Genomic DNA, 72,089 nt, shown 5'->3' with positions numbered 1-72,089 from the left:
ATGTTGCCAGAGTTGGGGGTTTGAGCTATAAGATGAGAGGGGAAAGATTTAAAACGGACTTTGGGGCAGTCTCTTCACGCAGAGGGTGGTACATGTATGGAATGAGCTACTAGGGAAAGGGGTGGAGGCTGGTACAATTACAACATTTAAAATGCTTCTGGTTGGGTATATGAATAGGAGGGGTTTAGAGGGATATGGGCCAAATGCTGGCAAATGGAACTAGATTTATTTAGGATAGCTGGTCAGCCTGGACAAGTTGGACTGAAGTGTCTGTTTCCATGCTGTATATCTCTATGACTTTATGACTCTATAACTGCTAACCCATCACTCCATTCATCTGGCACCTGTATCGTTCACCTTACCCACACACCAATCTGGTGTACACATTCTACCATGACTTGGCATCCTGCTCCTCACACACAAACTGCCCTGTTCCACTCTATTCACCTGACACTTTACTACCTGACTTAGCTTACATACTTACTTTATCTCAATTTAAGGTAGCTCTTAGATCTTTAAATAATAGAATATGGCAGCTGCTGCCATGAAAGGTTTCAATACTTTCCCACTCCAGTGAAATATCTGTGAAAGTGAGGCTCAAGGTGGTCCCACATGATCAAAATTATCTTTTGAACCTAGAGCTTGTGATGTATCTGTGCTATTCCAGGACCCCAGCTGAGTCCTAATATAATGGTATGCAGGCAATCACCACAATAATTACTGGCACACCATTTAGATATTTGAATTAATCATCAGATGTATTGTAAAATAGCTGACTGAAACTCTCAAGGAGTTTTGTATGCTGCATGCTGTTTAATTTCAACCTATAACAAGGAATCATCCAGAAAGTAAAGTCAGCAGACCTAGTGGCAAATCATACAAAGAGTTATTTCACTAGAGAGTTCCTTTTGGGTTTCTCGGACATCACACAACAATCTTGAAGAAAACAATTACAACTTTGTCAGAAAGCTCAGTAACATCCAGCACAGCATCCAAAGAGAGAAACAGCAGGTGAAGAGCCCCTGAAGAGGTGAAGCAGAGAACTCAGACCCTAAATCCTCAAGCCTTCCTGTCAATTTCTAAAATTCTCAGAAACCCGGAGCAAGTGCAAATGAAGAATGACCCTGAGTCTTCATCACTAAACTGTGTCATTTTTGCTGGAGCAAGTTTTGCACTCAGATGGAATGGGTAGCCATCCTATCCTGATGGCTGTCATGGTTATATCTGTCCTAAATTTTTGTTGCTGTGGATTGTTCCAAGAATCAACTGAGGACCTATGAGATACCTCCCAATCTTCTGCCCACAAATGCATCCAGGATGTCCCAGATGCTGTTTTCTCCAGGTTGTACTAGTTGTAGATCATTTCCCAATGTGGAGGAGAGTCATGCAGCTCAGGCACTTCTCCAAGGCAAGGAAAGGAAAGTTACATGCAGTGTTTTTAATGTAGCCTATTCAAATATGCAAAGTTTGTCAACTGAATTAGCTTTTACTCCATCAATGTGCAGCTTATATACCACCATTGTTGCCAGATTTTGGAAGTTCTGCCAGATTTCCCAGGAGTTGTCATGACATCTACATGATGGAGAACTCACAGTTTCTGCCTCCTTCCAAGGTCCATGGGCCATACAGTGATGGCTGCTGGAAGAGAAGTGGTTGTTGACATATTAACAAATGCTGGCACAGAACTGATATGCAACATTGCCTATTTTTCTACCAAGGCCATGGCAGAACAAATCATAGGCTTCCTGAAGATGAAGTTTCAACACCTCCACCACTTTGATGAGGCTTGGCAATATAACTCAGAAAGAATGAGCCAGAATGAGCATGATGGGTTGACTAGCCTCCTTCTGTTTTGTGACACTTCTGTGATTCATGATCACTGTGACATGCTCTGTTCTTAACAACTGAAATCAATCGTACAGGGTTATCCTGGATGCAGACTCAGTAGGGGTTCAAGAACAATTCAAGACATCCAAGAGACTATGATTGAAGTGGTGGATGCAGGTACAGTAACAACGTACATGAATAGGAAAGGTTTGGAAGGATATGGGCCAAGCAGAGGCAGGTAGGACTGGTTTGGTTTGGGATTTTGCTCAGCGTGGATTGGTTGGACTGAAAGATCTGTTTCCTTGCTGTTCAACTCTGTAACTACACACTATCAAGCATGAGAGATCAGTCACAATGAAATTGAAACCCACTTTTCAGTTTGAATGGGCTGGATTTAGACTTACTTTCATTGTGTTACTCACTCTTGGTTATATGGCAAGCTGGTCAGTTCACAGCACATGTGGACCTGGTTATTTCTGCACTCTTGAACTTTTCTGCTGATGAATGAATGTTCACGTATCAGTATGATTGTAACGTCAACTGATCCCACCTTAAAGTATCCGCATTTTGCAGGTCCTGCTCACGTTCAGGAGGAAGCAGCAGAAAGTGAGACAGGCAGAACAAAAATTGCATGCCACTGAGTAGTAACTTCTAATGCTTCAGTAAGTATATGACATCCATGTAAAATGCTTTGAGTCCATCTGATAGGTAACAAGTTGGCAGCTATCCTGAAGCACCTGCTTTACACCCTTTTATCATTGGCTAGCCCCAACATTTCCAAGTTTAAGTAGATTGCTACATTGCCCTAAAATACTTGAGTATCCAGTGTGTAATATTAAAGGGCTGCTGTTTTGTGCAGCGTCACTCATCAAGTCAGTGAGCTATGAGGAAATATTTGATAATATCACTTTCATACTGCACTCCTCCCAATCTTAAATGCCAAAGCACTTCCTTGAAAAGCTGAAAGCTGAAAGCTTGCAAAGATATGTTAAATCATTACGGATATGGTTCTTATTCAGTGTGGGTGTGATTGCTGATGATCATTGCAGGCATGGTCCTACCACAATCCCTAAATTGTATTATTAGCTTCATGTTTCCCACACTGAAGTGCGATATTTTGTTTGCAGTCCTTAAAATCATGGCTTTCTTCTGAGTGACAGAGAAATGGAATGTTTCTGCCTCACCTACCTGCAGAGATATGTCAGTGACACACTCAACAGGTTGTGTGTCTGAATCTGATTTAAGAACCCATTGAGGTTAAAGGAAGGGGCAGGTGAAAGCCTTGAGAGCTTGGGTGCCTCCTCTGAGGATTGACTGGCTTCTGTTTCAAGTATACAACACTGCAAAGTGTTCAACATGATATATTTATTAAAGTGAATCGAAGATGTCTGCCAACAGTGAGTGTCTGCCACAGTAGAATTCACATTACCATAGCAGACATGGGAGGACATTTGTACATGATTGCATTTCAAAATCTATCTTATCAGAGGTCAAGGTGGACATGAAGCTGAGGGTCAGCAGTGCAGGCCTTGCTGTGGTTTGCTGGATTCCAGTAGAGCCTGCATAAGTGGATATAGGGAATTATTTATGTAAAAGGGCTCAAGATAGAGATCATAGAGATGAGCACATAATTATCGAGATAAAGAACAGAAGATTGCATGAGAAATGTTGACGTCAGCCATTGTGAATGACTTGTAATGAATCTTAATGGAAATAGCACTGAGCCAAAAATGGGAAAATTCTGCTTAATGAAGAGTTCAAATTACTTTATCATACCTATAGGAAACTGGTCTAATAAGAAGATAATGTTTGTTAATCAACCAAGTGCTGATGGGACTGTGACAAACTAAGCCAAATATGTAGAATAGACCAGAGATTAGCAGTGGATATCCATTTCATTGTATACCTACTAAACTGTGCAGAGGGGAATCGTCCAATGTCTTCTACAGGTGATAGTAATGTAAAATTGTCAAAGAGCTTTTTCTCCCCACAAATCTAGATGCCAATAGTATTTTGTGGCAGATACCACTTGATCAAGCATCAAAACCATTAACCACATTTATCACACGTATTAATAAGTGTTGTTTTAATTGACTTCATTTTGGCATTTTCCCTCAGAAATTTTCTAATGCACAAAGTCCAACATCCCCAAGGGCAGAGAAGAAATAATTTGCCACATGAATGATGTGTTTGTTCATTTTGCTACTAAAGAAGAAAATGACCAATGGGTCCTTGACATTTTTAAGACACTTGAACAAATAGGACTTACTCTGAAAGAGAAACATATATTTGGCTTGACCATTGTAAATTTTTTGGCACATTAGTCAAAAGCAATGTATAACAATTGACACCCCAAAAATCCATGGCAATTCAAGAATTCTCACAAGTCAAAAATATTGGGTTCGTACAAAGACTCCTTGGTGTGGTCAACCAAGTGGGGAAATGCCAAATTTATCATTGGCCAGTGGGATTTGTTAAATAGGGGCCAACATCGGTATCGGGGCATGGAACGGGAAAAGATGTTCAAAAAAATTTAAAAGATCCTAATTTTCTCAAATCTACTAGCATGCAATGGTCTAAAACTTCCAAATATTGAACAGCAGAAACATTTTCTTTGGGTCTAAAAGCCAAAATTGACAAATTCAAGAAGATGGCCATGAAAAGTCAATTTATTTTGCCTCTAGATCTTTGACAAAGACAGCATCAACCTATGCAACAAGTAAGGAGAAAATTTTACTTTTAATTTGGATCTGTGAACAAAATGTTGATTACCTCATTGGCTTAACATGTAAGATCGAGCAGACTACATGCCTTTGGTCAAAATGCTGCAATGAATGCAATGTTTTTGGTTAGGGCTTGCTTTTGATTAGGGCTACTGCACCTTGATTCAAAAACAGTATGTTCCAGGAAGTACTTTAATAATTGCAAACATTCTGTAAAGTACTGTAGCCAACCAAACTACAAAGCAAGATGGGCTGCTAATAGAATCACTGTTTTTCATATATAAATGACTTAGGCTTGGGTGAACAAGGCACAATTTCAACATCTACAGATGACACAAATGGAGAAAAGTGATAGGTGTCAAGAGGATACAATGGTGGTAGTTGTGTTTAGTGCTAGAAGCTGAAGTAGAGATGGAGTGAGGGGTATATATGGGCTCAAAGGTAGTGTCATCGTGGCTGAACTGCCTCAGATTAACTGAAGTGTGGCTGATTCAGTCTGTTATAGACTCCCGGCAGTTAATTGTGTGGCTACAGATAATATGGACAATAATGTGTCAAATAAAGTTAAACATAGAGAAATGTAAAATCATATGTTTTTGTAGGAAGAGCAAGAGATGCAACACAAATTAAAGCGTACAATTCCAAAGGGAATTCAGCAACAGATAAATCTGGGGGTATGACACGTTTGAAAAAAACATTGATTTGGCCTCACCTGGAATATTGTAACTGTCTCTTGTGACTTCACTTTAGGAAGGATGTAAACATTGTACAGACGATGCAGTAAATACATACAAAAACTAAAACCCTTAGTTATATGAATAGATTGGAGAAGCTCTTAGAGAAGACAAAAAAAACCTGATGAAAGAGCAGCACTTCAAAAGTTAGTGCTTCCAATTAAACCTGTTGGACAATAACCTGGTGCTGTGTGATTTTTAACTTTGTATATCCCAGTCCAACACTGGCATCCCCAAATCACAAAAAAAAATTGACATTGGTAAGAGGTTCTTGATTAACAGGGGTGTTTTCAGAATACATAAAAATAAATTGTTTTCACTACTAGAAGAATCAAGAACCAGCAAAAGAATCTAAGGGGACTTGAAAAAAACACATTTTACACAGTGTGTGGATAGATTCTTAAATACAAAGAACAAAGAACAAAGAAAATTTACAGCCCAGGAACAGGCCCTTCAGCCCTCCCAGCCTGAGCCGATCCAAATATACTGTCTAAAGCTGTTGGTCAATTCCTAAGCATCTGTATCCCTCTGCTCCCCACGTACTCATGCATCTGCCCAGACGCATCTTAAATGAATCTACCATGCCTGCCTCTACCACTTCTGCTGGCAATGCCTTCCAAACACCCACCACCCTCTGTGTGAAGTACTTGCTGCATGTATCCCCCTTAAACTTTCCACCTCTCACTTTGAAAACATGACCTCTCGTTGTTGAATCCTTCACCCTGGGAAAAGGTTTGTCTCTATCGACCTTGTCTATACCCTTCATGATCTTGTAAACCTCAATCAGGTCCCCCCTCAGTCTCCTTTTTTCAAATGAAAATAAACCGAACCTACTCAACCTCTCTTCATAGGTAGCATCTTCCATACCAGGCAACATCGTTGTAAACCTTCTCAGCACCCTCTCCAAAGCGTCCACATCCTTTTGGTAATGTTGCGACCAGAACTGTACACAGTATTTTAAATGTGGCCAAGCCAATGTCTTGTACAATTTTAACATGACTTGCCCGTCCAATGAAGGCAAGCATACTATATGCCTTTTTGACCACTCTATCCACCTGTGCAGCAAACTTCAGGGTATAATGGACCTGCACTCCGAGATCTCTCTGTCCATCAACTTTTCCCAAGGCTCTTCCATTCATTGTATAATTCGCTCTAGAATTAGTCTTGCCTAAATGCATCACCTCACATTTAGAGTCATAGAGTCATAGAGATGCACAGCATGGAAACAGACCCTTCGGTCCAACCCGTCGATACTGACCAGATATCCCAACCCAATCTAGTACCAACTGCCAGCACCCGGCCCATATCCCTCCATACCCTTCCTATTCATATACACATCCAAATGCCTCTTTAATGTTGCAATTGTACCAGCTTCCACCACATCCTCTGGCAGCTCATTCCATACACGTACTACCCTCTGCGAGAAAAAGATGCCCCTTAGGTCTCTTTTATATCTTTCCCCTCTCACCCTAAACCTATGCCCTCCAGTTCTGGACTCCCTGATCCCAGGGAAAATACTTTGTCTATTTATCCTATCCATGCCCCTCATAATTTTCTAAACCTCTATAAGGTCACCCCTCAGCCTCTGACACTCCAGGGAAAACAGCCCCAGCCTGTTCAGCCTTTCAATGTAACTCAGATCCTCCAACCCTAGCAACATCCTTGTAAATCTTTTCTGAACCTTTTCAAGTTTCACAATATCTTTCCGATAGGAAGGAGACCAGAATTGCACGCAATATACCAACAGTGGCCTAACCAATGTCCTGTACAGGCGTAATATGACATCCCAACTCCTGTACTCAATACTCTGACCAATAAAGGAAAGCATACCAAACCCCTTCTTCACTATCCTATCTACCTGCGACTCCTCTTTCAAGGAGCTACGAACCTGCACTCCAAGGTCTCTTTGTTCAGCAACACTCCCTAAGACCTTACCATTAAGTGTATAAGTCCTGCTAAGATTTACTTTCCCAAAATGCAGCACCTCGCATTTATCTGAATTAAACTCCATCTGCCACTTCTCAGCCCATTGGCCTATCTGGTCCAGATCCTGTTGTAATCTGAGGTAACCCTCTTCGCTGTCCACTACACCTTCAATTTTGGTGTCATCTGCAAACTTACTAACTGTACCTCTTATGCTCGCATCCAAATCATTTATGTAAATGACAAAAAGTAGACGGCCCAGCACCAATCCTTGTGGCACTCCACTGGTCACAGGCCTCCAGTATGAAAAACAACCCTCCACCACCACCTTCTGTCTTCTACCTTTGAGCCAGTTCTGTATCCAAATGACTAGTTCTCCCTGTATTCCATGAGATCTAACCTTGCTAATCAGTCTCCCATGGGGAACCTTGTCGAACGCCTTAATGAAGTCCATATAGATTACATCTGCTTCTCTGCCCTCATCAATCTTCTTTGTTACTTTTTCAAAAAACTCAATTATGTCAGACATGATTTCCCTGTCTGGAAATGTGCTGCTTAAGACTGCAGTGGAACCAGATTCAATTGTGGCTTTCCCAAAACAGAATATGGTAAACAGCAGAAGAAATAAAGGGAAAAGGATTGGAGAACTGAAACTAAATTGCTCTCAAGGAGACTCAGCAAGGACTTGATGAGATGAATGGTCTTACATAGAACATAGTGCAGTACAGACCCTTCAGCCCTTGATGTTGTGTTGACTTGTGAAAATAATCTGATGCCCATCTAACCTCTACCATTCCATTATTATCCATATATATGTTCAATGCCCATTTAAATGCCCTTATTGTTGGCAAGTCTACTACTGTTGCATGCAGGCCCTACTACACTCTGAGTGAAGAAACTAACCCTAAAATCTGCCCTAAATCTATCACTCCTCAATTTAAAGCTATGTCTCCTCAATAAGACCTTCCTTCCATCCAGGCAACATCCTAGTAAATCTCCTCTGAGCCCTTTCCAAAGCTTCCACATCCTTCCTATAATGCAGTGACCAGAACTGCATGCAATACTCTAGGCGCAGACTTACCAGTGTCTTGTACAGCTGAAGCATGACCTCGTGGCTATGAAACTCAATCGCCCTACCAATAAATGCCAACACACCACATACCTTCTTAACAACCTTATCAACCTGGGTGGTAACTTTCAGGGATTTATGCATCTGGACACTGAGATCTCTCTGTCTACACTGCCAAGAATTTAACCCAGTACTCTGCATTTTTGTTATTTCTTCCAAAGTGAACTACTTCACACTTTTCTACATTAAACTCCATTTGCCACTTCTCAGCCTAGCTCTGCATCTTACCTATGACGCTCTGTAACCCACAACATCCTTCAGCACTATCCACAACTCTGCCTACCTTAAGTGTAACCACAAATTTATTAACCTATCCTTCTACACCTATATCCAGATCACTTATAAAAATGACAAACAGCAGTGGCTCCAAAACAGATCCTTGTGGCACACCACTTTTAAATGAGGTCCAGGATGATTTCCCATCAACCAACACCCTCTGTCTTCTTTCAGTTAGCCAATTTCTGCTGTACTGTATCTATTCTATAGTTAGGGTTTAAATCTTATCCCTAGAATAGCTACATGAGGTCCATCCAGCAGCTTAAATTGCCACTTAGCTTGCCTGCTCAGCCTCATTAAGAAGGTTCCATAACATCTTGGTATTCAACAATTGACTTAATGCCCCCTTCAACCAGTAACTAGCTCACGTGAAGTAAATTAGTCATTACAAAGGATATCTATAATAGTTTGGGAACTCATCAGGGATCTTTTTAGGAAACTTTATTTATTCCTTATCCATATTTAATCAACATTTATTCTCAAAATTTTGAGAATTTTAACTAAAAAGTGTTTTTGTTGCTCTGTTCTACATATTGGACACCAATTATGTTAGATGTCCGAGAAGAAATGGAGTGTTTGATTGTCAACATCATACTTAGAGAATTCCTCCCTGCCAATCCCACCTTGGTCTACAGCATGAGTCATAGAGTCTGATAGCACAGAAACAAACTCTTTGGTCCAACTTGTCATGCCAATCAAGTTTCCCAAAGGGCGATGAGAACTGTATACAGGACTCCAAAAGCACACCAACCAACATCCTATACAACTGCAACAAGACACCCTGACTCCTAAACGTCAAGAGTTTCAGAGGAAGAAGACAAGTAGATATGGTTAGGCAGACCAGCACCAGCTGCAATGGAAGATATAGGCAGGAATGCCAGGGTACTAAGGAGGGATCCACAATTATGGTGAAATTATAAAGCATGACAGCAAGAGGACAAAAAAGTTGATGAAGAGAGCTCCTGCTTGTCTCCTGAAGAGAGACACCTTGGAAGGCAAAAGATCTTCTTTCTCCCCATTCCGTCCAAGGGCAGGTCATTTCTTTCCACCATGAGCTCCAGTGCTGTCTCTAAGAATCTGTGGATCCTCTTAATCATTCCTTGATCCATTCTGCAATGCCAGCCTATGTCAGCCAGCCTAATTTACAATTTTAGAGGACATGGCTGAATGGTCCCGATTAATAACGCTGCATGACAATTGCACCAAATCAGTTCTTGATTACTAAATCCACAACAGGCTTTGTTTTATTACATCCAGGTAAATACAAATTATGGGATCCTTGTGGTGCAGTGGTATGTCCCTGTCTCTGAGCAGGAGGCCCAGGTTCTAGTCCCCACCTGCTCCAAACTATGCAATAGCATTATTGGTCAGATTGATTAGAAAATAAAGGGCTGAGTTCTTCTATACTTGAGTGTAATATTTGACTATTAATCTTCAATCAAATTGAGCACTCAAGAGTTCTTGTTGTACAGTGGTAGAGACCCTACCTCTGAATTGGGAGGCCTGGCTTTAAGTCCTACCTCTCAAGAAGTTTGTAATAACATCTCTGAACAGATTGATTGGAAAATAGGTTAAATAAAAAGTTCCGTCAAATTCAGCACTTAAGGGCTCTTGTGGTAGAGTGGTGGTGTCTATAGTTCTGGACCATGAGATAGGTTCAAGACCTTCCTGCTCCAAGATGTATAATAACATCTCTGAACAGATTGATTTGAAAATATCAATCAAAGTAAGTGTGCTTTTGGTTGTACTTCACTTTATGCTGCTGATCTTTGTGCATCTGGTGCAGAGAGGTGTGAGTAAGTCAGAGAACCACCTCATGGGTCTGCTCCTGGGCCTGGTCAAGTTGGTTATTAACAGACGCAGGCAGTGGGCTGTGGAGACAGACACAGCTGCTGACTGTCTATCCCTCTTCTATGGTTATGATCGTGGCTAGGTGTCCTTAAACAGGGAGCACACAGTGGCCATCAATACTCTTGATGCCTTTAGAGAAAAGTGGGCACTGTGAGGAGTACAATGCTTTATGTCCTCCTCCAACGTTTTTTTGAGTTAGTACCCACCCTCTCTCTCTCTATCCTCCTCACAATTTTGTTTTCATTTGCTGATGCCAGCATTTGCTTGTTAATATACAATTGGCCAGATGGGTGTTTTCCTGATGTTGGAAGAAATATATCATAAAGTCTATTCACACAGATGTCTTTTTTTTGTGTCTCACAATATATATAAAACCACAGCTGATTTGGGGTAGAAAAATATAAGGGGCTTTATTTGGTCTTCAAAAGAAAGCTGACGGGAATCTGCCCCTGGACCTAGACGCTCGAAAATAAGAAAAACAATTAAATGTGTATAAAAAAGGACCTGCTTGTGATGAAAAAGTTTTTTTAAAAGCCCTCTGTCTTTGGAGACAACTTGAAAAAAAAAATAAGTGCATGCTAAATCCAGACTTTCAAGGCCCATTGTAGTGCAGTGGTAATGTCCCTACCTCTAAGCTAGAAAGCTTGGGTTCAAGTTCTATCTGTTCCAAAGGTGTCTCATAACACATCTGAACAGACTTACTTAAAAAAAAATTCAAACAGGAATGTCATACTTGCATAGTACCTGTTTCTATCCTTTAAACAAAACAACCCAAGCATAATCCAACAAGGCAGGAACTATCATATTGGGGATCTGGATTAAGTAGTTTCCCCATTGTTTGGAGATTTCTAATTATACTTAAATATTCACCAACAGCTTCCCTTTAAATTATATTGGTGTTTGAGTACATTAAATAAACATTGCAATATTTTAAATAATTTTTTTCACTTTTTAAATTTGCTCATGGGATGTGGGTTCTGGATTAGTGGTTCTGGAAGAGCACAGCAGTTCAGGCAGCATCTGAGGAGCAGTAAAATCGACGTTTTGGTCAAAAGCCCTTCATCAGGAAAACACTGTATTCTTCCAGCACCACTAATCCAGAATCTGGTTTCCAGCATCTGCAGTCATTGTTTTTACCTCATGGGATGTGGGTGTCATTGCCCTTTAGAATTTGATTGTGAACTGGTTTCCTAAACCAATTCAGCCCTTGGAGAGTAAGTGTGCCCACAACGCTGTTAGGAATGGAATTCCAGGATTTTGCCTCTGCTACTGAATGTCATTGTCAAATTACCCTTAGTGATCTTGATTACTTTATGGGTATAGCAATGTAAAAGCCATAATCAGAGGCAATCCTAAAAAGTGTGATCATGTTGTTTAATGGTTCATGTATTGTTAAACAATATTATGCAGATTTCTTATTTCCAAGAAGAAATGGTGGGTTCTGATGGTATATTGTTCCTTAGGAATTACAAATATTTTAATTTAAATTCCCATCCATCAACATCAAGAACTTCCATTCTTTTAAATATTTTATCCTCAACGCTTTGACCTCCGGGCAGTTTATGTTGGAATTTATGATGAGGCTGTACACATTTTAGTCTATGCTAGCTGTATAATTATTAAGTCGAAAACATAGTTACTTTACTTAGTTTACCAGATATAGGACAAGTGGCCTTATGATTACATTGAATTGTGAAAGAATTATGTTGTGTGAATGTAGTTAGCTAAGGGCTCTCAGTCTTTTTGCTGCTGAGGCACCACTCCCATATTAGAAAAAGTCCCCATAAAGTATATTTTGCTGTATCAGGATTAATTATACAATCAAACATATATATTTGCTTTCTTTGTTTTACTTAAATCAAAACCTGCTGCAAGTGCTAAGCAACATTTTTGAGAAATTCAGATGTTTATACTGTGGTCAATTCATGTATCGTTTTCAACATGCCCTTGTTAAACATTAATCTCTGAACACATTGGATGTACTAAACAGGGTCAATACTTTGAGTTCTGCAGAAAAAGAAAACCTCTGTTCAGTTACACCATTACAAACATGATTCTGCTTTGTGTGATGTCTGGACAAAGGCACTTTCCAGAATGAGTGAGAAGGTGTAAAACACCAGTGGAATTTCTGGCTGACTTTATTTTACCCTTCCAACATATTAGAAGTAGTCTCATTGTCCTTCAGCTCAGAACATGTTTCAGGATCAAACTGGGACAAACCTATGCTAGTATCTTATTAGGTTAGTACATTTAGCTAGAAAGAGGTTATATACTCATTATATATGTAATGTGTTTATCCCCAAGAGCATATTTTAAATGTAGTTGAACGTGTTTAATAAACAAGATTCAGTACAAATACAGAGAGAAAGTGAGGACTGCAGATGCTGGAGTACCAGAGTTGAAAAATGTCGTGCTGGAAAAACACAGTAGGCCAGGCAGCATCCGAGGAGCAGGAGAATCGACGTTTCGGACATAAACCCTTCTTCAGGAATGAGGCTGGTGTGCCAAGTGGGCTAAGATAAAAGGAAGGGGGGAGGGAATTTGGGGGAGGGGGAGCTGGGAATACAATAGGTAGAAGGAGGTGAGGGTGAGGGTGATAGGCCGGAGAGGGGGTGGGGGCGGCAAGGTCAGGAAGAAGATTGCCGGTCAAGAGGGCAGTGCTGAATCCGAGGGTTGGGATTGAGATAAGGTGGGGGGAGGGGAAATGAGGAAGCTGGAGAAATCTACATTCATCCCGTGTGGTTGGAGGGTTCCTAGGCGGAAGATGAGGCGCTCTTCCTCCAGGCATCATGTGACCAGGGTATGGAGGGGGCCAAGGACCTGCATATCATTGACGGTTTGGGAGGGGGAGTTAAAGTGTTCAGCCATGGGGCGGTTGGGTTGGTTGGTGCGGGTGTCCCAGAGGTGTTCCTTGAAACATTCTGCAAGTAGGCGACCTGTCTCCCCAGTGTAGAGGAGACCACATCGGGTGCAGCGGATACGGTAAATGATGTGTGTGGAGGTGCAGGTGAATTTGCAATGGATATGGAAGGATCAAGTGGGGTCTTGGAGGGAGGTGAAGGGGGAGGTGTGGGCACAAATTTGCACTTCTTGCGGTTGCAGGGAAGGTGCCGTGAGTGGAGGTTGGGTTGGTGGGGTGTGTGGACCTGACAAGGGAGCTGCGGAGGGAGTGGTCCCTCCTGAATGCTGATAGGGGTGGAGAGGGAAATATATCCATGGTGGTGATGGGGTCTGTCTGGAGGTGGCGGAAATGACGGAGGATGATACTATGTATCCGGAGGTTGGTGGGGTGGAAGGTGAGGACCAGTGGGGTTCTGTCCTGGTGGCGATTGGAGGCAGGGGGTTCAAAGACGGAGGCGCGGGAAGTGGAGGAGATACGGTGGAGAGCATTGTCGACCATGTCGGAAGGGAAATTGCAGTCTTTGAAGAAGGAGGCCATTTGAGTTGTTCGGTAGTAAATTCATTCTCTTGGGAGCAGATGCGGCGGAGGAATTGGGAATATGAGGTGGCGTTTTTACAGGGGACAGGGTGGGAGGAGGTGTAATCTAGGTAGCTGTGGGAGTCGGTTGGTTTGTAGTAAACATCTGAGTTGAGTCGGTCACTCAAGATAGAAATGGAGAGGTCTAGGAAGGGGAGGGAGGAGTCTGAGACGGTCCAGGTAAATTTGAGGTCGGGGTGGAAGGTGTTAGTAAAGTGGATGAACTGTTCAACCTCCTCGTGGGAGCATGAGGTAGCGCCAATACAATCATCAATGTAGCGGAGGAAAAGGTGGGGGATGGTGCCAGTGTAGCTGCGGAAGATGGACTGTCCCACATATTTGACGAAGAGGCAGGCATAACTGGGGCCCATGCGGGTGCCCATGGCTACTCCTTTGGTTTGGAGGAAGTGGGAAGGTTGGAAGGAGAAGTTGTTAAGAGTGAGGACCAGTTCAGTCAGTCGAAGGAGGGTGTCAGTGGAAGGGTACTGGTTGGGTTGGCGGAAGAGGAAGAAGCAGAGGGCTTGGAAGCCAATACAATTTTGTCATTAAAGAAACATCTTGGACAGGTACATGGATGGGATAAGTATGGAGGGATACGGACCAAATGCAAGCACATGAGACTAGTTTAAATTGTGAAAACTGGGCAGCATGGGCAAGTTGGACCTGTTTCCATACTTTAGACTTCTATGATTATGTAAGTTCATGTCAGAATATAATAAAGCAAAAACTGACATTACACCAATGAAGTAGATAGTCGAGTAAATACTACACCAAAGAAGAAGAAAAGAGAGGGTAATTGAAAATCTCAAAGAAGGTATTTCAGAATTTATGCAACGGGCATCTAAAGATAAAAACACCAATAGTAGAACAGTTAAACCACCAATGTTCTAGAGAATAGAAATCAGAGAACTGTAGATATTCTGAAGAGTTGTAGGCATGAAGTCATGGTTTATCCATTGCTTTATCGGTACAATCTATTTTAGCAGTCTACTTTTGAAAATTCTGTCTTTAGAATTTACTAATTTATTTTATTTCAGTCAGATTCTATCTGGTCTCTCATGCCCCAAATGTGCAGAGTTCTAAGATGGTCTCTTATCTACATCCTCAGTGGATGTTTTCAATTCCCCATTTTGTCAACATCCAGGACATCACGCCTTTATCAGCTCCAGTAATGAAAAGCATGCCACATTGATGTGGCTTTTTACTTGCTGCTTCTTCTTCTAGAGATTAAGCAACTGATTGGGGTTGTTGCTCTATCTGACCTTGCTCACAGCTTTGTAATAATGTATTTTGAGATAATATTGTCACATATTTAGTGAAACCACAAGAAAACATCCAGATGCAACCTCTAACTCAGATGTGTGAGCCAAGATTCTGTTGGGAATTAAACAGCAAATCATTAACAGTACTCCATGTCCCCTACATAAACTGCATGACGTAACATGTTATACCCTGAAACAAGTCTGGCAAGGAAGCTTTGAAGGGACCCAATATGATGCCTGAATAAGGAGCACTGATGAACATTGCTGACCAAAAATGCTAATTCACACTGGAAAAAGACAATGTTGTCAAGGAGAATACTGAGATACAGGCTACAGGATGAGATAGGATTGAGGTTCACAAGAAGGAAACAATTCTGGAAAGTGTGAAAATAGGTAAATCCCGTGGGCCGACTGGGATTTATCCTAAGATTCTCTGGGAGGCATGGGATGAGATTGCAGAGCCTTTGGCTTTGATCTTTATGTCATTATTGTCTATATAAATAGTGCTAGAAGACTGGAGGATAGCAAATGTTGTCTCTTTGTTCAAGAAGAGGAGTAGAGACAATCCTAGTAATTGTAGATCAGTGAGCCTTACTTCCTAAAATGTTGCTAAAAGTTGTGAAGATAGGATTTATAATCATCTAGAAAGGAAAAGGTTGATTAGAGATAGTCAACACGGCTTTGTGAAGGGTAGGTCGTGCCTCTCAAACTTTACTGAATTCTTTGAGAAGGTGACCAAACAAGTGGATGAGGGTAAAGTGGTTGATGTTGGGTACCCCATGGTAAGCTATTGCACAAAATACGGAGGTATGGGATTGAGGGTGATTTAGCGATTTGGATCAGAAATTGACTAGCTGAAAGAAGACAGAGGGGTGGTGGTTAATGGGAAATGTTCGTCCTGGAGTTCAGTTCCTAGTGATGTGCTGCAAGGATCTGTTTTGGGGCCACTGCTGTTTGTCATTTTTATAAATGACCTGGATGAGGGCATAGAAGGATGGGTTAGTTAATTTGTGGATGACACTAAAGTCAGTGAAGTTGTCAAAAGTGCTGAAGGATGTTGCAGGTTACAGAGGGACATAAATAAGCTGTAGAGCTGGGCTGGAGGTGGTAAATGGAGTTTAATGCGGAAAAATGTGAGGTGATTCACTTTGGAAGGAGCAACAGGAATAAAGTGCACTGGGCTAATGATAAGATTCTTGGTTGTGTTAATGAGCATAGAGATCTCGGTGTCCATGCACATAGATCTCTAAAAGTTGACACCCAGGTTGATAGAGTTGTTAAGAAGGCTGTGTTAGCTTTTATTGGTAGAGGGATTGAGTATTGGAGTCATGAGGTCATGATGCAGCTGTACAAAACTCTGGTGCAGCCCCACTTGGAATATTGCATTCAGTTCTGATCACTGCATTATAGGAAGGATTTGGAAGCATTGGAAAGATTTCAGAGGAGATTTACCTGGTATGGAGGGAAGATCTTATGAGGAAAGGCTGAGAGAATTGAGGCTGTTTTCGTTAGGGAGAAGAAGAGGTGACTTAATTGAGTCAACTAAGATAATCAGAGGGTTAGGTCGGGTGGACAGTGAGGGCCTTTTTCCTCGGATAATTGCCAGCATTAAGGGACATAGCTTTAAATTGAGGGGTGATAGATATAGGACAGATGTCAGAGGTAGTTTCTTTACTCAGAGAGTAGTAGGGGTGTTGAATGCTCTGCTTGCAATAGTAGAAGACTCGTCAACGTTAAGGACATTTAAATGGTCATTGGATAAACAAATGGATGAAAATGGAATAGTGTAGGTTAGATGGACTTCATATTGGTTCCACAGGTTGGCGCAACATCAAGGGCTGAAGGGCCTGTACTGTGCACTAAGGTTCTATGCTCTATGTTCACAAAAAAGACAATTCCAACCCCACTAATTACCAGTCCAACCTCAAATACCAATAGAATAATTAGGGGGAGGGGGGGACCAACTTCCTGCTACCTTGAGTGTGCGAATAACAGCAAGAAAGTTGGGAAAATATGATGATAATGGAAAAATCAGATTCCCAATATTGCTATAACATTTTCCCTTGAAGGTTTAAATGGGGAATTTTAAATCTAGCTATTGTGCAACAACTACCTTATTTTCATGCATTTGCATCTCATTATTAACTCATTCTGCCTTATTTCTGTGCAGCTTCCAGTCCTCTGTTTCTTTCTAGAGAAACTGGATGGTGCTAATTCCCAACATAAGCAGATACCTGGCAGCAGCAGTTTGCCACTAGCTTCTCTGGACCTTCATCCAACAATTTTTCGGCATCCCCCATGGACATCTCTTCCATCCTCCAACCTCATCATATCATTATGGCCACTTATGGGTTAATTTTCACATCATTTCAGCACTTCAGTACCACATTTGAATTTTGAGCATACTTATTCCATGCATGCTACTGTTAGATCACTTTGTGCACAGGGATATACACACATCCCATGCATCTACAGACAGTGGCTCTTATTTCTTATGGCTCTTATCATGCTTTTTTAGTATTCACTCACTTTGTGCTTACTTCAAGGCTACAAGCCTCTTTGTGGCTTGCACTACTTTTCAGCACAAAGGTTCTCCAGACCTAACTTACAGGCTGTCAACCTCTTCTCAACAGGCGTGCAATGCATTTTAGTACATTTGGAGAGACAGGAGGCTTGTCACAGGTCAAAGTGCTGAACAGTCAAGGAGCTGAACATGTTGCTATCTTTTTTCTATTCAGTGCGCTACATCAACATCACACTTTCATCATGTACCAGCAGCTTTCGCAGCAAACACAATGCATGAGCTTCAGTCAATTGGCCATATCTAAAAGTCAAAAGGGACCAATTCTTGGTGTAATGAAGAGGACAGCAAGGTCACTCAAGAGATGCAACCACAATCAGTTGGATGCTTGGTCCGATTAGAGTTTGGGATCAAGGTCCTTACAGCTTGAGGATTGAGCCACAGTCCTGGAGGTTTAGTGTAACAGGTCCGAATATTGCAGTTCAATCGGAGTACAGTGGATATACCAGTTTGCAGGTATCTCACGAGCAAAAGAAAACAAGTGGGGGCTGAAAGATTGGTGGGGATGCAGAAATGATTTCTTCCTGCACATTCCTATCCTATAACCTGTTCTTTGTAACATATATTTGTATGATCACATAGGATGAGGAGGTTGGTTAGCTCAGTTGGCTAAGAGGGCAGATTTGTTCAATGCTCACACTTGCTGAAGTCATCATGAAGGTTCTGACTTCTCAACCTCACCTGAAGTGTGGTAAACCTTAGATTAAATTCATTACTAGTCCTGTCTCTCTCTGAGGGCTTATGCCTAAAACGTCATGCAAGTTCCCCTTTAAGCCATGCACTATTCTGATTTGGAACAGTATTGCTCTTCTTTCATTGTTGTATGAAACTGATGCAGAATTGGATAACCCAGCTGAGTCTTTTATAATTGCACGTTGACTCTCTTGCTCCTTGGATGCTGCCTGACCTGCTGTGCTTTTCCAGTGCAACACCTTTCGACTCTGACCTCCAGCATCTGCAGTCCTTACTTTCTCAACCTCTTACTCTTCAGTGAAAAAAGTCCCAGCATATCCAGCCTCTCCGTATACCTCAAACCCTCCATACCTGGCAAAATTGTGGTAAATCTCTTTGGAATCCTCTCCAGCTCAATAACATCCTTCCTATAATGAAGACTTGAGATGTTTCCTAGTTTCCTGTCACTACTCAAGGGTTTAGAGAAGGGGGTTAATGGGGGGAGGCCTGCAACTCAAGGGCAAGGTAGCTGAGTACCCACCCATGGATGATACACGCCCACAGTGCTTGTGTTAATGCAGGACTATGAGAAAAGGGCATGGAAGGTGAAACATATGGGATCGGTCCATTGAATGGTGGAATAGGGCACCCCTCCCGCGTATCAATAAACTTTGCCATGGAGTTATACAACAGGAAAACAGACCCTTTAGTCCAATGCCGATCATGTATCCTAAACTGTTCTCGTCTCATCTGCCAGATTTTGGCCCAAATCTTTCTAAACCCTTCCTATTGCTGCATCCATTCAGATGCCTTTTAAGTGTTGTAATTGCACCGCATCTGCTACTTCCTCTGGCAGTTCATTCCATGCATGCACCACCCTCTGCCTGAAAACGTTGTCCCTCAGGTCCCTTTTAAATCTTTCCCCTCTCACCTTAAACCTATGCCCTCCAATTTTGATTCCCCTACTCGTGGAAAAAAGACCTTGGCTAGTTACCCTATCCATGCCCTTCATAATTTTACAAACTTCTTTCAGGTCACTCCTCAACGTCCAACACTCCAGAGAAAAAAGCCCCAGCCTATTCAGCCTCTCCCTATAGCTCAAATCCTCCAATTCTGACAACATCCTTTCTGCACCCTCTCAAGTTAATCAATATCTTTCCTAAAGCAGGGAGACCATAATTAAATGAGCATTGTATCCTATTGTTATGAGGGCATCCTTCAAAATCTTTAGGTATCCGTTGCGTCCCTCCTCACCTGAGCAGATTCTGGGTAAGTGCAGAGCTTGTCTGTGGGGGATGGCTTATTTAATATGTTTAGGTAGAAGCTAGAGAGTTGCAGCATTGTGAGGTTATCTGTGGGCTGGTGGCAAAGTGAGGTGCTGAGGTGTCTGTCCTTGATGGAGATGCATGTGTCCAAAAATGAGACTGATTCAGAAGAATAGTCCATGGTAAGTCTGATGGTAGGATGAAATTTGTTGATACCATTCTGTGGACATTTCAGTGATTCCTCACCAAGTCCAAAGGAAGAAAATATCAACAATGTATCTGGTGTATAGCCTTGGTCGGGGGTCCTGTGCAGCAAAGAAGTCTTGCTCAAACTTGTGCATGAAAATGTTGGCATTTGGGGTGGAAAACTGTTCTTCATGGTTGTTCCATGTGTTGGGACAAAGAACTGGCTGTCGAAGGTGATGACGTGATCGAGGATGAAGCGGAGCTGTAGAATGGCATCTGGAAGTTGGTAGTTGTTGGTACTGAGTACTGAGGCTGTTGCAGCGATGTCATCTTAATGGTATAGAATGCCGAAATTTCCATTGTGAGAAGGAATGTTCCTGGTTTGACTGGTCCTTGGGTACTGAGTTTCTGTAAAAAATCTGTATTGTCGCAACCGAAGCTGGGGATTCCTTGTACAATGTGGTTCAAGTTGCCCTCGACATAGCCAGAGAGGTTCTCATACAGGGTCCCATTGTCTGATATGATAGGTCAACCAGGTGTATTGGCTTTGTGTATCTTCGGAAGGCAGTAGAAATCTCCTATGTGATACTCTGAATATATGCATCAATCTGATGAGTATGTTCTTTGGTCAGATTGGCAGGTAGTTGTCTGTAGTCCTCCTGGTTGTTCAGTTGTCAGTATGCTTTTTTGCAGTAGCCCGTTCTATTCTATATGACGATGACTCCTCCTTTGCTGGTTTGATGACAACGTTGTGATTGGTCGTTAGAGCATGGATGGTGTTGAGTTATGCTTGGGTGACCAACAAATCAGAACAGTTGACTGAGAGATCCGTGGTGCAGCAACCAAACAAGAAAGAGTCGAATTGGACCCCTCCAGAAGGCTGCTGCCCTTAGCTTGATTTGTATTCTTAAACCATCAGGAGATGCATTAATGCCAGATTCATCAGCTGTGTTCACAAGACAGCACAGAACGTCACTGTAAGCCCTCCGCACACTCAGAATCTGCTCACATGAGAAGGAATGTGGCAAATGCCTCAAGATTTTGAAGGACACCCTCATTAGAACAGGAAACTATGCTCAGCTCAATCACCAGTTCCAACGTGCCATAGCATCATGCCGCAGCCCCAAGGCATGGTAAATTAGTGAGACGATGCAGACACTATGATAATGGTTGAATGGACACCATACAACAATCGCCAGACAGGAGTATTCCCTCCCAGTTGGAGAACACTTCAGCGGTCAAGGACATTCAGCCGCCAATCTTCGGGTAAGCATTCTCCAGAGTGGGCTTCAAGATACACAACAACACAGAATCACTGAGCAGAAACTGATAGCTAGTTCCGTACCCCTGAAGACAACCTCAATCGTGATCTTGGGTTCATGTTGTGCTATGTGTCACCCCACCACATTGTTCTACATCTGTAAAATCTTCCTTACTGTCCAGTTTTGATAAATTTTGATCTCTCTACCTTAATTCATTTGTACGGTTTTGTTTTACTTATTACTTTGGTTAGACCCTCGGCATGCGACTCATACCTATCATGTTACTCCAGTCATTTAGTTTGTCTCCAGCACCACCTTAATTATTTTTTGTAATTATCTCTTTGTGTCATTTAATCAAATTATAGGTCATTCCTTTGCTTGTTATTCAGCTGTTGCCACTTTACTCACACCTTCTAACATTTGGTCCTGCAGAGACTTATTATTCGAGACTCCATTCTCACCAGTTGTATGATTTTTTTTTCATCTCTCTGCCCTTGATCTCTCTACTTATAAATTCTGTGTCTTGATCTCTCTACTTATAAATTCTATTCACCCTTATTTCACCTGACAAAGAGGCTGCCTTCCGAAAGTTTGTAATTTCAAATAAACCTGTTGGACTATAACCCAGTGTCATGTGGCTTCTGACTTTGTCCAACACTGGCACCTCCAAATCATTTATAAAATGGTGAATAGTTGAGAGGTTGAAAGAAAACCTTGCGGAATACCATTAATCACACCCTTGCCGATGATTGTATCTGGCTATAATTTCTACTTCCTTGTAGTGAAAATCTAAATGTTAAATATGTAAAAATTCTATGTCAGCAGTAATGTTGGTTCACATGATAACACTGATGTGTGAAACCTTATCCTACAAACAATTAAAACACAATGTTTAATAACAGAAAATGTTTATAAATAATCTAGCCTCAAAAATCAAATAACTATTTTGAAAATATGGATTTAAACAGATTTTTGTCTGCTGCCAAACAGCCAATTTCTTAGCCAGATCAACAACTTGTTTTCAATGCCATGACTTTGCCTTCTGTTAACAGTATCTTAGAGGGACTTTATCAAATGATTTCTCAAATATGAATAGTACCCATTGGTTTTCATCTCCATGACTTTAGTGACCTCTTCAAAGCGCTGAATCCGGAAGAGGACCAAAAGGAAGAGGCTGGGGAATGAAAGAAGAAACTGCCAGAGCCCCTGTCTGGATGAGTTGTCTATGATTGGCTCATCTAATTAAGGTACTTGTGAATGTGCTGCCAGTTTTCTATTATTGGCAATAACCATCTTAATTCCCTCTACTGACCAACAGAGCAGCCTATTGACTCAGAACAAAAACCACAACAAACCAAACGTTTCAAATAAATCAAACTATGTAACAATTTTTAAATGTGTCTACTCGTCACCCATATGCATTCCTTTAGTGCATAAATTGTGGTGCCCGTGATTGTCTGATGGAAGTCTGCTAACTCACTGGGGATGGCTCCAGATGACCTTACCAGATAACTTCCAACTATCTGGCCTGAGAAGATCCAGTTTCACCTTGGGATGTATGATGGGAGTCTTCACTCTAGGCATTAGCAAGGACAATTGTGAAGTAGCAGAAGTAGGAAGGTGAATGCTGTCATCTTGATAAAGAGAGCAGCAGGCTCATGCTCCACAGAGCCACTGTACTCCAACATGGTGACAGCCTAATAATCTAGCATGGTACTAGAGGACTGATTGCTGAACTGCACAGCTATCCACAGCTATAATGGTAACATTCCACAGCCACATGCAGAAATTCAAGGGCTTTTAGTTGTGCTGCAATGCAACTATGATATCTGCCATTATAGATTGCTCTGCAAGTATTCAATTACTATAATGTAGATTTATATAACACTTTTAACATGTTGTTATTTCTCAAGACACTTCAGAAGAGCATTGTCAAACAAAATATGACACCAATACACATAGGGAGATAATAGGTTCAATTGGGAAAAGTTTGATGAAAGAGTAGGGTTTTAATGAATTTCTTAATGGAAGAAAGATCGGTACAGAGCTGGAGAGGTAGTCATGTGTAGAGAGTGTATTTAAGCTTAGAGCTTAGATAGCAGAAAGCATAGACATTAGAAGTGCAGCAACTAAAACTGCTAGTGCATAGGAGATCAGAATGAAAGGGGTGCAGAAACCTCCTTATGGAGCTAGATGGGGAATCACAGAAATAGAGGGAGATAAGACCATGGAGGGATTTGAAAACAAGAATGAGACATTTTAAATCTTGACATTGCTTGACCATGAGTCAAAATATTGGTCAACAAACAGGAAGGGGACCTGAATGGAGAGGAGCTTGGTGCTAGTTAAAACAATTGTTTCTGTAAAAGTGAACCACCACCTTCAACAACCATACTGCTTGTGAACTTGATACACCTTGCTATAGGAAGGATGTTATTAAACTGGAAAGAGTGCAGAGGAAATTTACGAGGATGTTGCCAGGACTCAAGGATCTAAGTTATAAGGAGAGTTTGGACAACCTAGGACTTTTTTCCTTAGAGCGTAGGAGACTGAGGGGGGACCATATAAAAGTGTATAAGATCATAAGAGGTATGGATGGGGTCAATGCACTTAAGTCTTTATCTCAGGGTTGGGGAATCAAGGACTAGAGGGCATCCGTTTAAGGTTAGAGGGGACGGAATAAAAGGGATCCTGAGGTGCAATGTTTTTACATAAAGGGTGGTTGAATATGGAATGAGCAGCCAGTGGAAGTGGTTGTGGCTGGTACATTAGCAATATTTAAAAGGCACTTGAACAAATTAGGAAAGGTTAAGAAAAATATGGGCCAAGTGCAGGGAAATGGGATTAGCTTGAATGGACATTTTGGTTGGCTTGGACCAGTTTGGGCTGAAGGGTCTGGCTCCTTGCTGGAGGACTCTATGACTCTATGAAGCAGTCTTTTGGATGACTTCAAGCTTAAACACAGTAGAATGATTGAATCCCTCATGTGGAGGCAGGTCATTTGGCCCATCAGGTCTGCCCAAAACCTCCAAAGAGCATCCAACCTGGACCAACACCCTATCACCCTGCATTTCTAAGCCACCGTGCCTGCATATCCCTGGACATCATGGGCAATTTAGCACAGCCAATCCACCTAACCAGCACATCTTTGGACTGTGTCGGAAACCAGAGCACCCTGAGAAAACCCATGCAGACAACATGCAAATGCCACACAGACAGTGTCTCAAGGGTGGATTTAAACGCAGGTCCCTGGTGTTGTGAAGTAGCAATACTAACCATTGAGCTAATGTGCTACCCTGATGTGGAAGATCATTCAGATGTTTATTGAAATACTCGGGTCCAGAGGTAACAGCGAGAGATGAGCATTTTAGCAGAATATAAACCGAGACTGGGATGAAGTTTGGATTTTTTTAAGTTCATATAGCGTTGGCCATCACTTCCATGATAGAATGGATACGCTCCAAGTTCCACACACAGGCCCGTGCTGAGCTGGGTCTGGACTCCTTTTTGGCATTGACCATTATCTTTCTGGTGGATTTCACAACACCTCATGCATTTAAGTGTGGATACTCATCATTTTTTTTCTTTCATTGCTTAAGTGAAAACAGCACAAATTTGAAGTTGGCATCCTGCCCATATCAAAAGTTACAGGCTTAGTTAAATTGAGTATCCTGATACCTGACCATCACTTTTAGGCCTTCTCAAATTTCATAGACCAAATTTCCTGATCTCGTTTAAGAAGGCAAAGGAAGATTAGACTCGTTGGAGATGCTCATTGCGTGGAATGAATGCCACTTGTCCAGGTCCATCACCGAATGTCAACGTTAGTTTTCAGCTGAATTTCCAAGGAGTGGATGGGAATGTCTTGACCAGAAATTTTAAAAAATCACACAACACCAGGTTATAGTGCAACAGGTTTATTTGGAAGTACAAGCTTTCAGAGCACTGCTCCTTCGTTAAGTAGTTAGCAGGGCAGGATTGTAGGACACAGAGTAGAATATCAAAGTGTCATGCATCTGATGCAATGTATTGAACAAACCTAGCTTGCCTTGCTGTTAATTCTTCAATCACTTAGAATGGGTTGCAGGTTTCCATTCATAAATATGTAAATCCCAGAACATTTTTCAAGTCGCAGTCCTGAGATAACTTAAGGTTTTACAAAAAAAAGGTGACATCTCAGATCAATGCATTAAAGGTGAAGTTAGACTCTAACCTGCAACCCATTCTAAGTGATTAAAGACTTAACAGCAATCTGGGATTGTTCAATACTTCCCATCTTTGTTTGGCACTTTGATCTTTTGCTATAAATTCTGTGTCCTATGATCCTGCCCTACTAGGTACCTGAAGAAGGAGCAGCGATCCGAAAGCTAGTACAGGTGTCCCTGTATCCACGGGTGATACCTTCCAATACCGACCCGCAGGTGCCCGAAATTGTGGATAGTAGCGAACCCTATCATTTATATGGGAAATTTACCTCCCCAGCGGTTCTCCTGCAATTATTTCTGGAATGTTCCATGTAATATTTTCGGGCTGTGGTAAACCACAGATAACCGAAACCGAATCCGCGGATATCGGGGTTCTACTATACTTCCAAATAAACCTGTTGGACTTTTGCCTGGTGTTGTATGATTTTTTTAAAAAAAACTTTGTCCACCCCAGTCCAACACCGGCACCTCCACATCCTGACCAAGAGTCTATGCAGAGCTGCAGGGTGCACTGCAGCGGTTAAGTCGACGCCGCGGACGGTTGCTGGGCGGCGACATTGTCGCCGAGTTGTTGGTAGGGGAGGCGGGTCCTGGCCTGACGGGGTGCCTGTCGTACCGCCACGTCAGTGAGACTGTTGGCGGGAAGGGGTTGGGGGTATCGGTAGGCAGCGGCGCTACCAAGGCAGGCCAGGTTCGGCCCGGCCCCCATTCTCCTGTGTCCACCAACTCCATGTCTTTGCCGGCACCTTTGATGCTGCGACTTTAAGTATGAGTGCGTGGCACCCGGACGGGGAAGGGCGCGGATATTTATCAGCGGCATTAAGAGATTCCCCACAGAATCCTGAAAATCGATAAATATTCTTTTTTATAAAAAAAAACCGGGCCTACTCACTGTTTTGGCGGTCCGAAACGAAACGGTTCGACATTACAATTCTGTTTGGCGTTCAGTAAAATCTCAAAGAGAGGGAGAGAGAAAAGAAAACAAATATTTATTTGTTGCAAACACATAGGTCGGTCGTCGAACGGAAGGTGTTCCGCTGGGCTCGAGCTCGTTTTGAATAGAATCGAACGCGGGGCGGTTGACGCCGGGCGGCTCGCGCGGCTCCGGCGGCGGGCGATGGATCGGGACCAGGAGCTGGCCCTGGCCGCCCAGCGGGAGCAGCTGGAGCGGGCGGGCCAGGCTCACTTGCTGCGCTTCTGGGACGAGCTGAACCAGGCCGAGCGGGCGGAGCTGCTGGGCGACCTGAGCGGCTGCCACTTCCCCGAGCTCATGAGCTTCTTCGACCGGGCCGTGTCGGTGCCGCTGCCGATCCAGCAGCAGCAGCAGGTGGACGAGCAGATGGAGCCGGTGCCCAAGGAAGTGCAGGGCAGCGTGTCCAGAGACTGGGAGCGACTGCCCGAATGGAAGGCTGAAGGTAAGAGCTCAGCGAACTCGGTGACATCTTAAGATGCCCACTATTGGGATTTAATACTTAAGGGTGGGGGAGATTGGAGCAATTCCTCTGCACGAAAGCACTGCCATAGATCTAGAGAAATGGTGTGATACCACCACTGCCGAATAGCCGCCTCCCTGCCTGGGTTCTCTCGGATAACGCTCTGGGCGAGATGGGTGGCAGCAGTTTTGACACCATCAAAAGTGCGAAAGGAAAACCGCTTTGAGTGCATATGGTTTTCTATCTTAATTATCCCAAGAAGCCACAGTAAACTTGAATTGTGTTTGCTGTTTATTGGGTTTCTGAGCCCTGTGTTTTGTGTTTAAACAAACCCAGTACTTGGGTTTATAACTGCTGCGTGCTCTGCCCTACTGTCTGCAGTAAAACAAGAGTCAACAAACATATCTTTTTAGCATTTTGCCAAGGTTTGATTGGTCAATTTAAGGGGTGTACTGCTTTATAAGTTGCCCTTGACATGCAAGCGACCAGAACGCATGAAGTGCATGTAAGTGCCAATGATTATTAGAAATGGTGGGTGCAAATGTGGAGGGGGAAAAAAAAGGTAAAGGGAACTGAATAACCTGGCTGGCTAGATTCGTTCTGTGAGGAATAAGATGGAAGAGAGAGAGAGAAGGAATGGGATGGGAAAGCCATGAGAGAAATATCTTTGGATGGAAATGATACGTGAAAGGTGGATGCGGTGATATAATTAGTTGACTAACAAACTGGCACAGTCATTTTAACGTTTTATACAAAAGGTATTCTCTGTGCTAAAACTGAGAATTCAGTAGGTTTGAATGAAAGCATAAGAGGCTGTCTTGTTTAAAAGACTACATGACTAAAAGTCATTTAGTCATTTTCTAAATGACTGCAGGGGACACTTGCGTTGCCTTCCTGCTCTTTCTCTGCCTTTAAAAAAGGGTGGCACAGTGGTTAGCACTGCTGCCTCACAGCACCAGAGACCTGGGTTCAATTCCTACCTCAGACGACTGACTGTGTGGAGTTTGCACGTTCTCCCCGTGTCTGTGTAGGTTTCCTCCGGGTGCTCTGGTTTCCTCCCACACTCTCAAAGATGTGTGATTCAGGTGAGTTGGCCATGTTAAATTGACTTGTTGGGCTGACGGACCTGTTTCCACACTAAGTAATCTAATCTGATCTAATTTACATCAGTACTGGTTCTATAGATGAAGACCACAGCAGTCTGTATCTTCCACAGTATTCCAGTGGGCATAGGGGGTAACATGATGCCAGGAACCCAGGTTCAATTCCAGCCTCAGTGATTGTGCAAACTCCACAGAGACATTCTCCCTGTGTCTGCATGGGTTTCCTCCCACAGTCAAAAGAAGTCCAGGTTATGTGGCTAGGCCATGCTTTATGGATTAGCATCGGGCAATATAAGGTAGAGGGGTGAGTCTGGGTGGGACGCTTTTCAGATGGTCAGCGTGGACACGATGGGCTGATTGGCGTGCTTCCACACTCTAAGGATTCAATGAACATCTCTCAAACTGTTAAAGCAATACTGTTGCAATAAAGGTACTGCAATGGCCACCTGTTTTGTGGGTCCGTGCTGGTCTTTCATAATACAGTATCAGGGTTATTTAGGGACAAGATGGTTTAATGATGTCTAGTTTAAAGTAGAATGATCACTGTTTCAGTTAATACTTAAAATTTTCAAATTTTTTTTATAGCCCTAACGAATACCATTTTGATGTGGAAGTTTCTCTTGATAGGGCCATTGTCTGGGCTGGACAGCAAAGAATATCAAGTTTTAATGTAGAGAATATCATGGATATTTAGAATTAATTATATAACAGAAAGCAAATCCTTCAGAATGTAACTTAACTTGGAAGTAATAATTCCAAACTAAGCAATCAGATCATGGCTGATATCATGGGGCGCATGAATGATCAAGAAAAGGTTTTGCACTTCCTAAAAGATTGCTTGTGTTGCATTAAAACTTCTGCAGAATAATTTACAATTATATTGATAAAACAGGTTAAATTCAACCTTGATAGTGAGCAAACTTCCAATTTTCTTTTCACTAATACAATGATTGAGATTAAATTGGCAGACAATAGGCAGTGACTTTCAAATGATGGTGAACTTCTTATTTTCATACTGAGGACAAAGTGGTTACATCAAAACAGAAAATAGAACAGAAATCTCGAAGATAAACAAATGATAAAATGTACAGCAGAAACAATTAAGTGTCAGTTTCTGTCAATTCTGAGGCTAGGAAATAAACTGGTCAGGCAAGATTTGAACCACTGCTTGTAATGGTTCATAAAACATCTGTGAGCTTTGGAAGTAACATGCAACACACCACATTGAATAGAGGAGAGCAATAGGCAGCACAGTGCCATAGGTAAGCACTGCAGCCTCACAGCGCCAGACACTTAGCTTTGAATCCAGCCTAGGGTGACTGTCTGTGTGGAGATTGCAAGTTCTCCCCATGTCTGCATACCAAGTCGTCTGGTATCCTCCACAGTCCAAAGATATGCAGGTTAGGTAGATTGGCCATGCTAAATTGCTCTATCGTGTCCAGGAATGTGCAGGCTAGGTGGATTAACCCTGGTAAATGCAGGGTTATTTGAATAGGGTGGAATGCTCTTTGAAATATTGGCGTGGACTCAGTGGGCCAAATGGCCTCTATCTGAGGGGATTCTATGATTCAATATAGTAGATGTTGGAATAAAACAGCAGAAAATGCTATTAACAGATATGGGTTAGTCAGGGATTTAAAGCAAGAGTGTAATGAGTTAATGTTTTGGTTGTAGATTTTTCAACTCTGACCAATAAGAAATATTACTACACCCAAAGACACCAAGGTTGTGTAAGTAATCCAGAAAGTATGTTTGGGGAAATTAAGCAGGTGCAAACTTGATTAAGCCAGTTGGAAAATGGTGTAACTAAATCTGGAGTTATTGACATCTGTGCTCTGACCAGAGCTGCATAATGCCTAGAAGAAAATTAAATGTTGGTCTTGAAACTTGTTTTGGAAGAAATTCTTCACAGCGCAGAGATCAGAGGGTAGGGTATTAAAGTAGCAATCCACTTGAGAGCAAAGTAACAAAGTAGCAACCTGACTTGTATTGTTCAATCCAGTTTATAGAGAAAGACTGCATGTTGGTAGCATATAGTGGATACTAGATTAGTGGTAATGTATGCGAGTTACATTTTTCTGGGAGTTTTGATTTTTGCCCTGAAAAGTGAATGGGCTGGTGATGCAGTTCATAATGAAATATGGGGATCAATTGGCAATGGGCAGCTAGAATGTGGGAGAATGAAAATGTGAATCTATGGTATCACAAAGGGAGTAGTCCCTTTTGGAAAATGGATAAGTGAGAAAAAGAACAAATATTCTGACTGTCAAATTATGTTGTGGATGGTGGAAAAACTAAGTTCTAAGTGAAGTTGAATTCTGAAAAAACATATCAAAACTGTAAGTTGTAAGTTAAAAATAAGTGGTTGAGGAAATGTTGTTTAGAATGCTGTGAAGAAAGTATGAGCAAAGAACAAGCTTGAAAGAGATATCATTTTTCTGCTTCCACCTCTGTTATGATTTATTATAGCCCCTGTTATGATCATTTAGAGTTTAGGAAGTATAAGAATATTATTTGGCTTTAAGTTATGCTTACAGAACAGATTTACTAACACACCGTTCAGCAACTGAAGAAACTGCAGACTTGCAGAAGTATATGGAAAATCCTAAATATGGATATTAAGTAATAGATATCCCTTTATTTAAAGTAGGACCCCGTGATAAAAACTGTGTAGGACTCATGAATTTTCTTCAATCGTTTTCCTAATGGCTTCAAAGGAAATCTGATCAACAGCACATAAAATCTCTAATTAATATCTGTACCTTTTCAAAGTCATTCAGAAATGAAAGCAATCAATCCATGTATCTTTTCAAAAGTGCATCAGGTTGTATCATGTTCACAAGATGTCAAATACAAGAGCTCTGCTTCCAAAAATTGTCAGTTGGACAGAAGAAAATTACTTTTTTAAAAAAAAGTAAATATTGGAAATCTCAAAACAGAAAAGTGGCAAATTCTGCAAAAAGAAAAAGCAAGTGTGAATCCGTAATCAGATCGATGTAAATATTGTGCCGTATACCAATTCAAAAGCTCAAAATTGACTGCAACTCACTGATCAGTAGCAAGATTCATTAATTTACTTGCTAAAATGTCTTTTCAACTTAAATTAATAGAATAAAGCTATCAGATCTAGTTGTTTGCAAGTAAATATTAACTTGTCACCATCTTCCTGCCCTAAACAATGGTCTGGACTGTCAGAAATATTTGCCAAGATTTTATGACTAGTGGAAATAACTCTATAACCTCTGTTGCTGTGTTATTGTGTAACTGATTGATTGATTGTAAATTGAAATAGACTAAAATTTAATTTTAAAACTTTAGGCACAACCAGAAAACATTACATAGTAGGTTCCTGCATTATTTGTTTTAAAGCCTGGTTTAATCAAAATTTGTCCGTGACCCTGAATAAGGTCACAAAACAGCACTGCACAAATATAAACTGTTTAAATGTACAAGTTGAAAGTACGGTAGTTTTGAGGAAAATTGATGTAAAATAAGCATGGCTCAAAATTTGCTTCAAATCAAGTCCATTTCAAAACCCATTAAACAGTAAAGAAAACAATATAGGAATACAATATCTGTACAATACATTTAAAGGAAATTAAGCTCATTTCAAAAATCAATAACTTCACTAACCTGAGCATCTAAACCAATTACAGTATAACAACTGCAATTGCAAAACTTGCCTGAATAAATTAACTGAGTATGAATACTTGTTCACTATGAGACTAGTTCTTTTTGCATTAAATCAGCTTGGATGTTTGCATTTATTTAGCTGTTGACAACTGTAAATTTTGAGGTGCTAAACACAGGAAGTGCTGGAACCTTTTGGCAACATATGTGGAAAGAACAGCAAATGTAATATTTCAGGTATCCTGAAATACAATTTCCTTAAGTAAATTTGAGATAGTTGTTCTAGCTACAAATTGAAGTGATGACCTGATTATCACAAATCAAGTTGATTAGTTAGGTTGGCTATATATTCTAAAAATAATCATTTTAAAGAAGTCAAATCCTGAATTACTTCCTGAAAATGGTGTTCAGTCAACATCTTGCATAATGACATCAATCAATGGTTTCAAATCTCTTGCTAATACTCTGGACAAGGATTTCATTCATAGCCTGGAACTCAGTCAATATCACTTAATCAGATTATCCAGTCATTATGTCTCATTATCTTTTATGGGAGGTTGCTGTGTGAACATTGCTGTGCTTTCTACATTAAAACAGTGACTGCTGTAATACGCTCAAGTTCGTGAACAACAAATATATAAACACAAGTTATTATTAGGTTTGATTGGTTGATGAAGTGTTAGTCCTTCTCAGTAGTCCATTTTTATGCAGTCAAGGATATATTGCAATTCAAATTACAGTGAAATACATAATTTATCTCACCAATAGTAATAACAGTCCAGGCTTAATGACTTTGTGTAAAGGAAATTTGGTTTGTGCAGCAAAACACTGCTTCCTTTTTGTTATTACCAATCTTAAAATGATTTTACTTTTAGAATTAAGTAATTAGAGTCATAGAGTGATAGAGATGTACAGCACAGAAGCAGACCCTTCAGTCAAACTCATTCATGCCAACCAGATATCCTAACCAAATCTAGTCCCATTTGCTAACACTTGGCCCATATCCCCCTAAACCCTTCCTATTCATATACCTATCCAAATGCTTTTTAAATGTTGTAATTGAATTGAATTGAGTTTATTGTCACGTGTACTGAGGCACAGTGAAAAGCTTTGTCTTGCGAGCAATACAGGCAGATCACATAGTTAAATAGCATAGATAGTAAATAATAGGTAAACATCGGCAAAAACAAAAATACAGGTACAGGCAAATGCCAAGAGTTTAAGAGTCCATTCAGTGTTCTACCAACAATAAGGTCGAAACTGTTTCGAAACAGGCTGGTGCATGTGTTCAGGCTTGTATACCTTCTCCCTGATGGTAGAGGTTGTAGAAAAACATTCTTAAAGTTCCAAGGTTGGGATGGATCTTTAAGAATGCTGGCGGTCTTTCCTTGACAACTGAGCTCACCACCCTCTGTAACCGTCTCCGGCTGAATTGTACAATAGCCATACCAGAGAGTGATACATCCAGACAGAATGCTCAGATGGCTCACTATAAAAGTTGGCAAGGGTATTCACCATCATGCCAAATTTCCTCAGCTGCCTGAGGAAGAAGAAACATTGTTGGGCCTTGGTACCCAGTGCGTCCACATGAAGAGTCCAAGAAAGCTTGTTGTGGATGACCACTCCCAGGAGCTTGACACACTCCACTCATTCCATCTCTGTGCTGTTAATGTGTAGGGGGGGGCATGAGTAACATCCTGCCGAAAGTCAATAATGAGTTCCTTGGTTTTGCTGGCATTGAGAGCTAGGTTGTTCTCAGTGTGCCATTTTTCCAGGTCTTCCACCTCCCGTTTGTCATCTGTTTCGTCGCCATCGAGATTCGACCAACTGTGGTGGTGTCATCAGCAAACTTGTAAATAGCATTAGTCTGGTACCAGCCTCCAGTACTACTCCTGGCAACTCATTCCATATATGCAGCACGCTCTGCGTGAAAAAGTTGCCCCTTTTAAATTTTTCCCCTCTCACCCTAAACCTATCCCAACTAGTTCTGGACTCCAACACCGAAGAAAAAATACCTTCTCTATTTACCCTATCCATGCCCCTCATGATGTTATAAACCACTCAGCCTCCAACATTCCAGGGAAAATAGCACCGGCCTATTCAGCCTCTCCCTGTAGCTCAAATCTTCCAATCCTGGCAACATCCTTGTAAATCTTTTCTGAACCTTTTCAAGTTTCACAACATCCTTCTGACAGGAGGGAGTTCAGGACTGCACACAATATTCCGAAAGTGGTCAAACCATTGTCCTGTACAGCTGTAACATGACTTCCTAACTCTTATACTCAATGCTCTGACCAATAAAAGAAAACATACCAAACGCCTCCTTCACTATCCTATCTAACTGAGACTCTACTTTCAAGGAACTGTGAACCTGCACTCTTTGTTTAGCAACACTGCCCAGGGCCTTACTATTAAGTGTTAAGTTCTGCTTTTGTCTTTCCAAAATGTAGCATCTCACATTTATCTAAATTAAACTCCATTTGCCACTCCTCAGCCCATTGACCCATCTGATCAAGATCCTGTTGTCCTCTGAGTAACCTGTCCACTACACCTCTAATTTTAGTGTCATCTGCAAATTTATTAACTTTAGTTCCTATGTTCACATTCAAATCATTTATATAAATGAAGAAAAGCAGTGGTTTTGATGAATCATTGATGTATGCTAGTCAGTAGGCTGAAAGTATTGTCTGTTAAGAGTCAATATCCATGTAGCATCCATATCCAAGCTAATGCAGTATGCCATTATACTCCAAATATTGTAGTAGTATACATCATGTTACCTCAATTCTATATGCAATTAAAATTGCTGTAGTAAGTTTCTGTTTCTCCATCTTCAAGTCTTAGCTTTTAAAGTTAAGTTGCTCCAACAGTTTATTCCAGTAGTTACCCATTTGTTTTTTAAATTGTAAGAGCTATTATGTACTTGCAGCAATAAGTTAAATTTTAACTAAAACTAAATGTTGCATTACTTAATTTAAAAATACAAGAAGTTCATGCACACTGTAGGACACATGGTGACACAATCTCTTTCTCTCTTCCCCCTAACGTGTGCACACTCAATTCTATGAGTGAGTTTGCATTTGCAGATACATTCTATTTTGTTCAAAAAGCAGATGATCTATAGGCAGGCAATCCATGTGACATTTTATAAATTTTCATTTTGGAAATAGAGCCAGTCTGACTCAAGATTGAAATACAGACAGACTCTGACTTCACACCTTTAATGCATTGTCTGAGCTGAGATGTCACCTTTTTTATAAAATGTTATCTTGGGAATGTGATTTGAAAGAAGTTCTGGGATTTACATATTAATGAATCGAAACCTGCAACCCATTCTGAGTGATTAAAGACTTAACAGCAAACTAGGTTTGTTTGATACATCGCATAAGTTGTATGGCACTTTGATCTTTTACTGCAAATTCTGTCCTATGATCCTGCCTCACTAGCTACCTGACCAAAGAACAGCGCTCTGAAAGCTTGTACTTCCAAACAAACCTGTTGGACTGTAAAGTGGTGTTGTGAGATTTTTAACATTGTAGGAGAACACTGACATTTTGAGTACAGTCAAGCAGGTGAGGCTGAAGCTAATAGAAATGGAAAACTGGCAAAGCAGCATAGACTCCAATGGTTAAGGATCTAGAGCAAAGAAGAATTAAAGCTAATAATAAAGGTCCTGTTCGAGAAGATGGGTGTTTTTTCTAGTTATTCACTTTATAAATTCATCCTCATGTTGAACCAGAGTTTTTTTAAATGGAGAAAGGGATTTGATAGGGTAGGTATATTGTTTCCTCTCATTGGAGTGGTGTTGTAATCCGGAACAAGAGGACATAATATTTTTGTTGTAGAGCAAAATGTTTACTATGTGCATCAGGAAACCTTTTCATATAAACTAAATATGGAATATTCTTTCTCAAAACCTGTAGATATTAGGTCAGTTGACGCTTTTGAGAGAGAGGAACCTAATAAAAAATTACAAGTCTGTTTTAGAGTCAAAATTAGAGATGTACAGCACAGAAACAGACCCTTTGGTCCAACTCGTCGATGCCAACCAAATATTCTAAATTATTGTAGTCCCATTTGTCAGCCCTTGGTCCATATTCCCCCAAACCCTTCCTATTTATATACCCATCCAGATGCCTTTCAAATGTTGTAATTGTACGAGTCTCCTCCTCTTCCTCTGGCATCTCATTCCATGCGCGCACCCCATCTATAAAAAAGCTGCCCCCCCCCTTAGGTTCCTTTTAAATCTTTCCCCTCTCATCCTAAACCTATGCCCTCTAGTTCCAGATTCACCCACCCCAGGGAAAATACCTTGTCTGTTTACCCTCTCCACGCCCCTCATGATTTTATAGACATCTATAAGGTCACCCCTCAGCCTCCAACATTCCAAGGAAGACAGCCCCAGCCGATTCAGCCTCTCCCTATTGCTCAAACACTCCACCCTATTAAACATTCTTGTCATCTTTTCTGATATCTTTCAAGTTTCGCAACATCCTTCCTATAGGACAGAGACCAGAATTACACATAATATTCCTAAAGTGGCATAATTAATGACTTGTACAGACTGGGGAACGGGCAAAATGGAGCTAATATCTTTGGCAAAACAGACCAGTTGAATGACCCCCATTATTATGTTTGTAATACAATAACAAGAAGGCTGCTTCTTTGTCACATGCCTGAACACCTTTAATTCAATCATTTATTGATCTGTATTAAAGAATATTGAATAAAGCTTATCACATACCATCAATTTTAAGGGTGAGGCAGATGGAAACTATTATCGAATATAATCTTGTAAGCATCCTAACAAATAGGTGATATTAAATTTACTCCAAGTAGCTGATAAAAAGAGCTGAACTATATGAGCTATTCCTCAAGTAACCTTAGCCATTTTAAGCTGCTTTGCTTGGAGGTACCTGAGCAGTGACCAGAAAGGAATGTGACATGGCATGTTAGTAGATTAATATTCTAACTGCTGTAGAAATTAAATATCCCAAGAGCTGCATAACATGTTAGGCAACATTATATCATTTGTGTCTGAATTGAGAACGGGGTTGATTTGCCAGCTTCCAAATGAGAGACGTGTATAATCTTTGAAATGATTGTCAAACGTGAGTTGGCAATACACAATTAACTAGCCTTTGTTTTCAACAACATCTGTAACTACCTTCACAACATCTTTTCTAAATTAATTACAAATAATTAATGATTCCAATTTGCCACTTATTTAATATATAGTTAACATTCCCCTGAAAGGGTAGGTATTTGTAAAGTAAATTGGAGACTGGCCATGAACTGATGAGTCATTCATTCATGAAGCAAGTTCTTGGTCAAGATCCAAGCCAGGCACCGTTGCAAAACTCTCCTTTCCCTGTCAAAGTAGTTTTTCAGTAAATGTTCATGACCAGTGGGTACATGGTTTTGGGACAAAGTTGTAATTCGTTTCAACACATTCATTATTTTAATGTGCACAAAATAGAAAACCTTTTTTCTTAACTTCAAGAAGCTTCCAACAGGCGTGTCTTCATGTACTAAGAGGAGATAGTGATATTTCATGAGTTCCTTTGATTTTCATGCTGTAATTTAGGCTGAAATATTAGAATAAAATTCTCATTGGAACATTTCAATGCTGGCTCGTGTAGATGGTTATACTTCATTTGGCCTGCCTTTACCAGAAGTCTACTATATTTGAGAAGTGAATGGATGTCATTATTAAAACTTTGGGTGGTGATGGTAAGGGATATCTCTGGGGGATAAAGGAACTCTTAAGTCATTCAGTCTGGCAAGATTTTCAACTGATTCATTGTTAATTCTTTCCTGTCAAGGAACATTTAGTTTAAACTAACACTTTTATAATGGACCATAATTTGGTACTACTTGTTTCACCCTTTCACCTTCAATTTCTTCCTCTAAAAGTTGCTGGAAGTACATTATGTCCCAGTGAAGACTACAAAACATTTAGGATCTTGGTACATAAGGGAAGCAGCTTAATCAAGAGAGAAGCAGGAACAACAGAGAAGGAAAATATGTGAAATAGAGTTTGATTCAAAACAGAAGTAGTAGTAGTCAGGGAAAATATTGGGCTAATGGGGGAAAAGAGACCAAGGGAAAATAATGGAAAATGTTTTTAAGATTTAGCAATTGTTCGAGGCCCAACAGTTTACAAGAACTTAAGTTCCTCATTTTAAAAAATCACTTTCAATGCTAAAATTAATCTTAAATTTTCTTCAAGGTCTAATTAGCAATTGATGGGCAAATAAGTTAATTTATTGAAATCCCAAAGATGAACTGTAGTTTGTGTGAAATTCATATCAGATTGACATTAATAGCCCATAAATTTGTAATTACCCCTTAAATTGCTGGCTGATTTACACAATAATAAGAAATCAATTATTTTCATAGCAAATTTGAACCATTATATGTAGCTAATCCTTTCACCCATTCTCCAATTTGTAATTCTGAAAACCTGTAACATTATGCTGGGATAGCATTGCTGTAAGTTTTTGACTTAACTTGGCTGTTAGGTTTTAATAATTTATTTATTATGGTTGAAATTAAAGCTTTAGCCAGAAAGTCAGATTGAGACCAAAGTTCTGTTTAAAAAGTGCTTGAAACATTAAATTGTGGTGGTTAAAATGTAAGGGCGCAACTTTTACAACAGCTGCTGAAACTTCTGTATGGGTGGACAACAACTTGGAGTGCCTGTAAATTTTGGCAAGTTGCTGACTTAAGGTCTATTGTTTATAAGTGTGGGATATTATGCAATGAAATCCTTCAGGAAAAGAAATTATTTGATGTGGCTTGTTTTCAGTCACAGTTATTTAATTCTCCAGATATATAAAGCTGTAAAATTACTAACAGTTCCAAAGTTGTATATTGATCAAGCTCAATAATGACATGGGTTTTGTTTAGTAGTAATGAAATTTTTTGCATGTGAATGATAATTTGAAAAAAATAGGTATAACACAAGCTTATTACTATTTTCCTCCCTGAACTTGGAATGCAGCTGCTATTTATGTTGTTTCTTTTATGGCATGTGGGAATCACTGTTAAGGCCCATGTGTGTAATCCATCTCTGATTTTCTTTGCCACACCATTTTAGAAGGCACTTAGGAATTAACCACACCTATTATGGGTTCAAAAGAGCCAGATAAATATAGCAGATTTCCTTTCCTGAAGAACATTAGCAAGCCAGATGGGTTTTTACAACAATTGGTGAGTTTCAAGGTGTCCATTATCAAGACCAGTTTTCAAGTCCGGAGTTGTTTTTTGAATTCACATTGTTGTGAGATTTGAACCTGTGTCCCTGTTAATCTGGGTCTCCAGATTACTCAGCCAGTGACATGACCACTACATCACTGCCTACCAATAAATAATTCCTAATGAAAAAAAAATTCAGAGCAGTTGGCCTGAGAAAAAGAATGGTTCCTGGAAGAACTTCATTGGAAAACCAACCAATACTGTAAGAAAAATTATTTCCTGCAAGTCTTGTTGCAAATATGGCTGAAGTTGCCGGAAATATTAAATGTAGTTTTGTTCAAATACCAATAATTACAGTGAAGTTTTTCTTTAAGTACTGAGTTCAAGTTGAAAAATGCTAAATATCTACAACACTACATTTTCATAATTTTTGTAAAGTGTTTTATTTGCTGGTGAACATACTATGTATTTGCTGCTATTGGAGTCACGTGTGTTTCTTGAATTGATCAGCAATATACTTTTAGTCTCTGACTGTGTTTAGGTCTTGTCATAATTGGTAAATTTTCTGGTGGGTACAGAGGAAGCATTAAATGTACCAGTAAGAAGAATAAGGAAATGTTTTTACACTAATAATCCCAAACACAACAGAATAGAAGAAGTCATGAACACAGATTCTGACTCTACAATAAAATGGGCTTTTTACTAAATGACACTTATATACAGAAGCCAACACTAAAAATATAGTAGTTGAAATACCCATCAGATACGGCAGCGTTTGTGGCGATAATGATGTAATGTTTTCAGTCAAATTCTTAATTAACGGCAGCCACTGATACAGAGAAAGGCTAATTGGTTAATGAAGCACATTTACATTAAAACTGATTGATCTGCTTCTTCAAATGTGTGCTGCACTCTCAAGTTTGTTACTTTTTGTAAGGGCTGTTATGATCCCAGCTGATATTACTGCATGAGTCAAAGTAATATCTGAAATCTGGATTGATAGATCATATTTTGTTTTAGTTTTAACGAGTGAAACATAAGCACAGTGTTGCAAGTTTGTTTTTAACAATAAAACAGAAATTTAGTGCTTTTGTGGTGCACTGGAAGTGTCCCTACTTCTGGATCTGATTACTTGAATTCAGAAATGACACAACACATTTGAACAGTTGGTTGAAATATCTAAAACAGAAATTTATTTAAAAATCATTCTTTTGCCAATTTCATCTTTTTTTTGTTAAGTTTCAGTACTTATTTCTGTAGAATTTGTTTTAAACAATATTCAGTATATGTCAACAGTGAAAAGAAGAAATAGTCATTATATTTGTTTTCTAATCTCTATTTTTCCTCAGGCCTTTTTCAAATCTCTGAGAACAAAGTAGCAGTTTTGCTTTTAGCCGGTGGGCAAGGAACACGTCTTGGAGTAACCTATCCTAAAGGAATGTACAATGTCGGTTTACTATCAAAAAAAACACTCTTTCAAATTCAAGCCGAACGAATTCTGAAACTTCAGCAGTTGGCATCGGAGCAATTTGGGCACAAATGCACTATTCCATGGTCAGTATGGTAATCCACTTTAACATACTTCAGTTCAAAATCTAATTTAACTGTGGATGTAAAATTTTGAAGTAATAGAAGTACAGCCCATCCTGTCTCCCAGTCATACTGTGGTGTGGACAGTGTAACGCTCAGATCAATTAGCTTGTCAATGCCTGTTAATTATCTTTTTTGAGATTCCTTTTGGTATGATAAACTAGATGAATGAGGTGGTGGTGAGCTAGCATGTCTAACAGGTGGGTAGTAGAATTAATGATGGAGTCTTTGGAAGTTTCTTTTGAAGAAGGCTTGGCAAGTTGCTGAGAGTGAATTACTTTTATTCTGAAGCTAACAATATTTTCTAGAATCTTCTACAGAGATTTTTCTATTTATAGAAAGTATAGGAAGGTGTGAGGTTATACACTTTGGTGGGAAGAATAGAGGTGTAGAGTATATTCCCAATGGGGAAAGGCTTCAGGAATCTGAAGTGCAAAGGGACTCAGGAGTCTTAGTTCAGGATTCTCTTAAGGTTAACCTGCAGGTCCAAATGGCAATTAGGAAGTCAAATGCAATGATTGCATTCATTTTAAGAGGGCTAGAATTTAAGAGCGGGGGATGTACAGCTGAGGCTTGGTAAGGCTATGGTCAGATTGCAGTTGGAATATTGTGAGCAATTTTGGGCCCCTAATCTAAAGAATGAGATGCTGGCCTTGGATGGGGTTCAGAGGAGATTTACAAGAATGATTCCAGGGATAAAGGACTTTTCATGAAGAGAACGTTTGATCTGTACTTGATGGAGTTTAGAAGGGTGGGGGATCTGATTGAAACTTAGAGAATACTGAGAGACTGGACGTAAACAAGATGTTTCCATTTGTGGAAGAGGCTAGGACCTGAAGGTGTGATATCAGTGAAGGATGATCTTTTATAACTGAGATAAGGAGGAATTTCTTCAGCTAGAGACTGGTGAATTTATGGAATTCACAGATGGCTGTGGAGACCAAGTCATTGCGTGTACTTGATTGGTGGAGGGTGTCAAAGGTTATGGGTAGAAGGCCAAAGAATAGGGTTGAGAAATATAGTCATGATTGAATGACTTAAATCAAGGGTTATGGAGGTAAGACAGGAAGCGGATACTGATTAGGAATGATCAGCCATGATCACATTGAATGGCGGTGCAGGCTCGAAGGGCTGAATGGCATACTCCTGCACCTATTGTCTATTGTCTATTGTCTAATGACAATGGGCCAAATGGCTTAATTCTGATCTTATGGTTTAAGTCTTTCTATTGTTTTTGTACCAAATTTTAAAACAAAATGTTTTTGTGAAAAAGACCTCAATGTACCACTTACTTCCTCTTAGCTTGATACAACATACTTAATGGCATAACTTCATGATTCTGTATGAGCATTTTGTGTTTGAATCATCAACTATCTTTTTCTGATGCCTGTTATTTTCAAATAAGTATTGTAGTATGCTGCTGCCTTGGGTCATACTTCTATATAATTTTAATGTTCCTAAAAATGTTTTTTTAACTGCACCAAGATCAGATGTGGAATTTTTAAAAGTATTATATGCCTTTCTTTCAATCACAGGTATATCATGACCAGTAGTCGGACAATGGAATCTACAAAAGAATTTTTTGCTCTGAATGGCTACTTTGGTTTACAGGAAGGAAATGTCATCTTTTTCCAACAGGGAATGTTACCAGCTATGACTTTTGATGGGAAAGCTATCCTTGAAGGCAAAAGCAAAATTTCACTGGCACCAGGTTGGTGAAAACTTTGGGCAAACTATGGAAATGTCAGTTTGATATTACAACAAGCAGATTGGGTTAAATCAAAAATGAATGCCTGGTTATAGCCGTGTTCTCTCCTTGTCCAGCGTGAATTCCGATGTTTCCTTGCTAATGTTGTCAATTTACACAATATCATAATTAGATGTTGACAAACTTTATGAAGACTCAAAGATATTCCTAATGGCAGATTTTAGTTTGTTTTCTAATAGAAAACTAACAGAATTGAACATTCATTTCACCATTGAACATTCTTCTAAAATTGTTCAAAAAAGTAAATAGGAAGACAAAAAAATCATTCAGTTAGATCGTAGATAACCTATTCCTCCAACACATTTGCCTTCGCTCCATAAACCTTGAAAATCTTACCTAATTCAGGTGTTCAAGTTTAAAAGTGTGATGGACTTCTCATCCACAGAGTTTTAGAAGTGTGAACTTCAAATTTCAATTTTAATTTTGAGGGTGTTTGTTGGGTGTGGTGGGGTTGGTACTGGTGAAAATGTACTTCTCAATTTGAAATAAAGGAACATACTGAAAAACATTCTGCAGGCTTGCAAAGAGACACAGAATTGACATTTCAGTCTGTGACTTCACATTAGAATTTTTAAGTCTTAGAAATGTAATGGATTTTTTTTTAGCCGGAGAGCCTTGGAAGAACAAAGAGGGGATTGTTATAAGATGAACATTCCTGATTTTCTTTAGTTTTGGTTTAAATTTTAATTTGCAATCATGTTCACATGTTATGGATTTCATAACCTTAAAAAATAATTCTTATTCATTTTGGCTACTGAATCCCATTGTCATTTCAAACCTCAAGTTAGGCTTAAATTTGATCATTCCGTATCATGTTAAACTCAAAGGAATATGAATCAGGTTTACTTGTTAACCAAGTAAATCTATGCTATTACGTTCCAAGGCCAATGCACCCTTCCTTAACTTTAGTTTCCTTGTTAAATACATGAAATTTAACCCAGCCCTCACACAACTGAAACATTCTCTTTCTTTGGTATCCTTTTGATTGTTTTGTACTGTTATAATCATAGAGATGTACAGCACGGAAACAGACCCTTCGGTCCAACTTGTAACACCCTCTGCATGAAAAAGTTGGCCCGCCAGGGCGTGAGGTTGTGGATTGTGCTGGAGTGCAATTCTGCTGTTGTTGAACATCCCACAGCACCTCATGGATGTTTAGTCTTGAGTTGCTTGATCTATTCAAAGTGTACCCCATTTAGCACGAGCTTTTAACGACTTGTATACATGGACAACTAAATGCCTTACTGTTTAAGAAATTATTTCAGTTTGGTTGTCTTTCTTCTGAAGAAAATGACCTGTCCTCCTCAAAGTAAAATCCTTCTGCTTTAGTTCTGTTTACTTGCAACTCTACAAGACAAGTAATGGAAATGCCTTTTAAAAATGCTGGATCATTTGTTTGAATTCTCAAGTTTTTTCAAGGTAGAAATATTGAGTATTACTCCACAGCTAATCCCATTATGATAATGTTATCTATAGTATAGATTTGTAAACTTAAATGTGTTGGATTTGTTTATTGTAACATTTTGAGCAAAAGAATCATATTTTGGAATCATATGAGATGTTGAGAACTTTGTTTCATTTGATATTATTATAATGTTTAAGGCAGTAATTGGCAAATGAGTTTGCTGTCAGTCTATGCTTGACCAAGAGCAAAAGTTATGGAAGGAGTCATCAATAATCTCATTGATGCTTAATTTGAATTAGATTAGATTCCCTACAGGTGTGGAGACAGTCCTTTAGCCCAACAAGTCCACACCGACACTCTGAAGAGTAGCCCACCCAGACCCTCTGACTAATGCACCTAACACTACGGGCAATTTAGCATGGCCAATTCACCTGACCTGCACATCTTTGGATTGTGGGAGGAAACTGGAGCACCCGGAGGAAACCCACACAGACACGGGGAAAATGTGCAAACTTCACACAGATTGGTACCTGAGGCCGGAATTGAACCTGGGACCCTGGTGCTGTGAGGCAGTAGTGCTAACCACTGAGCCACCGTGCTGCCCTTTTCTGCCAGGCCAATTCAGCATCTGACCTCATTAAGCCTTGCTCCAAAAATGGTTAAAAAGCTGAACTTCAAATGTGAGGTCAGAGTTACTGCCCTTGACATCAGGGCAGCATTTCACTGAGTGTCATTAAGGAGCTCTAGCAAAAGTGAATTTGATGGGAATCTGGGATAAATGCCTCCACTAATTGGACTTGGGCTAAAGAAGGTGATTATGATTGTCGGACATCAAATCATCCCAACCCTGGGACACCACTGCAGGAGTTCCTCAGAGAAATGTTCTAGCCCCAAGTATCTATTGCTACTAAATCAATGACCCTCCTTCCAATATTTGATCAGAAGTAAGGATGTTCGCTGATTGCACAATGGTAACTATTTGTGTATCCAAGGACTTGTTCAGATACCGGGAAAGGTTCCCTAATTAATATGGTTTCAGGCAGAATACTCCAAATCCCTCAATTGGCACCCCATCTCATATATTCACTCATTGCCACAGGTGCACAGTGCCGCCAGCTTGTACCATCTACAAGGTACACTGCAATATCTCACCAAGGCTCCTTACACAGCAGCTTCAAAATCTACAAGTTCTCCTCCAAGCCCCAGACCACCATATATTACCATTCCTGGAAATTCCTTCCTGACATATTTTACCTGTCACCTTCCAAGCTACACCCCCAGCCCCAACCCCTCCCATTTATCTCTCAGCCCCCTTAGGCCACCCCCTCATTCCTGATGAAGGGCTTATTCCTGAAACATCGAATCTCCTGCTCCTCAGATGTTGTCTGACCTGCTGTGCTTTTCCAGCACCACACTCCCGACTCTGATCTTCGGCATCTACGGTCCTCACTTTCTCCTAGCACGTTGAGTGAACCTACGCATGGACTGCAGTAATTCAAGAAAGTGGCACTCCATCACTTTTGTAAGAGCAGTTGAGGAATGACAAAAACCTACTGATGAATGAGTATATAAAAATACTTGTGGTCATCTTGAATAACTACCTTCAACTCACCTTTTATAACTGTATGTTCTTGCAACACCACCAGCAGTCATTGAGTGGCGCTGTAGTCTTGCTTGCCAGCCATTCTGCAACAACTTTGTACAGTAGTTGATTTGTAGAGTTGCTGTTGTCTTTCCTCATTTTTGGAAATTTTGCCAAGTTTCAAATTCACAATGTACTATGTACATTGCAGGAATCGATGTATATAAAGTATTCTGTTTTATAGATGGGAATGGAGGCCTTTATCGAGCACTTCGAAATCAGAAGATTGTGGAGGATATGGAAAAACGAGGCATTGGTTTTATTCATGTATACTGTGTGGATAATATTCTTGTTAAAGTTGCTGATCCAGCTTTCATTGGTTTCTGTATTAAGCAGCAAGCTGACTGTGGAGCTAAGGTACGTGTATTCTCCTGGCAATGAATGATACAATCCAGTTTATAACTTGCTGAGATGTGATTATCTGCTCTTTTGGGTCGATATAAAAGATCTCAGCAATGAGAGCTGGAGAGTTCGAGAGAATGCAGAGGAGATTTATCAGAATAGTATCAAGAATGGAGAATTTAATTTATGATGGAAGATTAGAGAACTGGCATTGCTCTCTTTATCTAAAAGAACACTTACTTTGAAAACTGAAAGATGTCAGATACAAATTTACATAAGATAGAATAAATTGAAAATAATGTGGATTTTTAAAAAGGGAATGCTCAATTTTTGCAGTTGTGCAGCTTTGGCTAAAATTCTAAAATTTATTAATCTGTTTTCTTGTAACTATGAAATACTATAGTTGCCTGTTGTTGTGAATAAGTGAAGCTGCATTGAATAATGGATTCTTGTGAAATTGTGTTTAATTTCCAGGTTGTAGAAAAGACAAATCCAACTGAGGCTGTTGGTGTTGTATGTAAAGTAAATGGCTTGTATCAAGTTGTGGAATACAGTGAAATCACCCTAGTTACTGCACAGAGAAGGAATGCTGATGGACGTCTAACATTCAATGCAGGAAACATATGCAATCATTTCTTTACGCTGCAGTTCTTAAAGAACATTGTTAAGTATGTTAATGCATTTGGAACTATTCTGTAAAATTATAGCTGTGTCCAGAATGGATCATGTAAATATTCAGCTTAGTATGATTGAATGAGTTGATTTACTTTTTCTCTGTCAGAGAATATGAACCTAAATTGCGATACCATGTTGCCCAAAAGAAAATTCCTTATATTGATGAAAATAGTCAGCAAATCAAACCAGACAGTCCTAATGGAATCAAGTTGGAGAAGTTTGTATTTGACATCTTTCAGTTTTCAAAGTAAGTGTTTTTTTTTGATACAATACATTTTTCTTTTCTTCCTGTAATCAGGGTCTTGAGCTTTCTTATGGTTCATACAATATCTTAGCCAGGTTGTTATGCTTTACTTGCAAATTCGGGAAATAAATATTGTCAGTTATTGGATTATATGGAGTTGTAGACAAGAGTGTTGCTCAGTCCTGGTAATTTCCCTGCTATGTACAGTCACTTAGACTCAACATAAATGGAAGGGCCGGCTATTCATTTGCATGTATGAAATGTGATTTGTAAGACTGCTATGGATAGGAAAACAACATTAACATTATTCAAAGACAGCCATTGCTGAGTTTCTCTTTTAGGAACTTTGGCCAATTTTGTCTTGTTTCTACTGGGTTAAGCCCTTATTTTTTTCTTTGTGCTGAACGATGAATTGTTTTGAACTGAATGTATCAACAGTCACAACATTATTTTTACCAACTTTGATTAAAAAATTGTTCATTTCATGTTTTTTTCATGTTTTTTGTTAGTTTTTTAATCAGATATTTTAATAGTTTTGCACCATTCAGCCTGTTCATTTTCTTAACAAACCTTTTTTAAACAACTAGTTGCTTTGGCAGCTGCAAAGGATCTGTGAGGTGCCATTCCATTAGATACCTTTTTAATGTCAAGAAGTTATGGGAACCAGTTCACTCTCTCTTTAGCAGAATTAAAATAATATAAAAGTAAGTTTATGTTTAAGAGTCTTGTTGTATGCAGTATGAAGATTGGAAACTTCCAACTGGATGTGTTCTTGGTCTCAGCATCCTTAGTCAGCTCACTAAACTCCTGAAATACAGCATTGGTTTTTCGTACTCCTGAGAAGCTAAAACCATTCATAGTCATACAGAATTGAAATGGACCCTTTGGTCCAGTCAGTCCATGCTGATCATAATCTCAAACTAAACTAGTACCACCTGTCTTTTAAATGTTGTAATTGTACCAGCATCCACACTTTCTCAGGAAGTTTATTCCACGTGTGAACCACCCTCTCTTTTAAAAAAAAATTACGTCTTATGTCTTTAAAATCTCTCTCCTCTCACCTTAAAAATGTGTCCCCTATCTTGAAATCCTCCATCCTAGGGACAAGTCAACTATCATTAACTGTATCTATACTTCTCATTTATTTTATAAACTTCTATTAGGTGGCCTCTCAATCTCCTATGCTCTAGTGAACAAAATCCAAACCTGTCCAACCTTTCTTTATAATTCAAACCTTCCATACCTGGCAACATCCTGGTAAATCTCTTCTGAATCCCCTCACACTTGATAAATTCTTCCTATAACTGGGTGACCAGAACTGGGCACAGTGTTCCAGAAGAGACCTCATCAATATCCTGTACAACCTCCACATGACTTCCCAACTCCTACATTCAAAGGACTGAACAATGAAGGCAAGTGTGCCAAATGCCTCTTTAACTACCCTGTCTATATGTGATGCACACTTCAAAGAATAATGTTCCTACACCCCTAGTTCTCTCTGTTCTACAGCACTACTCAAGGCCCTACCATTAATTGTGTAAGCCCTACCCTTGATTGTTGTACCAAAATGCAATACCTCGCATTTATCCAGATTGAACTCCATCTGCCATTTTTCAGCCTCTAGTCCAAAAAGCAACACTCCACCATTACTCTGCCTCTTGACGTTAAGCCAATTATGTATCCAATTGGCAAGTTCACCCTGAATCCCATGTGTCCTAACTTTGGTAATTTGCCTACGGTGCAGAATTACTTTAAATTGTTGTTTTAAATAAGGAGACTTTTGACACAGACTAGTTTTTATGTCAATAAAGATGTCGTCATTTTTATATCCAAAGGGTAGAAATCATAGAGGACTTAGACTTTGAGTGGGAAAGAATAGCATTCACTTTCTGGATTCCACTCTTTTCTTTGACAGTTTCAAGCACTAGGTTAAATAAGTTTCACTTTGGGGGACCTGTATTGCTTTCCCCACTTCAAAGTTTGGTGATGCCTGTACTTCTGGTGATCGTACCTGTTATTGCTTGGGACGCATTGCCGTCAGAGGATGGGAATGATTTTTCGATCATCCCTTGGTTAAACTTAATTCTAGTTGTCATGGTGACTTCTACTCTGACCACTAGAATTCTCTTTATCCAAAATAGACAGTTTGGAAAACAAACTTATCCAATGCGTATATGTTTGAGCAACCTTTTTTAAATGATTCTAATTTCCCAGTTGATCTTGATCTCAGAAGCAAAAATTTCACTTGATATTTATCTGAGATTTTTTTTAAAGAAATACACTTCACTACAAATGCACCAAACAACTCACTTAAATTGCTCACTGCAACTTCTGTTATTTGTAAGTACACTGTGTTGCCCATGCAGCCAATTTGTTTATTGGATGTTTAAGTATTCCCAGTTGTTGAATACCAGTCTCTTACAGATAAAGAGGGAAGGACTAAATCAAGTAGTTTCAAATTTTAGCAAGAGAAGGGAACATGGTTTTCTTTCACTATTCTTAGGTACCATTGTCACTGTACATTTCTTAGCTATTTTTATGAGACATCAGCTGTGTTTTCTTTTCAGTACTTGTGAGTATATTTAAAATCACTTTCATAGTATCACTGTGTGAAAGGATAATTTTTATGTTTTTACATCAGGAGTATAATCAAAGTATATTTTCATAGGAAATTTGTAGTGTTTGAAGTCTTGCGAGAAGATGAATTTTCTCCACTGAAGAATGCGGATAGTCAGAATGGGAAAGACACACCTACAACAGCACGCCATGCTCTGATGTCCCTGCATCATCGATGGGTATTAAATGCAGGTGGACACTTTGTTGATGAAAATGGAACAAGGATTCCAGCAATTCCCAGGTATATAATTTGAGCAAACGTTCTATGATAAAGCGCACAAGTCAGTATTTACTTGAACATCTCATCATTCTGCCTTCAATACAGGACCAAATTCCTGGAACACACTTTCTCATAATGGGAGTACCTTCAACACCCTCAGTGTTGCGATTCAAAACAAAATTCAAGATCGTTTTCTCGAGAGTTAATAGATGAGCAATAAATGATGCCTACATACTGTGACTGTGTGCAAAAGTTTGGGTAGAAAGATACATTCCTATCCAGATAAATCCACAATATTTCCCAAGTCTTAAATTCCAATATACGTTCTGTTGTCTTTTTTGGTTTTACACCACTATGCATCTGATGATTATAATTTGAAAGAAATCAACAAAAGTCTTAGGGTCAGTCTGGCTGCTGTAACTGTTCACCAGAAACATCGTTTACTGTGCACCTTTTTCAGAAGCTGTTTATCTTAATCACTATCATCTACCCTTGAGTCCTGTCGAGGTTTACAAGATTGCTGCAGCACCACATACCTTACTGTGCAAGTATCAGCGCCCGGAATAAAAACTGCTGTACGATATAAGGAGAAACAGAGATTTTAAGACCTATTACCAGTATTTAAAATATTAACAAATACATCTGTACCTAGATTTCTTATGTGAGGTAGTTCAGAGAATGTTTACTGGATTGATTCCAGTGATGATTGTTTCATGAAGAGAGATTGAGCAATTTCAGTCTATTCTCCCTGGAATTTAGAAAGAGAGGAGATCTAATTGAGGTATACAGGATGCTAAAGGTGATTAACAGAATGTTACCTCATGGGATAATTTAGAATGAGAGGTCACAGTTTTAGGATGAAGTAGCAGATTTAAAACAGATGAAGATAAATTTTCTTCCAAAGGGTCATAAATCTGTGGAATCCTTACCCAAGAGTGCAGTGGATGCTGGAACATTGAGTAGTTTAAGGAGAGGATAGACAGATCTTTAATTAGTGATGAGTTGAACAGTCATACAGAACGTGCAGGAAAGTGCACATGAGGTTGAGATGAAATCAGCAAAATGATATCAAATGGAGGAGTAGGCTTAAGGGGCTGAATTGCGTACGCTTGCTCCTACATGCTGTTCTATTGTGTAATTTGTGATCTTACATTCACATGAAAGTAAGATAATGTAGCCAGAAACATTACAATTTAGCTTTAAAATTTGATATAGCTTCTAATTAAGTTGACAGTTACAGGTGTATATATGTAAAATGTTGCCCAAACTCAGAGATTTATTTCCTACACCACTTCAGCAATCGTTATGCATGCAATGTGGTATCAGCCCATGGTTGACTTTCACAGTTCTTGAGCTCTTCTGCATTTTCCTGATTTCTTAAAGTCCTTCCTGCACAATTGTTGGTATTCATTTTTATTTTGAAGTTGCCTTTTCCATGCTGTAAAAAATTTGAATGCCACTTTCGCATGTAAGTAACCTTAGCAGACAAAAATAATGAATATTAGAGTTTATTCTCCTCCAAAGATATAGATCTATATTAAAAGTGTTTATGATTGCTGATAAAGCTATAAAGTATATTCCAGAAAAGATCGTTCACAAAAGATTTTAATGCACATTAAATGCTTGCTTAACAGTTTTGTGTTGTCTGCATTCAACTTAAGATGCTTCCTGTATTTTCTAAATAATAATCCCAGTGTAGTTTGAGTCCTTTTAACACGCAATTTTGGGGGATATTGGGGAGAAATTTGGAGACAAGTCTCTGGGATTTATTACCTTTTATATCTTTGGAGTTATTAAAATCCACTTCCATACCATTTTATAGAAATTTTTTTATTAATTCAGTTTTATTTTAGTCCCATACTTATTTGTTACATTTTCATTTTGTTGCATTTTATTTTCCCATTAACTCACTTTTTCTTCCCGTGTGGCAGTTCGACAACTGGAATGTCAGAAGCGATCAATAACAAGTAAATATCTTGGGTTTGGTTTAATGCATGGTGATGGGTCGTGGCTGCTTTGCTGAAGTAAAGAAAACACTGTAGAGGAAGACTTGCCTTTTTGTACTGCCAGTGTGTAAATGCTTGTAAAGCAAAACAAGATTCTATCAATATGTTTTGTACAATTAATTGTGGCCCTTACTATGAACAGTAATATTATCCACTGCAAATCCTTTTAGTCTAGTGTTAAAGAACATAAATAAATCAAAGTTAAAAATCTCACAACACCAGGTTATGGTCCAACAGGTTTAATTGGAAGCACACTAGCTTTCGGAGAGACGCTGCTTCATTAGATGGTATCACCTGATGGAGCGTCGCTCCGAAAGCTAGAGTGCTTCCAATTAAACCTGTTGGACTTTAATCTGGTGTTGCGTGATTTTTGACTTTGTACACCCCAGTCCAATACCGGCATCTCCAAATCATAAATAAATCTTGTATGATCCAATTTGTTATGAGTCCAAGTTAATTATCTCTGTATTAGAGATATAGGAAAAGCCTTAATTTCTGAAGACCATGTGCTATCATTTCATTTAGGGTGTACCCCACTTTAAGCCACTGAAATATTGGATTTAAAGCATTATTGTGGAATGCTATATTCAGTGTATATCAAAATCCAATTTTTGAAATCAATATATCAATATATTAATAGAATTTAGATAATACCATTAAAAAGAATAGTCCATAGCTGTTTTTCCATAATGTAGTTCTTTACGCATCGACTGGGTTTAGACATTGGCAGTTGCAGGTAAATGCTGACCTTATTTAATAAGCAGTGAAAACACACATACTAACACCAAACAAGGTTTGCATGCCTGAACACTACTTAGCATGTTAATTTGTGTAATGGTGATTGGTTTGGACTTTTAATTCAGCAGTACTAACTCTTCTAAAGAATCTATCCACCAATACATCTGTCAAAGTTCCCTTTAAAAATTATAAGGCTTTAATTTGATTTCTTTAGTGTTGATGATTATTCAAGAGAAAAAGGTGATTGGAGGGTATTCATGCTCCAGAAAGCCAAATTGCACTGAAATTCACTTTGGTTTTCACTTTTTTTTGCAATGATTCTTTCAAAACCAACCTTTATGTCCAGATACTGAAATAAAATTAAAGATCCCATTGACCTACTAACATTATCAATTTCAATCAACTGAATGTTTAAGAACAAAGAAACGGTTCTGTTATTAAACAAATTTTAGAATCGTAGAATCTCTACAGTGTACAAATAGGCAATGTGCCCCATCGAGTCCACACTGACTCACCAACAGAGGTGAGTCTGTTTATTTTGTTTGCCATTATTTTAAATTAGAACCTGATTTTGCATTTAAACATGTTCAGTGCAACATGTTTCTTTCTTTTACAATTCTGATCTTTTAATCCAACTACTGAAGAGTCCTGGTTAAGACTGGATATTTGATGGTGGTTTTAGAATGATTGTGATCCATAGTAAATCAAAACTGCTTGATTCTCACTTCAGGAGACCAGAAGCCACATTAGGGTGATGTAAAGGACTTAATAAATACTCAGTTAGTTCCATCTACCTCCAAATGAGGGCATTGGTTGTTTACAATTCTAATCCAATTGTCATCTTTACTTTAAGAAACCTTGAAAGTCTAATGTTAAAATTGACTGAGGCTTTATGTTAAAAAAAAGTGACTATTTAAGAATTGTTGCGATAGATTCTAAGAGGACTTGGTATTTGCTGAGTGAGTTTTAATAAGTTGCTGACAATCATATTTTACTTTTCAGTCTGCAGGAGTTGGCAGATGTTCCAATCAAATGTGAAATTTCTCCACTTGTATCTTATTCTGGAGAGGTCAGTGTTTATTTAACATGGATAAGATGTGACTGCTTTAGAAATAGAAGTTGTGAATGTGAAGAATTATTGTCTTAGTTACTCAAAACAGTATAAACTCTAACACTATAAAGCTGATCTATTAATTTGTGAATCTAACAAATTTAGCCAGAAAACAGACCATGATGAATTCTCCTATATTAAACCTTTTTAGGAGGGGCTATCTCAAGGTGCTGCATTAGTAAAATTAATGTATGGTGTAAGGTATACTTGTGGACCTTCAGGCTTGCTGTCAAGAGACATTCAGAAGGCACCAGCTCTGTAAAGTTATCCAGAAAGACATGTTACTTGTGTTTCTTGGAAGATTTATACATAATTCCTTCTGGTTGAATGTTGTATTGCAGAACGCTGGAAGGTGCTGTGGAATATTAACCTCTTTCTGAGACTTATTTCTCTATGATCTGACCAATAAAAGCTTTGACCCTTTTTGTGGCTTCCACCTTTCCTTACCACCTCCCACTGCTATGAGCGTTATAACATTCATAAAGAATGCAATTTGTTAAAATAACTTAATAAGTCTAGGAAGATATACTTCATGTAGGGAAGGGAAGTATGTCAATGGAAGCATCTATGGGACAATTGAAGACAAGGCTGTCAGACCTTTACAAGAGAGTTTGAGGTTTTTGGTTGCACACATGAAGTTAATGATTTATTTTCCAACCTTTAGTATTGACAGCACTTTTTCGTATTTGCGTCTACACGATGGGGTTATTTTTCACCAGACCAAACTGAAATTAGTGGAGTATTGGCAGCTTTTGATTCCATGCTAAAGCCCAGACAGCCACTCCATTTTTTAAACATTCTTTTGGTAGTGAAAGGTTTTTGACAATTTAGTCAAGACAACTTGTAAGCTTACCAATTCATGGGGAAAGTCAGCATTTTTTTTAATATCCAGAAGTACTGTCACATACAAATTAACAGCTTTTCCCACCATGAAATCACATATGGCAACTTTCACCTATTAACCTGTATCAGTTATTCTGCATTTCCAGTTGTTCAATTTACATGCAGATGCCATTAAGGGCAATGCAATAGCATCAAAGGTGAGGGAGAGGTTAAATAAAAATGGAGTTGGAAATGAACCATTTTTACTACATGAGAGGACAGAGTGCTGATTACTTGGACTCTGGTTGAGCATTGTCATTGAGAATGCAGTTAATGATTGAAATGCCAGGCTTGATTTAAATTTAAAATTGAGCACATTGACTGGTTAAGGTGGTAGCGTGAGAAATGAATCAGTGAATAGCTGTTACTTATTTTGTTGTTGAACAAGGCACAGTGTGTGTGTGTGTATATATATATATATATATATATGCTCTTTCTGTCTGCGAACTATTATTGCTATATGTAAATTCCATACATACAAGTGCATCTGTGATGAAGGGAAAGAATATTACAAAGATTGCATATGGAAAGGTGAGTCGCAAATCCATTTCAGTCTAAATTTAAATACTTTGTCCAAGTTAACTAAAAATTAATTATACTTGCAACTTCAACTGTAATTTTATTTTGAATCTAGAATTCAATGTCCCAATTTTAATGACAGAAGTTAATGTTGTGAATTGAAAAGATATTCAGTTCAAACAGTGGAGGATTATGAAATCTGGCAATATGTACAAGTGAGGAAATTAGAAGTTTGAAGAATATTTCTCTTCCTGTTTGAGACATGTGGGATTTATTGCACATCTTTTCCATTTATATCCAAGGCATTTTTTATTACAATTTTGTTTTAGCTAATTAGTGGCTTTGAATAGTGACTTCTGAAAAGTATTAGTGCATTATTTGAACAGACTGTTGCAAAAAATTGTTCTTCACAAATCTTAAGTTTGCAACAGTACTGAAAATGTGTTGCTGGTTAAAGCGCAGCAGGTCAGGCAGCGTCCAAGGAACAGGAAATTCGACGTTTCGGGCAAAAGCCCTTCATCAGGAATTCCTGATGAAGGGCTTTTGCCCGAAACGTCGAATTTCCTGATCCTTGGATGCTGCCTGACCTGCTGCGCTTTAACCAGCAACACATTTTCAGCTTAAGTTTGCAACACACTGGCAATTTCCATGAACTGATCAAATTTTATAGATAAGCCAAAACCTGAAACCTTATGAGAAGAACAAACAAAATACCACACCAGAGGGCTACATGGGTCAATCTCCACATTTTCCTGTCTGCTCCAAAAAAGCAAGTTGTACCATGTTGCCTAGCAGTTACCTGAGGTTGAAGTCAGCCTGGTATAAAAAATGGTTGTGGGTATTTTAAGTCCAGCTCTTCCATGCCAGACTTATCATTGCAATGATTCCTTAGCAGTAATCAATCATCAATGCCTTTCTCTCCATTATTGCATTTTAAATTATTTTGTGCAATGTGAGCGTCACCAGATGGACCGATGTTTGTTTATTGCCAAAACCTAGTTCCCCTTAAAAACGTGATGGTGAGCTGCATTCTTGAACCACTGCAATCCTTGTTGATTAGGTAGAGAGGGAAGCTTGCAAGTGGTGGCAGTCCCACTCATCTGTCATTCTCCTTTCTAGATTCTGGATAATCCAAGATGGAAGTGAGAAAACGTGGCTGTAAGAGTGCTCCTTTTTTTTTTTGAGGTATTTTAGGTGTTGGAGCTGATTTCCTCAAATTGCAGGAGCAGTATTTACTGTTTTATAAGCTGTTGCGTTGTTTTGGAACTTTTGGGGCGGTGGGGGGAGAAAAGATCAAAACAGCGATACTTTTAAAAGGAGGAAGAGAGACAAAGGCAGAAACCACACGGTCAGTGAGAAAGAGAGAGACAGAAAGAAACCTACACTGCTGTATGATACAGCAATTAATCTGCATAGCTACTGCCTTTGCTGGTTGAGCTCTGGACATTGTTAATTTTTCTTAGACGCATTCCAAACAGCGAAATTCCCAACTGGTCTTGGAGGAACCTGTGTGGGAGAGCTAACAGCACAGGAGCAGATAAATGCATGGTTTAAGTGCAACTTTGCTGTCTTGTTTTACTTGTGAATAGAGTGGGTTCTTTTTGGTTGTATGATTTGTTGAGATCTGTCGCTTGATTAAAAATTAGAAATATATAATGTAGGTACTAAGTTAGCCTGGAGCAGAGTTTTTTTTAGAGCAATAAGACTGCTATTTTCTGAGTCTATAGATTAAGGTGCAAAGATGGCCTTTAGTAGAGTGATGTACTCTTCCTCTCGGATGTAGGAGATTAGGGAGAATTTCCGTGTTACTCATGATTATATCTGCAGTAAATGTGTTTGGTTGTGAATCCTATCAGATTGCATGAATCGGTTGGAGCAGCAGTTAGAGGCATGAAGAATTTACAGGAGCCGGGGGTGTTATGCATGGCAGTTGCAGGAAGACATAAACTGCAGATACGGTCATATAGATGGGTTACCGTCAGGAAAGTAGGAAAGGGAGGCAGGCAGTACAGGAGTCTCCTGTGGCTATCCCCATCTCAAACAAGTATGCTGTTTTCGAAAATGTACAGGGTGATGGACTCTCGGGGGAATGTAGCACGCATAGCCAAGTTTCTAGTACTGAGACTGACTCTAATATAACGAGGGATACATCGGGTTCTAAGTGGTCGATTTATGATAGGGAACTTTCCAGTCAGAGGCGCAGACAGATGTTTGTGCGGCCAACGGTGGGAAATCAGAATGGTGTGTTACCTCCCTGGTGCCAGGATCAAGGATATCTAGGAGAGAGAGTGCAAAATATAATCAAAGGGGAGTGGGACCAGCAGGAGGTCATTGTACACATTGGAACTAACAACAAAGGAAGGAAAATGGATGAGATTCTGAAGGGAGAATATAGGATATTAGGCAGGGATTTAAAAAGGAGGCCCTTGAGGGTAATAATATCTGGATTACTTGCGGTGCTATGAGGTAGTGAGGGTAGGAAGAGGAGAATACAGCAGATGAATGTGTGGATGAGGAGCTGGTGCAGGGGAGAAGGGTTCACTTTTTTTGGATCATTGGAATCTCTTCTGGGTTAGAAGTAACCTGTATAAGAAGGAAGGCAGATGAACTTAGGGCATGGTTAGGAACATGGGACTGGGATATCATAACAATCACAGAGACATGGCTCAGCTTAATGTCCCAGGATACAAATGCTATAGGAACGATAGAAAGGGGGGCAAGAGAGGAGGGGGGAGTGGCATTTTTGGTAAGGGATAACATTATGGCTGTACTTAGGGAGAATATTTCTGAGAGTACGACCAGAGAAATTATTTAGGCGGAACTGAAAATTAAGAAAGGGATGATCACATTATTGGGATTGTATTATAGACCCCCTGATAGTCAGCAGGAAATTGAGAAACAAATTTATAAGGAGATCTCAGCAATCTGTAAGAATCATAGGGTGATTATGGTAGGGGGTTTTAACTTTCCAAACATAGACTGGGACTGCCATAGTGTTAAGGGTTTAGATGGAGAGGAATTTATCAAGCGTGTACAAGAAAATTTTCTGATTCGGTGTGTGGAGAAGGTACAATACTTGACCTACTGTTGGGAAATAAGGCAGGGCAGGTGACTGAGGTGTCAGTGGGGAAGCATTTGAGGCCAGCAACCATAATTCTATTAGTTTTAAAATAGTGATGGAAAAGGATATACAGGATCCAAATGTTAAAGTTCTGAATTGGAGGAAGTCCAATTTTGATGGAATTAGGCAAGAACTTTCAAAAGTTGATTGGTGGGTTCTCAAGTTTTCACAGGTAAAGTGGCTGGAAAATGGGAAGCCTTCAAAAATTAGACGAGACTCCAGAGGCAGTAAGTTCCTTATAGGGTGAGCGGCAAGGCTGGTAGGTGTAAGGAATGCTGGTTGACTAGAGAAATTGAGGTTTTGGTTAAGAAAAAGAAGCATGTCAGGTATAGGCAGCAGAGATAGAGTGAATCTTTAGAGTGTAAAGGCAGTAGGAGTATACTTAAGAGGGAAATCAGGAGGTCAAAGGGTTGATATGAAATAGCTTTGACAAATAGTGTTAAGGAGAACCCAAAAGGATTTTATAAATCCATTTAAGGACAAATGGGTAACTAGGAGAGAATAGGATCAAGGCAAACTATGTGTGGAACTGCAGGAGATGGGTGGATTCTAAACGCGTATTTTGTATCAGTGTTTACTGTGGAGAAAGAATGTAAGATATAGAATGTGGGAAAGTAGATGGTGACATCTTGAAAGATGAAGGGCTTATGCCTGAAACGTCAAATTTCTTGTTCCTTGGATGCTGCCTGACCTGCTGCACTTTTCCAGCAACACATTTTCATCTTGAAAGATGTCCATATTATAGAGGAGATGGTGCTGGCTCTCTTAAAATGCATAAAGATGAATAAATCCCTAGGATCTGATCAAGTATACCCTAGATCTCTGGGAACCAGGGAAGTGATTGTTGGGCCTCTTGCCAAAATATTTGGATCATCGATAGTCACAGGTGAGGTGCCAGAAAACTGGAAGTTGGCTAATGTGGTGCCACTACTTAAGAAAGGAGCTAAGGAAAAGCCAGGGTACGACAGACCAGTGAGTCTGACATCGGTGGTGGGCAAGTTGTTGGAGGGAGTCCTGAGGAACAGAATTTATATGTATTTAGATAGGCAAAGGACTGATTGGGGTAGTCAACATGGCTTTGTGCATGCGCAATCAAGTCTCACTAGCTTGATAGAGTTTTTTGAAGTAGTAACAAGAAGGATTGAGGGAGGGCAGAGCTGTGGACGTGATCTATATAAACTTCAGTAAGGTGTTCAATGAGGTTCCTAATGATAGACTGGTTAGCAAGGTTAGATCACGTGAGATACAGGGAGGACTAGCCATTTGGTTACAGAATTGGCTCAAAGGATGAAGGTTATCCTTTCAGACTGGAGGCCTGTGACCTGTGGTGTGCCACAAGGATCAGTGGATGTAGCTCAGTTCGCTGAGCTGAGGTTCATTTTCAGATGTTTCGTCATTATACTTGGTAACATCTTCAGTGAGCCTTCAGATGAAGCACTGCTGATGATTCCTGTTTTCTGTTTCTTTGTTTGAATTTCTTTGGGTTAGTAATGTCATTTCCTGTTTTTTTTTCTGTGGTTGATAAATCGGGTCGAAGTCAATGTGTTTGTTGATAGAGTTCTAGTTGGAATGCCATGTTTCTAGGAATTCTCGTGTGTGTCTGTTTGATTTGTCCTAGGAAGGATGTGTTGTCCTAGTTGAAGTGATGTCTTTCCTCATCTGTATGTAAAGATACTAGTGAGAGAGGGTCATGTCATTTTGTGGCTAGTTAACATTCATGTATCCTGGTGGCTAGTTTTCTGCCTGTTTGTCCAATGTAGTGTTTGTTACAGTCCTTGCACGGTATTTTGTAAATGATATGAGTTTTGCTTGTTGTCTGTGTAGGATCTTTCAAGTCCATTAGCTGCTGCTTGAAGCGTGTTAGTGGGTTTGTGGGCTACCATGATGCCAAGGGGTCTGAGTAGTCTGGCAGTCACTTTCGAGATGTCTTTGATGTAGGGGAGAGTGGCTAGGGTTTCTGGATACGTTTTGTCTACTTGTTTGGGTTTGGCGCTGAGAAATCAGCGGATTGTGTTCATTGAGTACCTGTTCTTTTTGAATACTGTGTAGGTGATTTTCCTCTGCTCTATGTAGTTCCTTTGTGCCGCAGTGTGTGGTGGCTCATTGGAATAATCGTCTAATGCAGCTTCATTTGTGGATGTTGGGGTGATTGCTTCTGTAATTCATTATTTGCGGTGGCTCAGTGGCCTCACAGCACCAGGGTCTCAGGTTCAATTCCAACCTCGGATGACTGTCTGTGTGGAGTTTGCACATTCTCCCCGTGGCTTTGTGGGTTTCCTCCGGGTGCTCCGGTTTCCTCCCACAGTCCAAAGATGTGCAGGTCAGGTGAATTGGCTATGCTAAATTGCCCATAGTGTTAGGGGCATTAGTCAGAGGGAAATGGATCTAAATGGGTTATTCTTCGGAGGGTCAGTGTGGACTGGTTGGGCCAAAGGTCCTGTTTCCACACTGTAGGGAATCTAGTCTAATTTTGTCCGTATGTGGTGTTTTCCTGTAGACACTGGTTTGAAGTTCCCCATTGGCTGTTCACTCTACTGTGACATCTAGCAATGGTAGTTTGTTGTTGTTTTTCCTCCTCTTTTCAGTGAATTTTATGCCAGTAAGGGTATTATTGATGATCTTGAAGGTTTCCTTTAGTTTGTTTCGTTTAGTAATGACAAAGATGTCATCCATGTAGCGGACCCAAAGTTTGGATTGGATGGTTGGCAGAGCTATTTGTTCGAGTCTCTGCATTACTGTCTTGCTAAGCACCATGATATTGGATATCCCAGGGTGTTCTGTTGATCTGTCTGTAGATTTTGTTGTTGAAGTTGAAGTGGGTGGTAAGGCATAGATCCATAAGCTTGACGATACTGTCCTTGCTGATGAAGTTGGTGGTGTTTGGTGTATGTGTCTTTGGGTCTTCTAATAGTGTAGTCAGTGTTTCCTTGGCCAGGTTGATGTTGATTGATGTGAACTGGGCTATTACATCATTCTTGGGTGGAGTTGTGTGAGTCTTTAACTAATTGTTTTAGTCTTTAGTGTAGCTCCTTGCCAATCTGTAAGTTGGTGTTCCAGGTAGTGAGACTATGGGTCTGAAAGGAGCTACTGCTTTGTGAACTTTGAGTTATCTATATAAGCGTGGTGTGTTGGATCCATCTGGTTTCATTTATTTGGAATTATTTACTTCTCCAGATTTCTGAAGTTTTTTGAGTAGGGCTCAAAAACTTCGGTTCTCTAGTTGTGCGGTCGGGTCTGTCGCCACTTGTTGGTAAGTGTTGGTATCTGCAAATAGTGTGTTTTTGCTTTTTCAATGTAGTCATCTTTGATTTAAGATGACTGTCAAAGGTCCTTTGTCCCAGGGAGGTAATAATGTTTTTATTATTTTTAGTCTTTCTAGTACTTTCTTTTCTTGTGTGTTTCCTTCCTTTTTTTCTGCTTAATGTTGGTGCGACTATCTGTCTGATAGTCGCTGGGCTTCTTCTGTGAGTTGGTTGTTTTTCAGTGTTGTTTTTAATGCTGCTAATATTACCAGTCCCGAGAAAAAGAACAGGAAATGACATTACCAACCCAAAGAAACCCAAACATATAAATAGAAAACAGGAATCATCAGCAGTACTTCATCGGATGCTCACTGAAGATGTTACTTAATATGGTGCCGAAACATCTGAAAATGAACTTTCCAGCTCAGCGAGCAAACCTACATCCAGAACCTCAACCTGAGCTACAAATCTTCTCAAAACTCGCTAACTAGGATCATTGCTGGGTTCACTGATTTTGATGTGAACGTAGGTATAGTTAGTAAGTTTGCAGATAACACCAAAATTGGAGGTATAGTAGACAGTGAAGAAGATTGCCTCAGAGTACAACAGGATCTTTATCAGGTGGGTCAGTGGGCTGAGGAATGGCAGAGGGAATTTTATTTGGATAAATGTTAGCTGCTACATTTTGAAAATGCAAATTAGGGCTGGACTTGTGCATTAATGCTAAGGTCCTGGGAGAGTTGTTGAACAAAGAGACTTGGAGGGCAGGTTCATAGTTTATTGAAAGTAGTCTCAGGATAGATAGGATAGTGAAGAAAGTGTTTAATATGCTTTATTTTATTGCTCAGAGCATTGAGTATCGGAGTTAGGAGATGTTGCAACTGTACAGGATTTTGTTTAGGCTACATTTGGAATAGTGTGTGCAATTCTGGTCTCCCTCCTATAAGAAGGATGTTGTGAACCTTGAAAGGGTTCAGAAATTATGTACAAGGATATTGCCAGAGTTGGAGGGTTTGAGCTAGTGGAAGAAACTGGGGCTGTTTTCCCTGGTGTGTCGGAGGCTGAGGGGGGACCTTATAGAGGTTTTTACAATCAAGAATGGCATGGAGAGAGTAAATAGACACGGTCTTTTCCCTGGGGTGGGTGAGTCCAGAACTAGAGGGCATAGGTTTAGGATGGGAGGAGAAAGATTTATAAGGGACCTGAGGGACAGTTTTTCAGTCAGAGGGTGGTGTATGTATGGAATGAGCTGCCAAGATGAAGAGGTGGAGGCTGGTACCAATACAACATTTGGAAGGGTTTGGAGGGATATGGGCCAAATGGGCCTAGATTAATTTAGGATATCTGGTTGGCATGGACAAGTTGGACCAATGGGTCTGTTTCCGTGCTGTACATCTCTGACTCTATGATCATTTGGAGGATGCTGTCAAAGAAGACTTAATGAATTTCTGCAGTGCATCTTGTAGCTAGTTTACACTATTTCATACTGAACATCAGTGATGGAGGGACCGAATGTTGTGGATATCATGTCAATGAAATGTGCTGCTTCGTCCTTCTTGTTGTTGAGCTTCTTGAGTGCTTTGAAGCTACATTCATCTAGACAAGTAGCTGGACAAGCTTTGAGGAATAAGGAAGTAAGTAAAAATCAGAAGGAGAAAATAAGTTTTGAGTGTAAACTTGCAATTAACTCAAACTGGACAGCAAGAGCTTCATTAAGTATATTAAAATGAAAAGGAAAGCCAAAGTGAAGATCTCCTTAGAAAATTGTGCTAGGGAAATAATGGGGAACCTGGAAACTGCAGAGATGTTGAATAAATATCTTGCATCCAGTTTTGAATAGAAGACACTAACTTAGGATTATTTTAATGTTGATTAATCAAGGGACAAAAGGGAGGAGGGGGACTAAATAAAACAATCAGGAGAGAAGTGATAGAGAAACTACTAGGATTAAAGACCAAACTGTTCCTTGGATCAGAAGGGATGCATCCTAGAATACTTATAGGAAGTGGCTACATATATAGAGGATGCACTGGTAATAATCGTCCAAGGATCTGTAAGTTCTGAAAAGGCACCAAAAGATAGGAAAACTGTTACTGTAAGACCTTTTTTAAAAAAAGCAAGGAGAACCACAACAGGTAACTATAGGCCAGTTAGCTTAATGTTTGTTATTGGGAAATCTGTTAAGAGACTGTAAAGGATATAATAGCAGAACATTTAGAAATACATAATATGATCAAGCAGAGTCAACGTGGCTTCAAATTTACTAGAATTAATTAATATACAGACTAGATAAATGAGAATAAGTGAATGTTATATTTGGATTTTTAGAAGGCATTTGATAAGGTACCACACATTAGGCTACTTAATAGGATAAATGTCCATATTGTTGGAGGTACTTTATAAGCATGGATAGAGGATAGCCTATCAAATATACAGTTGGAATAAGGGGGGGGTACATTTTCAGGATGGCATCCTGCAACTAGTAGAGTGCCACAAATTATTTACAATGAGGAAAGTGAACGTAATACAACCAAGTTTGCAACTGACACAGACATGGGAAGAGGCAAGTGGTGAGGATGTCAGAATTTGTGGAATGATACAAACCATATAAGCAAGTGGGAAAAGCATGGCAGATTAAATGTTGGAAAATGTGAGGCTATGCATTTTGACAGAAATAGTAGAGAAGCTGAATGCTTTTTAAACAGAGAAAGATTGTAGAAAGCTGCAGAACAAAGGAATTTAGGAGTCTTCCTTTATGAATCACGAAAAGCTTGTAGTCAAAGTTCAGTGAGTAATAGGGAAGGCAAATGGAATGTTAAATTTTATTGTAAAGAGGATAGAGTACAAAAGTAGAAAAGTTTTGTTAGTACTATACAACGCATTAGTCAAGACAACAGCTGGAATACTGTGAACAGTTCCATTATCCTTATCTAAGAAATGATATACTGGCACTGGAGGCAATTCAGCAATGATACGTAGGCTGATTCCAGGTATGGATGGACTGTCTTGTGGGGAGAGGTTTAGTAGATTGTGTCTTTACTCATTGGAATTGAGAGAGTTGATCCTATTGAGACTTTTTGGCAACTTGACAGGGTAGATGAGAAGAGATTGGTCCTAGTCAAGAGCACAATGGGAAACATCTCAGAATATAAGGAATATAAGAGTTTGCACATTTAAGACAGGAAGAAGTTCTTCTGAGGCTAGTGAATCTGAGGAATTCTTTACCACAGTGCTGTTGAGGCTGGGTCATTAAGTGTATTGAGGCTAAGATAGATTTTCAATCTGGAGGGGAATCAAGAATTCCATGCTTGTCCTTTTTAAGACCCCTAAAACCTACCTCTTTGTTCAAGGATATTGTCATCTAATGTCTCATTGTGACTCAATGTCCTATTTTGTTTGACACTGAGTCATAGAGGTGTACAGCACAGAAGCAGACTCTTCGGTCCAACTCGTCCATGCCGACCAGATATCCCAACTAATCTCATCCCACTTGCCAGCACCTGGCCCATATCCTTGTAAACCCTTCCTATTCATATACCCATCCAGAAGTCTCTTAAATGTTGCAATTGTTCCAGCCTCTACTACTTTGTCTGGTAGCTAATTCCATACATCCACCACCCTCTGCCTGAAAAAATTGCCCCTTAGATTCCTTTAAATTTCACTACATCCTTCTGATAAAAATGGCATGCAATATTCCAAAAGTAGCCTAACCAACATCCTGTACAGCCGCAACATGACCTCCCACCTCCTATACTCAATACTGTGACCAATAAAGGAAAAATATCAAACACTGCCTTCACTATCCTATCTACCTGCAACTCTACTTCCAAGGAGCTATGAACATGCACTCCAAGGTCTCTTTGTTCAGCAATACTCCCTAGGACCTTACCATTAGGTGTATAAATCCTGTTAAGATTTGCTTTCCCAAAATACAGCACCTTGCATTTATCTGAATTAAACACTACCTGCCATTCCTCAGCCCATTGGCCATCTGACTGCTCTGTGAAGTTCCTTGGAATGCCTTGTTATGCTAACTATAATTTTGCTGTTGGTCATCATGCCTCTATTCTACCTGCAAATAGTGATAATCTTCTTTCAAATTTTATGGAATCTGAGCCACTGAGCTGTCCTTGTGAAGACAAAGTCCCACCTTCACATTAAGAATACTTAGCACAAAGTTGTGTGGCACTATCCCCACGCTAAATGGGATTAAACTCAAGGCTGGGCAGTCACGAGGCACCGGGAAACATCAGCAATAGCACCAATCATACTCCATAACATTCTGCAATCTTATACCCTGACATCCCCCATTGTCCCATTACCATCAAGCTAGGGAATCAATGAAAAATACAGGAGGGCAAGCCAGGAGAAGCACTAGGCATACTTAAGGATGAGATGTTTCACCAGGATTACTTGCATGCCAAATATTATAGGCAGCTAGTGATAGAGCTGAGTGATCCCACAACCAACGCATCTGATATTGGCTCTACATATCCAGTCATAAAGGGTGATGGACAAGCAAAGAACACACTGGAGAATCAGGCTCCAGAAATATCCCCATCCTTAATGATGGAGGAGCCCAGCACATCTGAAAGAAGAAAGGTAATGCCCTTCTATCATTTGCTTGGAACACTTGCCCACCTGAACCAAAAGTAATAGCCTGCACTGATCTCAGAGGCTGCCTTCAACTTGATGTTCTGGGACCACCTGAGCAATGAGTTGACTGAAACCTGCAGATAATTATGACTAGCTTCCTGACTGGCTGCATTAAGCGGCAAGGCAACAAAGCAGCAATGAACCTGGTATCTCTGGCTATGGAAAAAAAAATGCAAGACAGGGATGCTCTGAGCATCCAGGTAGATTCAGTGAGTGAGTTTATTACAGTAATATAAGAATCCAGAAATGGAACTTAGTCAAATCCATTAACTGGATAAATGTGCCTGAACAGTGTGTCCTGGCTGCAGTATTACAAAGATAGTTGGCACTGCAGCCTTCAATGTAGCAGCGATCTGTGGGTAAATGAGGTCATGAGATTTCAATTTGATGCCTATGTCTGAGTACAGGGAGGCATATTTGACAGATGCCCTGATATTGGTGCCTGATTTCCAATATGGAGGATGTTAAGAGCAAACAACAAGCTGAATCCACCAGGTACGCACTGTGGTTTCGTTGTTGGATTTTCCCAAATTTAACTATTGGGAAGCTTGGCACATTGGTAATGTGGATATTAATGAGTTGAACTGTGGTATTAAGAAGGCATTTAACAAGCAGTAATGCATGTCATTTGGTATCTCGCCATAGTGTGGCAGATTCTCACTAGACAATTTTAAAAAATTGAAGTGTGATGACCTTAATATTGAGAAGGGCCTCACTGCTTCTGCCACTTGACTCTGCCACACATTTCACCGTAAGCCACATCGCTCAGACCCCTATAAGATTCCGTCCTAAAAGTTAAAAGATTCTCTCAAGACATATTAGGTTAAAGAACACTGCAGAATTTCCTACCTTGCATAATAATGCAACAGATTTGAAAATTCAACCAAGATGGACACCAAGTGCTGAGTAGAGAACATTGTTGAGGAAAAAGACAGTGTTGAATCTTTACATCTTGCATTCATTAGGACAGGTGGAAGAAAATGAAAATTTCAGAGGGATGCAGCATTTTATATTGTTCTGTGATGCATGATAAAAAATTCAACTGAATTATCTTTTTGTCTGTAGTCCTCAAGTATGTATTAGTGAATGTAGAACATTGATAAAATATTTTACATTAAATTTCAATGCTTCCTGATGAAAGAACATTTCAGCTTGCCTGTATCTGTGATAGGAGAAAGTGAGGACTGCAGATGCTGGAGATCAGAGCTGAAAAATGTGTTGCTGGAAAAGCGCAGCAGGTCAGGCAGCATCCAAAGAGCAGGAGAATTGACGTTTCGGGCATGACCCCTTCTTCAGGAAGCCTTTCGGCTCATGCCCAAAACGTCGATTCTCCTGCTCTTTGGATGCTACCTGACCTGCTGTGCTTTTCCAGCAACACGTTTTTCAGCTTTGTATCTGTGATAGCATTCCAAAAGCACATACAATGCTTAGAGCCATATGGAAAAAAAATTCCCTCTGCTTTATTTTAACCTCCTGCATCTAAAAGGTGGAATGACTTTAACATGCAGTAAACCATTTCTATTAAACATATTAATCCATTATGTACTTTATTAAGTTGAAACATGCTTTTTCACAACTGAACATGGAGTTCCAAAGAAGTCTTTGAACTTGAAATGTTAACTCTGTTTCTATCCCCATAAATGCTGCCACTCTGGTGATGTACCTTTTAACTGCAGAATCATCCAGTACAATTGTTTACAGCCCAGCTTCCCACTTTGACCTAATTGAATGAGATTCTAAACTATAACAGTGCTGTAGTTCACCCCTGTTACAGTCTTAAGTCCAGTATTATTCATTACATATGGAATTCTTCAAAATGGCAGATGGAGGGGAGGACTTCAACCCAAAGATGGCAGACAATTCTAACTCTCAACACCACCCTGAAAATAATTTTAATTTTATGAATGGCACTATTCTCTTACTGTTCCTGTAATTACATAGCTCCATTGCTGGAATTGGTATTGAAATTGTAATTTGTGTTGCAGGATCTGGACAAATATGTTGCAGGACGAGAGTTCCGGCCTCCACTGATTATAGATGAGAAGGGGGTCCAAGAATTGACCGCAAATGGGCTGTAAAATGAAGAATGCAGCAGAAAAAGGATCTTTTTAGAAGTTGTCTTTTTAACAACAATTAAAATGTGCAACAACATGCATTTAGGACCACTTGTACAATGTTCCAACAACAGTTAAAGCCAAACATGTCTTAAATTATAATTTAAAATATTTTCTTTGAAAGAAATTTTTAAACTTTTACAATTTTAGTATTTATATCATTATTTACATTATTATAGAAGCTGGTTTATTTTTTCAGTGGAATAGGTCTTGTTCACTGGCTATGATTGAATTTTGTAGGTCTAAATGCTAATTTATCACATTAAAATAACTGAACCATAGTTTTAAGTGATAATAGAGTGACAATAATTGACTTGAATTTTTTTGAAACTTAGCCCAATTAAAATATCATGTTCAGTGATGGGTCAAATTAACTGCTGCTTTGATTTGTGAAGACCTTCATAACTTCCAGTAACAGAAGTTATACTTGTAATTAATAATTATTATATATGAAAGTGCAGTAACATATTCTTTATATATATGACCTCTGTTCTATATGAAGGGTTTGAATTGGTACTAGGGTATTTATATTTGAAACTGAGCCTTTAAAAAATAATTTGTGTCTACTGCACCTATGGTAGCCTCACAGGCTGAATTTGCATTGTAGCTTGCAGCATAATTTTATTAATGCCCATTCCACATTAAGCATACTATCTTTCAGATCCATCCGGGACCAAAAGTTTGGTTTGTAACAGATTAAACTTCTCTACTGCAGTAGAGAAATCATTAACAATTCCCTTTATGGGGGAGAAAAACAAATACTTTGAAGTTTGGCTTAGCCCAATGTAAAGGTTTTAGAAACATCACTTGAACTGCTTAGCCTGGTGTAGGATTCTAAAGGAATGCCCTAAGAATGCCTCAATTCCTGTATTGCTTTGATTATGAATTTTTTTCTCTGTATTGGTATTGATGGTACTTTATACTATGAAATTGCATCTAATGAATGTTCAATAATGGGAAAGGAAGTAATGCCAAAGAACTTCAGAATGTGGCTTTTGCACATCAGCAAATTGAGCTACATGACTGATTGATTCTTTGTCAACCACTTTTTATAGTGAATGATTATTTTAACAGCCAAATAAAATCCAATCTAATTTTGTTTGCTGCTTACTTTTATTTATAGATGTTAAGTCAACGACTCCCTTACCTGCTGTATGTTTTTTTTAAAAACTATTTTTCAAAGCAAATTGCAGGTAATAATTCCTCTCTTGAATATAACTCCTGTAAAAGAATAGTGAGATAAGTGATACTTTCAAAATTCTACATGGAGTCTATATAGGACTATGCTCTACCTTTGTTATGATCAGACTTCATGGTTTCTCCAATTTGTTATGGTTCCACTCAGAATCATAGAATGCGGGATCATAGAACGCAGGTAGACAGGGTAGTGAAAATGTTTAGTATGCTTTCATTTATTGGTCAGAGTATTGAGTACAGGATTTGGGAGGTCATGTTGTGGCTGTACCACTGTTAGACTACTGTTGGAATATTGCGTGCAATTCTGGTCTCCTTCCTATTGGAAAGATGTTGTGTAACTTGAAAGGGTTCAGAAAAGATTTACAAGGATGTTGCCAGGGTTGGAGGATTTGAGCTATAGGGAGAGGCTGAACAGGCTGGAGCTGTTTTCCCTGGAGCAACGAAGGCTGAGGGGTGAACTTTGTAGAAGTTTACAAAATTGAGGTGTATGGATAGGATAAATAGACAAAGTCTTTTCCCTGGGGTCGGGGAGTCCAGAACTAGAAGGCATAGGTTTAGAGTGAGGGGGGAAAGATATTAAAGAGACCTCAGGGACAAATTTTTCATGCAGAGGGTGGTACGTGTATGGAATGAGCTGCCAGAGGATGTGGTGGAGGCTGGTACAATTGCAACATTTAAGAGGCATTTGGATGGGTATATGAATAGGAAGGGTTTGGAGGGATATGGGCCGGGTGCTGGCAGGTGGGACTAGATTGGGTTAGGATATCTCGTCGGTATAGACGAGTTGGACCGAAGGGTCTGTTTCCATGCTGTACATCTCTATGACTCTAATTCCTTATTCCATCCTTCTGGGGTTGTGGCCAGTAAAACTATTCAGTAATGTGGACTTGGACTTTGCATATAACACCATGTCCAGCCGGTGGAATTTCATTATCTAGCCACAATATTTCTATGGTATCTTGATAACATCACTGCCCACTCTTTCCCCCATCAGCATCTTATATTTCATATCGCAGCATTCAGATTGTGTTGGTGTTTTTAAGTGGATCAGCTTGTTGGGCTGCTATCAAGGAAGTTTTTTTTAAAATATTTCCTTGGTCTCCTCAACTCCTGGATATGATTTGGATAAAACAACTGGAGAGTCTTCTGTTTGCAGTGTCACTTCAGCCTACACTGGCCGAGCTTGTCTGGCCATAGACCGCCTGACCACACAGGGGAAATGCCAGGCACTTCCTCCTGCAGCTGTTCTCCCACACAGACTTCAATAAGCTTCTCAAAGACGTTTGGGGATGCTATTATCTTTAATCCTGCAAAGTCTTTGCTGAGAAAAGGTCAAACCTATCTAGTTTGGGATGGCTCCCCTGGTCACTAGTCTCAACACAATCTCAGCACAAGGTCACACTCTAATTGTACCCAATAAAAGGGGAAATGGGCAGATAGTCTCCTTCAATTCTTTTTTCAGTCCCTTACTGCACTCTCTCTGGGAAAGCCATGCCTTTATCCAGAGGTAAAGTTTGATAGTGAAACTGAGGGATATCAGGATCAAAGTGCCTGCTTGCCTCACCCCAAGAATTTATGGTCAGTCTTCATTTGGACAAATTCTTAATTCTCAGTCATTTAATACCATCAGCACTCCAAGACCTGCCAGAGTTTGGTTAAATATTGAAGCACAATACACCAACTTTCAATACCATTTGAACAATTCTGGATAATGATTCCAGATATCAAAGGCTGTAGTCATTATTACAATCCCCCCAGACCCATTGTCCTGCCTGCTGCATCCAGGATTTCCAAAAACTAGAACAGTTCATTGTAAGGTGAGATGTTGTCTTTTTGTTATGCCCCATGATAGTATTATCTACATAACCTAATGCTCATGTTTACATAAAATAAGGTTTTGTTATCCACATAGTATTTTGACTAATTCTAGTTGTTAATATTCACATTCCTCAAAATAGGTTATAATTTTTATAAGATGATCCCCAATATTTGTTTGGGCAAAGTATGTCACAAGCAGAACATTTTGACTAATTTTCATTATACTTAAAGTGGCTAAAATTAGGCTATAGCCTAAGGATAGATTTATAGAGCAATTTTGTGGTGCTTTGCTATCTCTTGTCAGTGTATTATGCTGATTTATATTTCTAAATCATCTGTAAGCAGCAAACTATGTACTAATGATGAATTAGCACAAATTGGGCTTCTCAAAGTAGTTTGGCATATTTTTATATATTCAATAGAGTTAATGGATATATTTGTTAAAGTATGCTAACCACAAAAGATGTTAATTAAAGGAGCAGCAAAGATATAACTACAATGAAGATCTTCCAAAATCTTTGGCAGAAAGTTCTGTGAGGGCAGACAGCTCAACTCTTGAAAGAAAACAAGAAGTGGTGGATGCTAGTATAATTACAATATTTAAAAGGCATCTGGATGGTTATATGAATAGGAAGGGTTTGGAGGGATATGGGCTGGGTGCTGGCAGTTGGGACTAGATTGGGATATCTAGTCGTCATGGATGAGTTGGACTGAAGAGTCTGTTTCCATGCTGTACATCTCTATGACTTTTCTTTTAAAAAGTCAGCAGGTCAGCCTTGTTGACGATTTGTTGCAGTTGAGTGGACTGCATTTATGGATACTGGCACCTGTAGCCCTCACTGAGATAAAGATCTCACTCTCTGGAGCTTCTGGCTAGTCTGAGTGGAGACTGTCAGCACTGTAGGTGGGCCTAGGAATAAGGGCCGATAGGCAGTGAAGTTGAGTCGATAAAGTATGACACTGGACAAAGCACAGCAGGTCAGGCAGCATTAGAGGAGCAGGAGAGTTGACATTTTGGGCAGGACCCTCCATTAAGACTGGGGAGGGAGGTGACACTAGGGGAAAGTTAGGTGGGTTGGTGATTGTGAAAGGTTGGGAAGTGTGGAGCAGATAGGTGGGAAGGAAGATGGACAGATAAAGCCAGGTCAAGAGGGCGGTGCTGAGTCAGAGGCTTGGATCTGGGAAGGTGTGGGAAGATTTGGAAACTGGTGAATTCAATGTTGAGGCCATATGGTTGTAGGCTCCCGAGGTGAAAGAGGAGATGTTCCTTCTCCAGTTTGTGGGTGGCCGTGTTTAAGCGGTGGTGGAGGCCCAGAATAGACACGTCATCAGGTGAGTTGAAATGGACGGCCACCAGAAGGTGGGGTTGGTTGGTGTGTACGGACCGGAGATGTTCCCTGAACTGTTTCATAAGTTTGCACTTAGTCTCACCAACAGAGAGGA

General features: G+C 39.7%; 1 protein-coding gene across 2 annotated transcripts; it reads left to right on the top strand.

Annotated features, from left to right (window-relative positions):
* The first annotated feature begins 25,967 nt into the window (after nt 1-25,967).
* uap1 (UDP-N-acetylglucosamine pyrophosphorylase 1) lies at nt 25,968-68,730 on the top strand. Of its 2 annotated transcripts, XM_060830163.1 has the most exons (10): nt 25,968-26,789; nt 40,090-40,294; nt 41,866-42,041; nt 45,330-45,502; nt 45,962-46,155; nt 46,269-46,409; nt 49,075-49,263; nt 51,174-51,209; nt 52,989-53,055; nt 67,503-68,730. In XM_060830163.1, exons 1-10 carry the CDS (start codon nt 26,492-26,494, stop codon nt 67,593-67,595), a joined length of 1,572 nt encoding a protein of 523 aa, XP_060686146.1. In that variant the 5' UTR covers nt 25,968-26,491; the 3' UTR covers nt 67,596-68,730. The 2 variants fall into 2 exon arrangements, with proteins under 2 accessions (XP_060686146.1, XP_060686147.1); XM_060830164.1 differs by lacking the exon at nt 51,174-51,209.
* The last annotated feature ends 3,359 nt before the right edge of the window (nt 68,731-72,089 follow it).

The sequence above is a fragment of the Hemiscyllium ocellatum genome, chromosome 9 (assembly GCF_020745735.1).
Source record: "Hemiscyllium ocellatum isolate sHemOce1 chromosome 9, sHemOce1.pat.X.cur, whole genome shotgun sequence".
Lineage (NCBI taxonomy): Eukaryota > Metazoa > Chordata > Chondrichthyes > Orectolobiformes > Hemiscylliidae > Hemiscyllium > Hemiscyllium ocellatum.
The sequence above is the reverse complement of the archived record's forward strand: the minus strand, read 5'-3'. Positions and strand labels throughout refer to the sequence as shown.

Excerpts from the sequence above, each read along its gene's own strand:
- uap1 (XM_060830163.1), top strand. The coding sequence starts at position 26,492 with ATGGATCGGGACCAGGAGCTGGCCCTGGCCGCCCAGCGGGAGCAGCTG. Across the intron at positions 40,295-41,865 it reads CACAAATGCACTATTCCATG|GTATATCATGACCAGTAGTC; the intron begins GTCAGTATGGTA and ends TTTCAATCACAG. Across the intron at positions 51,210-52,988 it reads TCAGAAGCGATCAATAACAA|TCTGCAGGAGTTGGCAGATG; the intron begins GTAAATATCTTG and ends TTTACTTTTCAG.